At 37.5% G+C, this 65,068-nt stretch overlaps 1 pseudogene; it reads left to right on the top strand.

Moving 5' to 3' along the window:
- Positions 1 to 6,103: 6,103 nt before the first annotated feature.
- Positions 6,104 to 30,011, top strand: LOC113183157 (ectonucleoside triphosphate diphosphohydrolase 5-like; annotated as a pseudogene).
- The last annotated feature ends 35,057 nt before the right edge of the window (positions 30,012 to 65,068 follow it).

Genomic DNA, 65,068 nt, shown 5'->3' with positions numbered 1-65,068 from the left:
TATCCCCCCAAAAAATAAAATACTTGGGAATCAACCTAACAAAAGAGGTGAAAGATTTATACAATGAAAATTACAAAACCCTAAAGAAAGACATAGAAGAAGACCTTAGAAGATGGAAAAATATACCCTGCTCATGGATAGGCAGATCCAACATCATCAAAATGGCGATATTACCAAAAGTTCTCTATAAGTTCAATGCAATGCCAATCAAAATCCCAGCTGCATTTCTTGTAGAAATAGATAAAAGAATCATGAAATTCATATGGAATAATAAAAGACCCAGAATAGCAAAAACAATACTAAGCAGGAAGTGTGAATCAGGCGGTATAGCGATACCAGACTTCAAACTATACTACAGAGCAATAGTAACGAAAACAGCATGGTACTGGTACCAAAACAGGCGGGTGGACCAATGGTATAGAATAGAGGACACAGTAACCAATCCACAAAACTACAACTATCTTATATTTGATAAAGGGGCTAAAAGCATGCAATGGAGGAAGGATAGCATCTTCAACAAATGGTGCTGGGAAAACTGGAAATCCATTTGCATCAAAATGAATCTGAATCCCTATCTCTCGCCTTGCACAAAAGTTAACTCAAAATGGATCAAGGAGCTTGATATTAAATCAGAGACACGGCATCTGATAGAAGAAAAAGTTGGTTATGATCTACATACTGTGGGAGCAGGCTCCAAATTCCTCAATAGGACACCCATAGCGCAAGAGTTAACAACTAGAATCAACAAATGGGACTTACTCAAACTAAAAAGTTTTTTCTCAGCAAAAGAAACAATAAGAGAGATAAACAGGGAGCCTACATCCTGGGAACAAATCTTTACTCCACACACTTCAGATAGAGCCCTAATAACCAGAATATACAAAGAACTCAAAAAATTAGACAATAAGACAACAAGTAACCCAATCAATAAATGGGCAAAGGACCTGAACAGACACTTCTCAGAAGAGGACATACAATCAATCAATAAGTACATGAAAAAATGCTCACCATCGCTAGCAGTCAGAGAAATGCAAATCAAAACTACCCTAAGATACCATCTCACTCCAGTAAGATTGGCAGCCATTAGGAAGTCAAACAACAATGAGTGCTGGAGAGGATGCGGGGAAAAGGGCACTCTTGTTCATTGCTGGTGGGACTGCAAATTGGTGCAGCCAATTTGGAAAGCAGTATGGAGATTTCTTGGAAAGCTGGGAATGGAACCACCATTTGACCCAGCTATTCCCCTTCTCGGTCTATTCCCTAAAGACCTAATAAGAGCATGCTACAGGGACACTGCTACATCGATGTTCATAGCAGCACAATTCACGATAGCAAGATTGTGGAATCAGCCTAGATGCCCTTCAATAGATGAATGGATAAAAAAAATGTGGCATTTATACACAATGGAGTATTACTCTGCATTAAAAAATGACAAAATCATAGAATTTGGAGGGAAATGGATGGCATTAGAGCAGATTATGCTAAGTGAAGCTAGTCAATCTTTAAAAAACAAATACCAAATGACTCCTCTGATATAAGGGGAGGAAACAAGGACAGGGTAGGGACGAAGAGCTTGAGACGAAGATTTTCATTAACAGGGTTGAGAGGTGGGAGGGAAAGGAAACGAGAAGGGGAATCGCATGGAAATGGAAGGCGATCCTCAGGGTTATACAAAATGACATATAAGAGGAAAGGAGGGGTAAGACAAGATAATTCAAATGGAAGAAGTGATTTACAGTAGAAGGGGTAGAGAGAGAAAGGGGGAAGGGAGGGGAGGGGAGGGGGGATAGTAGAGAATAATACAGACAGCAGAATACATCAGACACTAGAAAGGCAATATGTCAATCAATGGAAGGGTAACTGATGTGATACAGCAATCTGTATACGGGATAAAATTGGGAGTTCATAACTCATTTGAATCAAACTGTGAAATATGATGTATGAGGAACTATGTAATGTTTTGAATGACCAACAATAAAAAAAAAAGAGGTAAAAAAAAAAAAATAAAAATAAAAAATAAAAAGGGAAAAAAAAAAAAATAAAGGAGTTACGGGTTATCATATTATGTTGGAAGAAGATTCTGAATTATCATGTACCTGCATAGCAAGTGGCCACAGCTAGGAAAATTGAGCAAGTTCTTTTCCAGTCTCTACTATGATCTGTAGCAGGTCATCATTGTCCAAATTCTAGATTACAACTTGGTATAGGGGATTGATCAGGTATTACACTTTACATCTCTTACTGTTGTCTCAGGACTGTCTTTCTGCATAGGATGGAAAGAAAATGTAAAGAAAGTATAAATTGATTTCTTTAAGAGAGCCAAGTCTCTGGGGATTCTGCAAGGAATAAATTTTCAGTTTTCTGCCCCATGATCAGGAGGAAGGGCCCATCTCATGGAAGCTGGCTTATATAGTACACAAGGTCTAGAAAATAAATCATCAGCATTCTGACATGGGCTGTAGATGATCAAGGTGATCTCATAACTGCATCATCCAGAGCAGGTGGATTTCTTGGCCAGGAGTGACCACAAATGGAATCACAGTAGCTGGTTTCTAATCTTATGTGACAAGACCCAGGAGGTGGTCAATAAATCACCTAAGTCAGCTAAAAATGGGGAATCATAAAAAATAAGGATGCCTAATAACTTACACATTTTATTGAAACATACTTTGGAAGCATGTGCACATGTATTCATTCATTCTTCAATATCAAGATGTAGGCTCAGGACATTGTTCTGCTGATTGGAATATCTTTATTTCTTTCTTGCATAAGTCATTTCCTTTACACATCTTCTGTAATGAATCTTCTGTGTCCATGTCTTTACATTGAGAACTTTAAGTTTCAGATTGAGAACCCAAATTGAGAATTTAAAGACAGTAAAAAATATTCTGAGGATATATTCTTTCTGTGCTTATATAACTTTACCAGTTTCATATTTATTAATCTCCTAATGCTTTGCCAATTTGTTTCAATGACTTACCTCTATCGAATCTTTATGAAATAATACATTCTTTTTATTTTGGTATTTCAGGGTTTCTCTACTATTTTATTGATTTATAGTTTTCAATAACAAGTATAATGGTCATAAATATTTTCCAGAAAAAAAAACACAACTGATTCTTTTTTTTTTTCTCCCCGTTTTTTGTTTGTTTGTTTGTTTTAATGGTGCATTATAGCACAATTGATTCTTGATAAGAATACAAGTCCATGGTTGGGAGGAGAAATGCAGATGCATACTGCAGACTAGCCACTTAGTTGTGAGTGGGGAGAAGGTTTTGTAGCTTTTGCTTAGGCTTTGCCTCAAGAGACCTGCAAAGGTGGTGCTAGTAATGATCCGCATTGTGTGACAATGAGAAATAACATGTATAGTTTTCATTGGGCAAGGATGTGCAGCTCACACTTGCAATATTAAACTTATTTCAAGTGGATATAAAATACAACTCTTCCTTAAGCTGACTTGACAACTCAAGAGGGACTTTAAAAAAAAAAAAAACTGTGCTGAGAAAAACAGAAAAGAATAAAGAAATCTTGATTTGGAGTAAAAAAGCAAATAAACCTGTATTCAAGCCTCAGTTCTTCCACCCACTATCTGATGAACTTGGGCTTCACTTGAACCATCTCTATGTGTCCCTCTGAGTATCTGAAATTTGTATCCTGAATAAAGAATTGGACTCAGCCAAAGGGGTCCCAAACTATCACTATTATGAGATGAGAATCTGAAGAAAAGCACCAGTTTTGTAGGAACTTTACTGCATCAGTCTGAGCTCTCAGTTGCAAATAAATAGACATTGACCCTGGATGATTAAGAAGAAAATGTTTGTCAAAGGCCTATGGGAATAACTTACAGAATCTTTGGGAGGGCTGTAGGGTCCAGCCAGAGGTGAAGTGGCCAGAATCAACTTCCCAAAATATGCATCAGAACTGGTCTTCAGCGGCTCTGATGCAAATATCCACACCATATCACTTCATGCCAACCAATGCTGACATCACTACTGGCACTGCCACTGCTGTGTCTGAGCACCCAGTCTTGTCACTGCTTCCTGCTGAGAGAGATGGTGGGGGGAGAAAGAAAGACAGTGAGAGAGAAAGGGGAAAAAAGACTAACTCCCCATCCTTTCCTGCTTGAGTCCTTGGATCCTGAATTAAGTTCAGTGTAGATGGATCTCTTTTTGCTAAAGCCTTGGTTACAAGCTGAAACCTAGTTATAAATAATGCCAAGAGAGCAAGTACTTGGCATTTTGAGCATCCATAGCATGATTTCAGATATAAATGCATGAAACATAGAAGGGGTTTAAATTCTGAGCAGAAAAAATGAGTATCAAATGCCTGCCTAAGCACAAAGCCTCACTGAGGTCATCTGGAAGCGCAGGAATGCTGGAAATTTGGGTGCCCAAGTGAAGAAAAAGTGTTAAGAAAGGAATCAAGATGATGTGTGTCCTCACTTTAGAAGGAGGCAAGCCACAAAAACCTCCAAGCTGGAGGGAATTCTCTCATGGCCATAGCTGGAAATTGCCCTTTTACATTTGTTCTCAAGGTAAGGAGTAAAATGGAGATGGGTGTCCAGGCTTTAATTTAGCACTTTTTAAGGGTGATGAATGAGCACTTCTATGTGCCTGCTGAATTGGAAATAAGAATAGGATGTATCCCTAATGGAATAATGGAACGGTGCTACAATGCTTTAATTTCCCAATTCTAGTAGGATTTAGGCAGCTGTGATTAACCTGACACATCAAGGAGAGGATGGTTTGAAGGGATCCAAACAGCTGAGCCAATCTGGCACACTTTCCGTTTGCATCCTGAGGGCCTCATCAGACAATGGCTTGGCTCCACTCTTGATATAGATTCTCTGTCAGGCTTCCAAGACTAGGTCCCCATGATGCTGCATGCTGAAGTCAGGGCCAAGATTCTTTGGCCTTGGTCCTTCTCATGTGCCCAGGAGGCTGTCTGTAATCCTATTTTGGAACAGGTTGCGGTAGGAAAGATCTCATACAGAGATAACCAGCCAGCAGTTATCACACCCAAGGTGGCCTTTGGATTAGGAGCCATTTATATATTTAGCAAATATTTATTGAACACCCGAAGTGCTCAGGAGGCAAGGCTAGGTACCATGTTGGTTAGAGAGAAAGAGAAATCCACAGCCCTGGATACAGGAAGATTAAAGGAAAGGACTAACATATGGAATGGAACGCTGGTGGGAAGGGACTCTTTTACATTTAGTGCAAAGGAAAATGTTTCTGTTTTCATCTAGTATTGCCTTGGGATGTGAACTCTTCCTCCTGAGAGAGCTGGTTATGGCTCTAGTGAGCTGATGAGTCCTGAACCTGGTTGGTACTGGATAGCTAGGGCAGAAGGGTTCTGGAACCTTCTAGAACCAGCTCCAACTCAACCTCAGATCTGGGTGTAAGTGCCAGATCTTTGTGGGGCAGCCTGGTTGGGGGTATTTTTTTTGGCCAGTTTAAGGTTGAAATAATATAGTTTATGTTTCAACTTCTGCCAGGCTGACTCCTTTGTGGCTTATTTTGCCTTCTTCTCAGGACATGGAGGAGTGAGCTCAGATGGTCAAGAGAATTATAATGAAGTCCATGTCTGAGATTCTTCCCTAAAGAGGGGAATTGCTTTTCCCTGGGTGCTGCCAACTCTTTTGTTGTAGAAATAAGAAAGTGCATCCCTATTCTGGAAAACAAAAAACTTGAGTCCACTGAGACGAGGCTTAGGCACAGGAACTGGGATGTAGAATAGAGACTTTCTTGTACAGTGAAAATTCTTGACCAAAATTTTTTCAGGCTTTGATGCAGGTCCAGGGCCTGCATGAGCAGAATATGAGTTTGTGGCATTGTGTGTGATGAAACCCATAGCTTCTCACATAAGATAGTGTTTGCAAGTGCCAGCTGACACTCTGGTGCTTATCTGTCAAGCACAGTTCTGAACGTGTACATACTAAGAAGTCTATGACAGATTCTACAAGATCAATAACTGTTATCATCACCACTCTTGTCCAGGTTTCATACAGGTAAGTGGAAGAGCCTGGGTATACCCTAGAACATGCGTCTTTCATCATTTAGATGGGGTTGGGGAGCAGTTTTCTCTTGAGAATAGAGGAAATATGATGGCTGGACAGTCAAATTACGTTGCCTTGAGCCAAGGATTCTACTTCATTAAGACCCAGCGGCAACACCTCTATACAGACATCAGCTGCCCCATGCAGTTGGAGAAGAAATTGAGGTTAGAGGAATAAGGTCTGGTGTGGCACTCCTCTTCTTTCTTCTTCTATTTAATCTCTCCTTTTTGTCTAAATTCCTTAAGATTGGGCTAATATCTCATTCACTTTGTAGCCAGTGCAATGATTTGGCATGCAAAATTTTAAGGGGAGTGACTAAAAGACCCTTCATGGGGTCTTGCCTGTTAGCAGAGGGTGCATCTTTAGGGCAGCTTTAGGAATATTTGGTGAGCAAACCTACTTGTGTATATGTGTGCAAATCTCTAGCACTTTGAACATCACCAGTATTACTGATATTTATGCTAATGATTTGGTGGGATTTGCAGCTCTTGCAAAAGAAGCAAAGAGTGCTCGCTGGCTCTCTTTGTGATGAAATCTGGTGGTCCTGTGCCTAGGTCAAAGCTCCCAGAGTTGTCCTGATGTTCTTTATTGTAGTGAGAGCTGAAGTCTGTAGCAGGATGCAATATTTCAAACATAGGAGTGGTCTGTAGTTGGTAAATGAACTTTCCCCTTCGTCTTTTCTAATGAATGCCAGTATTGGGGGGCGGTGGCGAGAAAAGTTATATATTTGCCTAGAGATTATCACTATTCTGAACAACTAGAGGTGGTCATTTTCATAGTGCAGCTACTGAGGTTTAAATTGAGGGTTTCATGGCAAGTGTTTGAGTTTCTGATATAAGTATTCTTCCTCCTTATTTTGTTACTCTCTCTGTCTATAACAGTGACATAAATCTGGACTGCAGCATCAATCTTCATTGTTAAAATAAAGAAATAAGCAAGAAGACTAAATCCAACATTCAAAGGATGGCAGAACCGAGTTTGGGTCATTGATAATAGCTCTGGAATATTTCAGTTTGGATTTTTTTGCTATGTGAAAAATGAGCAGTTACGTCAGAGCTTCTGTAATGAAGTTTTTTCTTTTTCTTTTCTTTTCTTTTTTTGTTGTTGTTAATTAGAGATGAATGTAATCCCTGCTGATCTAGGTGGCATCTTCAGACCTTGAAATTAGAAAAACGTTGAAGACTGAAGTAGAACCTAACAACAGTCATTGCTCAATGTGTGGAAATAACAACCTGCCAAAGTAGCCAATTGAAGAGATCTATTGTAAACATGTTTTATAATGAGAGAATAGCATGTTTTCCAATAATTTCACCAGAAAAGCTTTAATCTAAAGCACAAATAGCATACAATTGGTTTGTGAGAATTATACTATGAGATAAAGCTGCTCCATAGCTGACTGAAGAATTCTTAATTTGGAGAGAAAAGAGTGTGTGAATCTACCCTTGGTTAGGAAAAGATGGATTTTAGTATCAAAACTCTAATACCAGTTATTTTGACAAAAATATACATCGATGAGCCATGATGTTTATCCTGCTCCCTTCTACTGTGGGCCTGATACCAGCAGTCTTGGCCTCACCTGGGAATTTGTAAAAATGCAAATTTCAGGGTTAGGTTACAGACCCAGTGATTAGGAAATTCTAGGGGTGGGGTCCAGCAGTTTGTATCTTAACAAGATCTCTGGGTGATTCTGGTGCTGGCTGAACGTTGAGAATCACTGCTTTCAATTAATTTCCAAACAGTAGCTAATTTCCATGTTCGGCTAGACAGGACTACGCCACCTGCCCCTCTACCAGTTCTAGGGTCCTCCACTCTTTCTGATTTGTGACTTGGTCTCCTGGTGATCATCTCCTGAGGGACTATTCCATGGTGGTAAATTAAGAAGTTGCCATTTGGCTTTTCAGATCAATCTGTCATGTAAGATGTCGTTCTTTCCTCCTAGGAGCATAGGTGAACCACTGATATCACATTTCTGAATGTGAGTTAATCTATTTTACTAAGGGGAGGCTTAGTCTGAAGCAATGGTCCTCTCTTTATTCATTTTTACTACACTGAGAACACTCCAAATTCTAATAAAGTTTATTTTTCTTAATTTAAAAGAACTTATCAGAGCAAAAAAAAAATGTTGGATTTTCCACCAATAATCCAAAATGTAAACAATATTAGCTAATTGGCTACTTACTATAAGTAGATAAGAAGGAAAAAGTTGCAAATAGATCTTTCTTCTAGCCAGGATGATTTGCTAGTTTATATATTTTGAAAAAGGGTAGTACTACAACAACATGTATCTTAAAAAAAGAGCAGATAATATATGGGTAGCTTTGTTTGTTTATCTATTTATACTAAAAGCTATCAAAATTAATGACCTATTTCTTCCCTCATAAAAAAGTCTTTAAAATGAAAGGTACCCATCTCTAAATTAAGTCTGGTTTGATTTATTCTGGCAGGGAATGTCTTAAATCTTCCGTGCTTCATGACTGCATTATAATTTTTTGTCCCAGAAGATGGATGCAGGAACAGGCAAAAGAAGAATTTGATGTTGGTGCAGCTTTTGTTAGAGAAGAATTAATGTCTGAGAGAGACGTGTTTAGGAGTTGGTCAATATTTTGTTTCAGAAATTTAACTTTTAGGAATAAAATTAATTTCTCATTTTATTGCATGGGTTATTTTCTGGTGTATGTTTGTGGGTACATGCTGGTGTGGTGAGGTGTGTGGGAATAATAGGGCTCAGCTAAAAATAGAAAGTGCTAATTAAATTTATACAGAATCCTTATTGTAGCACAGTCTGGCAAAGTGATGTATGGAGAAGAGCTTAAGTTTGTCTGGACCTCCTTAAAGGTGACATGGCAACAAATGTATTGGCAAACTTTCAAAACATAAAGAGTTAAACCCAAAGGATAAAACAATGTTTACTGGGGTTGGGTGGGGAGAGGGAATGGGGAGATGCAGGTCAGAGGATACAAAATGGCAGATGTGTAGGAGGAGTCTAGAGAGCTAAGGTCCAATATGAGAACATCACTAGGGACATTTGACACATACACATATGTGTGCGTACACACACACACACACACACACACACACACTAACCAGGAGAGGATGGACATGTTATTTTTTCTGGACTGTAATAACCTTTCATTGTCTAAATGCACATCAAAATGTGTTGTATACAAATATATATAATAACAATTTTTAGAACTTTCATTTTACCTCTTTCCTGGAGTGGTATTATTTTATTGAGAATTCAAAGAGTTTATGTCAAAGACTGTAGTGGTGATTGTCAAAAAGGATGAACTGACCTTCCAGTGGCAGGTACAAGTAGGGCTGTGGCACCCCTTCCTTTCCTGTCATTAAATGTTTTAGCTGTCAACCCTGAATAAACACAAAGCTGAATTATGTATGGCCGGGCTAGGAAGTGAGAGAGGAGGGCTGCTCTAGCTTTCTCTGGGGCACACCGGAATAGGATACAACATTTTGATTCTGTGCTTGGAATCCTGATAATGAAAGATGGTGTTTTGGGGTAGTGAGGAGAGAAAAACATGCTGAGGAAGGGAGTAGAGTTAAACTAAAGATTTAATTTAAAACACACACACACACACACACACACACACACACACAAGGGCAAAATATAGGGAAGCAGGGATGTTTAGGGTATCAATATAATCCCAAATGGGTATCTCCAGTTCATTTTACCAATCTGTTGGACTAATGTACCACCTACATACATTCCTATTCTCAACTGTCTTCAGTTCCACCTCCTATTTTATAGAGACCTTCTGTTGGTGATACAAGATATAAAATCTAATAATCAAACCACCCCATAGGGTTTATGGCACTGGACCCAGTTCCATGCAGGTTGACTTTGAAGCACAGGCATAAAGTACTTCTGGTCTACCTTCCTTTGACCTCTAGAAACTAAATACACAGGGGAGAAAAGCCTGGGGAAGTGATTTGCTCCACCTTTGTAGATTTGTGTGTAGTACGAAGATGCACATTAATTGGTTTTCTGACCAAGGCAGCTGCACTTAAAATCAACCCTGCCATTACTCTTTGAGCTGCCCTGAACTATGTTCATTTCTTCCTCTAGAATCTCCCACAGTCTAACCTCTTATCTGACAGCATTCAATGAAAATATCACAGCTCCTATTTTAAAAAAAATTGTGCATAGAGTAAGATCAACTTTCTAAGTGAAAAATGCAGATTCATGATACTAATGATATTATCTAGTAGTTATCAAATGACAATTTGCAGGGCCTCTCAGGAGCTACAACAGGGAAATTAGGTCCCAATTTGGGAGCAAAAGGGGGCTTGTCACTTTGCTCTTTGGAGCCTCTTTGCCTTTATTTTGCTTTATTATTTTCTCCAATAAAATAATTTAGTTTGATGACAGAGTTATTATGCTAAAAAATAAAATGTGAAACTCTGGATGCTGTGATTATTTGCTTTACTGAAGGATTCTGGTGCACGTAAAGTGATTTAAATAAATGCTCCCACAGTTTTGGAACCAATACTTTTCCAGAAGTTTGAACATTTTTGTGGAGTTTGTCTTTGGTGGGTAGGTATCTCCTTTTATCCTCCTTATCCCATTTTTTTTCCTCAAAGACTCTGCTCCAAAAAGATCACAAAAATTGGATGCAGTGGTGAATACCAGTCATCCCAGATACTTGGGAGGCTGAGGCAGGAGGATTACAAGTTTGAGGTCAGGCTTAATAACTTAGTGAGAACCTTATCAACTTAGCAAGACCCTGTCTCAAAATCAAAATAAAAAAGACTGAGGGTATAGCTTAGTGGTTATTACCTCTAGCATCAAACCCCAGTATCAAAAAATTAAAAAAAAATATTCCCCACAATTTTGCCAACTTGGGTCCTCTTCTCAAGGCACGTTTATGAGTTTGGATCCCTACACATGCATACACTCCACTTTCTCTAGAGGTGGCCTGTGGGCTAAATGGAGGATCATCTCATTCCTCAAGTTTGATGTCCTTAAGTCTTAATTCATACATTACTGGGATACATACTCACCCTCACACACATATGCATGGACACACATAAATAATAAGCATTAGCTCCTTTGGATCTTCAAAATATCTTTTCCCCACTGTGTCTGTTTCTCTGCAACTCTTTCAATTTGTTTTTATGGTGTTAGGATGATGGTTACAACTGCTGTGTATAGATTTAGCTCAAGAGATTGACGCATTTCTTCTCCTACCTGTCTAACGTAAAGACTTATAAATTCTTACTTCAACAGTTAATATCATAACAGCACTTTCAAAGCTTTGCTTTGTTTCCTACTCTTCTTTTGACCTATCTCTAGGCCTTTCCTAGGAAGGGACAACTCCTCTTTAGACTCTTGCTATTCTCACCCTGGCGCAGTGGGCAGCAGTCAGTGGTGGGGGTCTGTGCGTGCTGCCTTTACTTTCACTCTCTGGGGTTGTCTATTCTTCACTTCTGAATTCCGTGCCCCAAAGCACAACTTCTGCTCTGCTCCAAAGAGATCACAAAAGCTGGATGCAGACAAAAGCACATCATTTGTCTTTGGTTGTGACTTTAGGGAAGTGCCTCCAGAGATTCTGGTGTTCAAGTCAACTGTCTGGAGAGCTCTAGAAACAGATGAAGAGCTCATTTCCAACCTCTGGGAATTCTGATTTAACTGTGGGGTGGGTCCAGGTATTGGTGTTCTCTGACAGTTCCCCAGCTGATTCCAATTGAAACTGAGGGTAACTGGCTGTGATCAGCAGGGCTCTTGGGTAATGGCCAGTGCCTCTAGAACAGCATAAGGATGTCTCACAGTGTTTTCCCTTTTCTAGCGGCTTCAGCATCATTTGGATACTTGCTAGAAATACAAATTCCTAGAACTACAGAATGAGACAGTCCGTAAGTGGGGCATGGGCAACTGTTTTAACAAACCCAGCGCATGACTCTGATGCAGTCCTTATAGCTTTAGAGATCATTAACCATCTTCATGATGACTTTTCTCACCGTTTTGACCTGTTAAACTAACTGAACTAAGGTATTATTAATAAACGACTGAAAAATGAAAATTCTGTTCATTTGGTTTCTTTGCCTAAATAATAGCCAGCCACCAATTTGATTCTTCCACATTTCCCTTTTTTTTATAGAACTGAGTTTCTTGGGGTGGGGGAGGTCATTAAGCAGGCAAAACCTTTATTTTTCAACCTCCAAAATGCTGAGTTTGGTTTACTTCATTTCCAAATGGGTGATAAGAGAAACATTGTACTTCAAAATGAACAAAGATGGGAAAAATTCTTCAAGGGAATCCATCCTCCAAATGACAAAGGCAACTTGAAATTTGTATTCGATTTCTCTAGAAATAAGGACTGCAAATGAATAAATCAGCTTGGTAGTGATTGTGAATGTGTCCAAAAATAAGGAAGTTTTTACTTTACTTGACAAGGAAATAAAGACAGTGAATAGATTATTCAATGGGCTGCTGATGTGGCCCCACATCCATTCTGGCAGGTGCACCATGCTCAAATATACATGATAATAGTTTAAATGTAAATAGGGTTAATGAATTTTAATATTCCTCAGGATCTTGTATTCATACTTCCATTTGCATAGTGACTTATTTCTCAAGTCCCTTTGTAAATATTGTAATGAAATAAACATAAGAGGCCAGCACAAAGGGGTGCATACAATTAACTGAGCAGACAGCTCTCCATGAAGGCAAATTGGAATCATATCACAGGATCACAGACATCAGGGGTGGACAAGTCACATAAGTAAACCAGCTGATCTTACTTTTCTAGTGGGGAATTATTTTGTTTAGGAGGTTTTCCAAAAAGTAGCTTGCTTTAGTTTTATGTGTTTCAAGTGACGATGTTTCTGAAATTGCCTTCAAAAGAATATTTGCTATGCTTCCATATGAAGCAACTGTGGTCCCAGAGATGCTTTGTAAGAGTTGTAGAAAGGAGGCACATACCCAAGCCAGCTTGTCAGAGGGGGTGCGTGGCTTCATGCTGGTTACAGTCAGGCAGACCCCAAATTAATCTAGGAAGAACTGCACAACAGAGAAGACTCTGGTCCCTTGGCACAGCTTTTGCTTTTTCTATTGCCAATCTTGGGAAGAAAAAAGCCCCCCCTCCCCCGCAAAGATAAGCCCCATTGGTCTCAGACATTTGCTGATTAAGAGTGATGTTGAAGGTGGTTACTGATGGTTACATCTTTCAGCCTTTTCTTTATATCCACACTAATATATGCACTAACCACCCTGAAAATGGCTGAGCTTCTGCTCTTCATTGCACTGTACTCTTTCATGCTTCTGTATCTGTGCCTATGCTACTTCGAGATAGCAGCACGGTGTTGGGATCACAGTGCAGAGCCCAGATGCTGGAATCAGGACACCCATGTTCAAAGTCCCTGTGAAACACCAACAATAATTATAGCTACCCTACAGATTAAGTGTGTTCCAGGAGCTAGTATGTGTAGAAGGCTTGGAAGAATGCCTGGCATCACCAGGTGCTTATAAGCTTTAGTTCACACTAGTTCCTCGGCTTGATATGCATTTTTTCTTCTTCCATAAAATTTGTAAGTCAAATATTACGATTCCACTGCCACAGCTTGCAAACTTAAGGCAGAATTAATTGGTGATTTATCTTATGTTTTCCTGACATGCTTAACATTTCTGTCATTGTATGATATTTGTCAGACTATGTTAAAGTTAGTCCACAAATATTTCTCCAATTCCCAGGCCATATACCCTCAAGAACTGCATCATATTTTATTTATCTATGTATCATCCATCTATACCCAAAACAAGTGTTAGACTCAGCAGGTGCTTCATATTTGTTTATTGGATTAAATATAAGTACTATGTAAGATTTCAGTTTTTTGATAAGTGTGGCTGAACACCTACTGTGTGCCCAGTATCGCTTTGGCTGTGCATGTAGATAAAGAGAATGCTTTTTTTTTTTTTCTGTTGACTGCAGAACAGGAGTCATTTGGGAATATAATTGTGCTATCACAAAATGGGCAAGGACAGAGGGATGGAGCAGGAGGAGCTGGGATGCTATTTTCCATTTTGCAACTGAAGTCTACCTTTGTGATATCTTTGCTTGCCCACCAGTTTTTGAATAGTCTTTGCATATTTGGGGCAATTCCCAAATGATGAGTCTCAGTGTCCTTTGCAGCATGAAAGGGACATGTGGAGCTTTGGTTTGAATGAGCATGAGGACAAGTGGTGACTTCCCTTTCCTGGTTTATAGGACTGTGGAGACAGTTGACTCTCAGGTGTGCAGAGGGAGTAAGAAGTCACATTTGTATTGCAAATGATAGCAGCTATAGTAAAGTCAAGTCCTGTCAAGAACACCAGCTTCAGTGTTTTCATTAGCTAATTTGTGGCAATGTTTGGAGCTTTTTCCTGGAAAATGAGTCTTTGGTCTTCTTATGATTTTGTAAGTTACACAATATCCTTTAGTACATCTCATTTTTGCTTAAGTTAGTCAAAGGGAATTCTGTTGTTTTTTCTACTGAAAACTCTGACCAATAGAGCTGTGTTAGCCAACTTCTCTTGTCCAGAATTTTCAGGGGGTTATGATAATGATGATCTTATGTTTTTTTTTTTTTTGAATTGTGGATTTAAAATCTGAGCAAGAACTCATTAGTGTCCTCCAGCTGTCAGATGGCAATGACAAACCACTACAAGAATGTTAACATTGTAGAGTCCAGTGTTTTTCAGTGGAATGTTTATGAAAATTCAGTTTTCTTACTTATAAGAGGTTGGACTATACATACAATCTGAAAGGTGCCTCCAAGTTCTATCAAGTAACACTTTTTTTTTTTCTCCTGTCACTGGAGATTATGGGGCAGTGTGTGTTAGTGCCTTAATTTGATGTCTGCCTCAACCCTTAAAAGCAAATTGGTTACAATCAGCAGAGGGAGCTCAAATCAGGAAACTAGAAGACTGAAATGAAACGAAGCCTGTGTTTCCAGGGAGGAAATTATCCAGCATAAAAGAAGGTCAGGAAGAGTTCAGTTAGGCCTTTCTAAAGGGGGAAAAAAAAGATTGGGAGAAAGTAAAAAGGTTGGAAAATTGTTATAAGAGTAATAATAACATTAAAAAATAAGGGAGAATTAAATGATATGATTAACAGCTGTCACCACTTCAGTTGACAAAGCTGGTTAATTGCCCATGTAATCCAAGTATATAATTTCCCACCTAGTATCCTTCACTCATGAGAATCATAAATGAATTGCATATGTTACTTCTGTTAGGCTGCTGAGGACAAGAGCCCAAGCAGTGGATTTTGACTTAGAAAGAAAGACAATGGCAAAAACGAGCCTTGTGTACATGTACAAAGGGCTTTCCTGTTACAGATGGAGGGCTTTGGGCTGGGACTGAAGATGGGGATTAAAATTTGTCTCATCATTATATAGATGCAAAGTGGAAACTCAGAGAGCTAAATATTTAACTGGCCCCAAGACAGGCTTTCTGGCATGCTAGGTATTGTGATATAACTGTTATAAAGTTCATTATTAAACTCCTTGCTTTCTAAGAACTGACCATTACACAGATGTACAAGTCTAAAAGCATCCTGCTCCTTCTCTACATGTCCAATTTCACTTCCTCCCTTTATCTACCCAGTTCTTAAGCAGTCAGAGGATAGTGGTCTCCATGTGTGTTCTAGTCAGTGTTGGACAGAGGTAAAGCCTAGACAGATTGCTGGGATGTGTTTCTTCATCTTTTTTTTTTTTTTCCTTCATTCCTTAATATTTGTCTGACAGATGTCCAGTGCAAAGAACAGCAGGGTGAGTGGAAAAGGCTTTTTACTCTTTTAAAACTTGAGCACTGTTGGCTATTACTTCAAAATATTCTTGTCCTGCAAAATTCTGGGCACCTGAAATCTTCCCTTCTCTTGTATTTCTGGTAAACAGACTCCCCTCCTCCAGCCCAATTTACATTAGAGCTATTTTTTCCTCTTTATATCTCTCTAGATTTTTAAATATTTAGTACGTTTTAGGTGGGAAACAGTCAGATTCCAGCATTTGGCTGTCTTTGACCCAGAAAGAAAGTGTGATACTTCCCTTCAGCCTTTCTTATACCATTGCAGTCTATAGGACTAAGATTTCACTTATTACTTTCTAGGTTCTAGAGCCCCTGTGCTGTAATCCTACCACTGTTACCTTTCACCTATGTCTTTTTGTGGTTTATTCAGATTATTTTGGTGATCCTTCAAAAATCATAAGGGACTGAAAAGAGTTATTAAAAAAAAAAAAGAAAGGCATTTTCTTTAGTCATTGCTCCAGATTTTTCCTGGCTTAGATTCTGATATCAGCTTATTTATTGATGTAATAAATGATCATAGTAATTACATATTTGTGCTTTTCTATTTAGATTTCTTTTATCATCACTTAAAAAGAAGTGGACTATTTTTTTTCCCCTTGGGTGTTATAGCAATAAAAAGGTCTTAGAGAAACTTAAGACATTATTTACAAAAATATTTACTTATGGAAATGTCTGTCATGAATGTGTGTAGAATAAAAGGGATGCTTGTTTCAATGTCTAATATTAAATGGACCACCCAACTTCAGTGATTCCTCAAAGACACAAAATTGCACAAGGAGGAGCAGATTGGAATTAGAATCACTCAGCCTTGTTTAGTTGATCCTCTGTACTTGTACCATCCACTTTAAAAAAGTCAACCTTTCGATAATTGCACGATGTTATTGTTTCCCGAATGATAAATCTTTCCAGTTTAAGCCATCAAAGATCCTTTGGTGGCTCTAAAAAGCCTTTCTAAAAATATTTGTATATCCCAGTGGCAGCTTTGCATCCTGATAGTCAATAGCAACTGATCTTTGTCCTTCAAGAATCTGCAACTTTGAAAAGGTGTGAATTTGGGCTGGGTAAAGAATGCTTGCTTCACAGTGAGCTTAAATAGCTGCCCAACCCCTCTATATTAATTCAGTTTAAAAGTTTTGTTGTTTTCTGCTACTTTCCACCTACATTAACATTAAGCCATTGAATGAGAGTATAAAATTTTAATGATGCAAAGACCTTCCCAGGAAATGTTATATTTTGATGAAAACACAATTTGGAAAAGAACCAGGTAGTCTCAAAAATTCTCTATTAAAAAGTTGGGAATTTGTTAATATCTGAGAACATGTACTTATATCAAATGGCTATTTTTATATGCATTTTGAAGAAATCTAAGAATGGTACAAAACCAGAACCAAAAAGTGTTACTTCCCCGCAGAAATCTCTGTGACTTACATGTAATAGTTCTCAGCTTCATGTTAAATTATTTATTTGTGTTGATGAACTTGTTCATTTGTTTATATTGGTGATGGTAGATATTACAAAGCTTAAGATATTATTAATAGTAGTTTCTTTGAAATATTAACCTCATATCATACTATGCTTTATTTATAAAGAAATTTTGGTTTGTGTATGTGAATAGAATTACAGTTATTTGGAAGGATGAATTAGCTTCCAATATTTCCATAAATTTCCAATTCATCTTTGAGAAACCTTTAGAATCATACATGATTAGGTTATAATATACAATGATATGCAGATTTGTTGGCTAAGCAGCTGAACCCCCCCTGTGGGGGACTCCTCTGAAGACACCTGTTCATCAGGTCTGGTAGTAAGAGAATGGGAAATGTCACATGCTCCCTGATCTCCAGTCTACAGAGCAATTTCCAGGGCTCATGCTGGCCTGCCTTGATTCTGGGGCTGGTGTGAACCTAAAACCCATAGGGAAGTGGGATTAAACACTGATACTACAAAGTGCTTATTCCCTTGGTCTAGTGAAAAATCTACTACACTGCAAATAATTTCTTCTACAATATAGATGTAGAAAATCCCTACTGTGAAATTCTGTCTTCAGAACACTGACTTCACAGGATAACAGCTCATCAAGAGTAGGGGTCATGGTCAGCTTAGGACCTTGGTGGCTTGATCTTATATGAACTCAATATATAGGTCAACCAAAGGCTTACTGCTCACAAATACATGTAGAGTATTTACGACTGGGAGGAGACAATAAATGAAAGCCAGACAAAAACAATTTAATTTATTTTTATTTTTTAAAGAAAAGAAGCTTAAGCAATAATCCAAGAAAATCCATGGAGTTTTGTTTGTTTATTTGTTTGTTCTGTGATGTTAATTTAGGTATAGCTCCTTGGGCCATTTGATTTTTTAAAAATTGAATATAATTTCATTGTTATTAAATCAAGTAGTTAGATAATAGGCTTTTGCCTATTAGTTGAAAACTTTTAAAGTGATGTATATTTTTTGTTTTGTCCTTTTAATCACATCATTAGCTCTTTGGTGTCTTAGACTATATCTGAACAAATGAATTCTTACATAACTTATTAAAGCCTTTTAAAGGAACTTACACTCTATTCCCAGCCATATTTGTTTATTTTTGTTATTTAACTTGACTTGATTTTCTTCTTTTATTAGTTTTTCCTTTAGAGTACTACCTGCCTCTGCTGATTTTCATTGTTGTTTTTTGTTTCCTCTTCATGGAATATTTTTCCAAGGATGTTTTGTAGTGTCGGTTTTCTAGCTATAAATTCTTTTAACTTTTGTTTATCACGGAAGGTTTTTATTTCTTTTTTTTAATTTAATTTTTTTATTGGTTGTTCACAACATTACAAAGCTCTTGACATATCATATTTCATACATTAGATTGAAGTGGGTTATGAACTCCCAATTTTACCCCAAATGCAGATTGCAGAATCACGTCGGTTACACATCCACATTTTCCCATAATGCCCAATTAGTAATTGTTGTATTCTGCTACCTTTCCTATCCCCTACTATCCCCCCTCCCCTCCCCTCCCATCTTCTCTCTCTACCCCATCTATTGTAATTCATTTCTCTCCTTGTTTATTTTCCCATTCCCCTCACAACCTCTTATATGTAATTTTGTATAGCAATGAGGGTCTCCCTCCATTTCCATGCAATTTCCCTTTTCTCTCCCTTTCCCTCCCATCTCATGTCTCTGTTTAATGTTAATCTTTTGGAAGGTTTTTATTTCATCTTCAAATCTAAAGCTTAATTTTGCTAGATACAAGATTCTTGGTTGGCACCCATTTTTTTAGAACCTCTGTCTCCCTGTTGAGGTGATCTTTTGCTTCCTGTATTTGTTTATGTAGCTCCTTGTTGAAGTGATCTTTCACTGCCTGTATTTGCTCTCTTATATCTTCCTTGAGTTCAGAGAACATTTTAACCATGTACATCCGACACTCCTTCTCTGTCATTTCTCCTGCTGTGGCTGCCAATGATTCTAATGATGTGGTGTCTTCATTTGTTTGAGGCACTTTCTTCCCTTGTCTTTTCATGTTGATCCTGTGTCTTCCTTTCCAGCTCTGTGGGTCTAGATTGTTACTGTTTTTACCCTATAGGTTTGTAGTGCTCTTGTAGGGTTCCAAGACCTCTCCTCTGTGGGGAAGGACAATGTTAACAGATCCCCATATCAACAATATACCACCTATGAACAATTTGTTGTTGTTAAAACGTTTACAGTTTAGTCTCAATGAACAGAAATGTTGGATTCAATTATTATCTAAGATATAATCATAGTTTTGTCAAAAGGTTTACAGTTTCTGATGGTGGACAATAAACTGGGGGTGGGGCGTGGATAATATGCTGAGGAGGTAGGATGTGAGGATATAGGGTTAATATATCGTAGGAAGTGTGAAGGAGAAATCTAATGAAGAGGGTTAGTAGCAAGAGAATAGACAGGAAGTAATTTAGGGTAGGCAAGTATGTGGTATGACCATAGAGTACATAAAACAAACACACATATGAAATAGAAAAATACTGATATTAAAACAGTAAAATTTGGAGGGGAAAAGAAAAATAAAAGAAAAAGGAAAAGAAAAAAGGGCATATACAACACCTCTATATTATATTATTAATCAGTCCTCAAAGTCCTATTTCATGCAAAGTTCTTGGTTTCACATATGTTGGGGATGTGAGGGCAGAGGATAGAGGGGTAGAAGAGAAAAAACAAACAAACAAACAAACAACTACAACCAGGGTTGTAGCTACCTTTAAAGATCTATATCTTTCCTGCTTCTCTTCCCATCCAATAGGTGGCATCGTCTGTTGTAAGCTGGTGTCTCTGCCCTCCAGATGGTGGAGGTAACCAGGGTGAGAAGATTGGTCCTGGCGCAGGTCACCTGGATGCGTGGAGTGGCATCTGCCAGTCCCTGCTCGGAGACTGCACCTCATAGCTCTCTTTTTGGGACCGCTTGTATGACTTGAGCGCCTGGTACTCTCTGTCTCTTGCCTAGAGATTTCCCAGTTCCTGGTCTCTCCCTCTCCCCTAGCAGTTCCCAACTGAGGAAACTCTCATCCTGGGGCTCCTGTGGGCGGCTCCCTGGTCACACTGCACACCTGTGTTGGGCAACTACTGTGTTGGGTTACTGCCGCTGGAGGGGAGAAGGTTGGAAACCTGGTACCTGGCCGCTGGAGATCTGATCTGGGAACTGCCCCCAGCTAATATGGTGAGAATGTTGAGCCAAGATGGCGGTGGTCTGCTTTCAGTGCCATGGTGTCTGGTGAGGTGGGGGGAGCCTGATGAGTGGGAGGAGCCTTATAAGGTGGGAGGAGCCTGGTAAGGTGAAAGGAGGCTGGTAAGGTTGGGGGGAGCCGGGTGATGGCAGTTGTGCTGTGGGTAGGTAGCAGCTGAGTGACCTGCGTGGGAGTGGAGTGAAGTCTTGGTGATCTGCAGATGTGTTGACAGGTGATTCTGTTGAGGCGCTCGCCCAGTCTTCCGTGGGCTGGAACTTTGGGCTTTGTGTCCTGCTGCAACGCTGGGCGTCCTGCTTGAACTCTGAGTCCTGGAGCCCCAGCAGGGTCACAGCGCTGGTGATTTCTGTGGAGAGCTGATGGATAGGGATCCTCTAACACTCTCAGAGATGCAGTATTCCAACTAGGTGAGATCTGCGGGCCCCGCAGCATGGGGTCTGGAGCGGCTCATTCACTCCCTTCCCGATGCCATGTTTTCTCCAGTAAAAAGCAATTTACCCTTTAAACATGTGTACCCTTGTCCTCAGAGTTCTTGCTAGGATACAGAGCTATAGTCATACAATTATTACTTCATTGTAATAATTCTACGAATATAGGCCAACATAAGTGCATAGGAGAAAAGAATTTAAGAAAACATCAAAATACTGAAGTAGGTCAAGATCACAGAATTATGGGTGAATTTTTTCTTCTTTAATATCTTTAATTTTTGTTTATAATTTCTTGAGCCATTTAGTAGTAGAAAAATTAATTTATTAGAATGAAATATACTTCTCTACCTGACCATAATGGAAAACAAATATCAGACCAATTCTCTTGCCAAGAACAGATATAAGTATATGAATAGCTGTTTAAAATCCTCAGAAAGTAACCAAGATAGGCAGGACTTGAAGGGCAGGAACAGAGGGGGAAAGGCTTTGAGGTGATCCTGAATTTCTCTGCTGCTTTCCTCTTTCAGGTTTGTTAGCAGGGATGAAAGGATAGGCAAAACTGGAGGGCTTTGTGTTTCCAGTTTTATCATGGAGCTAGGTAGACAAAAACAAACATAAAAACCAACAAACTAAACTGAATTTTAGGATCCCCAAGGAGAAGGGGCCGTGGTAAACACCTGAGTTGAGACTTGAAAGACAAGCTCCTACAATAAAAAAGGGTAAACCAGAAATAGACCAGTCCTTTCAAAGGCTGAAACCTAGTCTCAAAGCATCTCAACTCCTAACTGGATCTGCCTTTGATCTAACTGATTTTTGAGAAGAAATTTATTCCCCGGAACAGTAAGCATATCTCTATAATTCTTCATATACAAATATGGTAATTAAGAGCTAACTGGAATACCAGAAGACAGAAACTCATGACCAAAACCAAAGGAAAAACAGACAATAGAAACAAATTCATGGGTTATCTAAATATCAGAGCCACAAATTCTGTATCAGATGTCAGAGACAGTAGTTAATATGATTAACAAGAGAGCTGATAGAACTTATATTAATAATCATGAAAAACAAAACATGATTCCTCTGATTCCTTTTTTTTTAAGTTGTTGATTGGCCTTTTATGTATGTAGGTAGGTAGGTAGGTATGTATGTATGTATGTATGTATGTATGTATACTCGGTTCTGAGAATTGAACCCAGCGCCTTACCCAGGCTAAGCAAGCTCTCTACCAATGAGCTACTGCCCCAGCCATCCCTTCTGATTCTTAAGAAGCATGTCTTTTTCTGGATGTTCCTTCTCTTACAGGCTTTCATTTTTGTTTTCCCACTTCTATGATTCTCTGCTATTTCTTTTCTGGTGAGCTCACCCAAATCTGGAGGCCACCTTACATAAAAAAATTCTAGCTATGTGGAGGAAGATACCCCCAAACTCACCTTCTTTTTCCTTGCCTCCCCTTGTCCCAGTGAATTTCCCATTCTTTGGTCTGGAACTTGGTAGGAATATGCAAGGCAAATTCCATTTTATAGCTCATCAACTTGCTCTTCATACTTGGGAAGTCACTGTGCTCCTCAAAGAATGGGCTTTGGACTGCTGACTTATTTCAGTATCTCTGAATAATCTCGGTCTGACATAAACCACCCATCAAGGCATGGATTCTCACTGAGCCCAGAAGTAGCTTTGGAATTTTTTCAGCATTACATTCAAGGTAGCTATCACCAAATGATTGAGGTTGCCATGTAAGTTAAAACTTATTTTCCACCTTGAGACAGAGTATCTCTGAATGTCCTTTTGGCTCTAGAACTTTCCAATTGAATCCAGTAGTTGGTTTTCAATTTTTTTCCCCCAGTACAAGTATGGGCAAGGAGTGTGAAGGTGGACAGCAGGAAGCATGCACTGCCTACAGTTATTGATGCATCTGTTTAACCTAAAATTGGGTCTCTACCTTCACATTTTTGTATGCTGAAGGGTACATCTGATAAGATAGACATTGCTGCAATGTGTGTCTGTTGTCAATTTAGATGATATCCCTGATTGAAACTTTTTTGAATCTAGTGCCTTGTATGTTACTGGACACAGCCAAATGCAACCTGCCTATGTCTCAAAGTGGCACCTCATCAAGCTCTACCAGCTAAGGTTTCTTCTCTGCTGTCTGCTGCTGTGCTCTGGGGCTTCCAACTGATTTACAATGTATCCTTGGAGCAGTTCATCTGAGAGCTCCATTAAGAGCATGGCCACCTGGGCTCTGGAGTCAGTAACACTTTCAAAAGACTCTAGAGAATAGGAGTGGAAGGCTTTGTTTGACTTAAAAAGAATTGTTGTGAAGTACATGTAACATAAAATTTACCATTTTTTAAGAGGACAGTTCTATAGCATTTAAGTATATTCACATTGTTGTGTAATCAATTTCCAAAACTGATTTCATCTTTCCAAATTAAGACTCTATGTCCATTAAAAAGCAACTCCCCATTCACCCCTCTTCAGTTATTGGCAACCACCATGTGCTTTCTGTCTCTATGAATTTGACTACTCTAAGTTTCCCATATGAGCTCAGTATTTGTACTTTTGTGACTGGCTTACTTCACTTAGTGTAAAAGTTCATTCATGTTGTACTATGCTGAATAATATTCCCCTCTATGTGTGTATAGAACCGCATTTTGTTTTCCATTAATCTGCCAGTGTATGCTTACATTGCTACCACTTTTGGTTATTATGAATAATGCTGCTATGAATATGAGCATATAAATATTTCTTCTTGACTGTTATTGTTTAGATATGAAGCATTCCCCAAAAGCTCATTTGTGAGGCTATGTAAGAATTTTAAGAGTCAAAGTGATTAGATTATGAGAGCTATAACAGTGAGTTAATCCAAACGAATCATTAACTGTGGTAACTGTAGGCAGATAAGATCTTGATAGAGGAAGTAGGTCACTGGGGGCATACTTTGGGGGCTTATTTTTTTGTCCCTGGAGTACTCTCTTTCTCTCGTGTGTTTCCTGGCTTGTCATGTCTTGTGCTGTTTTTCCTCCATGAAATTCTGCCTCACCTTGGATCTAAATTAATCATGGACTAAACCTCTGAAACCTCCACTAAGTTGTTCTTGTCAGATCTTTTGGTCACAGACATGAAAAACAACAACAACAACAACAACAACAACAAAACTGACTGTAATAGAAATTGGTTCCAAGAAGTAGGATTGTTTCTGTGATAAATCTGACCAGATGATCCAGAATCTTTTGGAGCTTTTTGGAGTTTATGGGAGGAAGTTTGAAAAAGTTTAGAGATGCAAGCTGGAAAAGCTTTAGAATGCTGTAAGTGGAATTTAATGGGTGAATTTGGTAGGGGTTCAGATGACCAGAATGCCCGTAGGACTATGGTCAGTAAAACTGTGCTCATGAGGTTTAAGTGGGAAATGAGGACTCTATTGGAAATTGGACTAGAAGTCATTCATATTGCTTTCTGGCAAAGAAGTAATGTACATTTTGTCCATGTCCTGAGACTTTATGTAAAGCTGAATTTAATAGTGATGGGCTAATTAATCTGCTGGAGGAAATTTCAAGGCAGCACAGCATTTACGTGATGGCATGGATATTGCTGGCATCTTTTAGCTAAGTTTACAGCGATAATCAGGAGCAGAAAGCAGATGATAAAGGTTTAAAAAACCCACAGTTTGGCCAGAAAAGTGTGAATAAAATTGAAGCTAGGGAAGTTGAGGTGGTTATAGATATTATAGTCACTAAAGAGATGCTAAGTCCTATACTTAGAAAAGGAAAGATGGTTTGAGGTCATCTCTGGAGTTGACAAGACCACATCTGTCTCAGGCTCAAGTGTATAAAAGTAAACATTACTTTGAGAAGCAACAATGGGTGCACCCTGCTTGCACAGAGGGGTCTAAGAAGTAGTTTCATCATGTTCAGCCACCCAGGCTCCCAGGAGGCTTGGCTACTGTTTGGATTGGCAATAGGTGTTGGCCTCAACCACGTGGTTCTGGTTTGTAGGAATGCTGAGATTTCCAAGGAAGGCCTGGGAGCCCAGGTAAAGTTAAACAGGTTGGAGTCCCTGTGGTTTGCCCCTGAGAGGGAGATGCATAGAGAAGGAAGAAGGAAGCCAAAGCTGCAGTGGAGACTCCTGAGATTAAGAGATGTCAGTCACTTGGAATGTATGCCAAGGAAAGTTGCAGAAATGGATCAGTGATGAGTCAAGAGAGAGGTCATGTGGGCTGCAACTGGCAAGGCCATAGGGGCAGAGCCACACATGAGAGAATATCACAATGCCATGTGCCCCAGTTGCCGTGGAGCTATAGGACTTGTTTGTCCAGCTGGATTTAGATCTTATTTGTTTCCATCCTTTCTTCCTATGCCCCTATTTCTCCCTTGTGCCATGGAAATGTTTAATTTGTGCCATGATATATTTGGTATGTGTAACTTGCTTTTGATGTTTACATGGGAAAATATCCACATGTTTGCTTTGTGTCTCAGATGAGATTTTGGACTTGGACTTTTGAGCAATGCTGTAACTGTTAAGGTTAAATGTATTTTGCATTGTGAGATGGGCATGAGCTTTTTGGGTCAGGGAGAAATGTTATGGTTATGGTTTAGATAAGAGTGGTCTCTTAAAAGCTCATGTGTGAAGCAATGGAAGAATTTTCAATGGTGAAATAATTAGATTATAAGAGCTGAAATTTAATTAGTGAGCTAGTCCAAAATGGAGTAAATGGGTGATAACTGCAGGTAGGGCATGGCTGGAGGGAGTAGGCCACTTGGGGTATATCTTTGGGATTCATGCTTTGTCTCTGGGGTGCAGATCTCCCTCTCTCTACCTCTTAGTTGCCATGTTCTGAGCAGCTGTGCCCTTCCACCATAATATTCTGCCTCACCAGGGCCCAGGGCCATGGAACTGGCTGACCATAGGCTGAACTTATGAAATCATAAGGCAAAATAAACTTTTCTTCCTCTAAGTTGTTCTTGCATCAGGCCTTTGGTCACAGTGATGCAGAGACTAAAAGAAAAACCTTGCTCAATTCTCTTGGATGAATACTCAGATATGGAATTTGTGAATGATATGGTGATTCTGTTTTTAATATCTTGAGGAACTGAAATACTCCTTTTCATAGCAGCTGCTTATTTAACATTCTTACCAATAGTGAGCAAGGGTCTCAATTTTCTGCACATCATTGCCAATACTTGTTACTTTGTAGTTTTCAATAGTAATGGCTGCGAGGTGGTAGCAAGTCTTTTTGTTGAATGAATGTCTTACTGCATTAAAATTATTTCCCTACAGTTGTTTATAACAAATATGTAAGGTAGACCTTAGATATAACCAAATTCATTGCACTGTTACTAGTCTTCACTCACTTCAACCTCAGTTTAAATGGTTTATTTTTGAAAATTTTGTACCAGTAATCTGCTATGTAATAACTTGTTAAGGAATCAGAGGCTTAAATGAGACTTAAGATGATATTTCTGCTTTTTTTTTTTCAGAAGGGGTACTAGGGATTGAACTCAGGGGCACTCAACCACTGAGCCACATCCCCAGCCCTTTTTTGTATTTTATTAGAGACAGGCTCTCACTGAGTTGCTTAGTGCCTCACTGTTGCTGAGGCTGGGTTTGAACTTGTGATCCTCCTGCCTTAGTCTCCCGAGCTGCTGTGATTACAGGCAAGCACTACCACTACGGAGCCTGGTGATATTTCTGCTTTTACTGAAATTAGCACCTCAGTGAATTGGGTAAATTATGGCTGGTGAAAGGATCAGAGGTCAGAGTAGAATCATTAAGCTCTACCAAATTCAACTGATCACGCTTAAGGAGGTGAGAGCTGAAGTACACATTTCCAGGCTGTTTCAGAAGATATAATTTGTTCCAAAACCATGAATCTAGAACATCTCCTAGCCCCTGAAACATACTCCATCTTTGGAATAAATGAAAAAGTGCATCAGAAGGTTGAACAGACACGATGTTGCCAGACAGGCAAAAATTTTGTCTTTTGAATTTTGAAGACTGTATACATCTAAAAAGACATATCAAAAACACAGCGCTGGCTCTTATTTGTTTTAGCACTATTTTAGAATTCAAGAAAGTTTTTTTTTTAAATGCAAAAATCCGTCATTATCTGTAAAGGATTTAAGCTATTCCTGGAATTGTAGATTGGCTATGTTTTGCAGATGAGTCAAGAGAGAGGACTAGCTTACCACAGCTGGGCCTGTAATCAGGCCTATTATCCCCTTGCAGGCAGGGCGGGGAGGTTGTAGAGTGAGCACAGTGTGCTCTTACCTGCTTTCACCCTGTGGGAGTGGAGTCTCCTTGCTGCCTCTGGAAGTCAGTGATCCACTATCCTCCTTTCCAAAGATGGTGTTGTAGAGCATTTAGAGCCATCATGACTTGATGACTTCATGACCTCCATCAAGATAGGAAAGTCCCTATCTGGAGACTCTATCTCTTAATGGGCTGCTTTTTTTTTTTTTTTTTTTTAAGCAAACTTTCTGAGGAAATCCCAGAATTTTAAACATATGAACTCAGGAGAAGACACCAAATATCAAATAGTCTACAGGTTACCCTGAAAATTTAAAAGTTTCTTTTTCCTTATTTTCCAGTTCAATTTTGAAAAATTCTGCAATGAAGATTTTAAAAAGATCTTTAATGATCATTTTAAACATATATAACACAGACAGAGCAATATAGTTGATGTTCTTGTACCAACAGCTCAGTTTCAGTAGCTGTCAATATCTGCCACTATTTAAACTAGACAGCCTTCCATTCCCTGCTGCCTACTCAATAATCTTGAAACATGGATAAAATGGACATAGGGTTTTAAAACATTTTGCTCTCTGAAACATTGATGATTGGTTGGAGAGGTAAAGTTTGACCTATTACTTATATTGATCTGGATATCTAAAACCATGTAAAAATAAATGGTTCCTACTATCTTATCAGTTGAAATTTAAAATAAATCAATTAGGACAGGGCGGTGCATGTGTTGTTGGTCAATATAGAAATGTGGAGTATATTGGCTGAGTCCTCATGCAGACAAGATTGGCATGAGGACTCAGCCAATAAGTCCTCATACCTACCAATGGTCCTGGTAGGTAGACCAGGTATCTGGACACAAGCTATGTAGATTGATCTGTGTGACCAGCTCATTTTCTGTAAAAGAAGAATCAACCAAAGTGAGTGCTTTAAGATCCACTACAGGGTCGTGAGCAGCACTCCTTCCACAGCCAAACTTCAAGTCACCACACCTTGGATAGAGTAGGGCCACTTCCTGGGGCAGTCTTTTTTGTGCTGGTGGCATCCTGTATTTGTAGCACTATCTTCCACAGAGACCAGCAGACTTGGTTGGAGGGTGTATCTTCCTGTCTTCCACATGTCCCAGAAATGTCAGTGCCAGCACCTTGTATGGATTTATGTTTGATGCAGGAAACGCTGGAACTCGAATTCATGTTTAAACCTTTGTGCAGGAAACACCAGGACAGCTTCTAGTTCTAGAAGGTGAAATCTTTGGTTCTGTGAAGCCAGGACTTTCTGCTTTTGTAGACCAACCTAAGCAGGGTGCTGACACTGTTGAAGAACTCCTAGAGGTGGCCAAAGACTCAATTCCCCAAAGTCACTGGAAAAGGACCCCAGTGGTCCTGAAGGCAACAGCAGATCTGTGCTTCCTGCCCGAACAGAAAGCCCAGGTTCTGCTCTTTGGAGAAGATCTTCAAGAAGTCACCTTTCCCGGTCCCAGGTGACAATGGTAGCATCACGGATGGATTATGAAGGCATATTGGCTTGGGTTACTGTGAATTTCCTAACAAGTCAGCTACATGGTGATAGCCAGGAGACTGTGGGGACTCTGGACCTTGGAGGGCCTCCACCCAAATCACGTTCCTGCAGTAGTTTAAGAAAACCCTGGAACAAACCCGAAAGGGATACCTCACTTCCTTTGAGATGTTTAACAGCACTTATAAGATCTATACACATAGTTACTTGGGATTTGGATTGAAAGCTGCAGGACTAGCAACCCTGGGAGCCCCGAAAACAGAAGGGATTGATGGATACATTTTCTAAAGTGCCTGTCTACTGCTGAGGGCCATTGCCAAGTAGGAATGATGCATCGAAATTTCCTTGCCAGCGAACCCCATGTTAAATGGACTTGCCTTGGAATTTCGCTGTTGACATTGCATGTAAGGTGACATTGCTCAAGGACCAGGGGGGATCTGGGTTTAGAGCTGATTAGGTTTGAGGAAGTATCTCGCTCCTTGAGTTTAAGGCGTTCCGGTTTAAGACAAATTTAGGGCGTTCCCGGTTTAAGACAATAGGGGTTTTAGGGAAGTTGGAGGTTGAAGATTATTGCTGCTGGGATTAGGGTGTTCCTGCTGCTTGTTCCCCTTGAGTTCTCGTGAGATTCAAATGGGATTTGGAAAAAAGCCTCGTGGAGTAGGTGAATTGGGCGGGAGATTTTGGATTTCCCCAGAACGTGTGTGTAGAGGCCGGTGTGAGTTCGGGAATAAAGAATTGCTGTTTGAATCTACAAGGTGTAAGTGCCTCCTGATCTTGTGCCAAGCCCAGACATTGGCAGTCTACCAAGATGGTTAGAAGCAGAGTGGATCTTTGTGGGTGGGAAATACCAGTTTGGTGGCAACTGAGAAGGGAGATAGGCTTTGAGCCCTGCTACAATGAAGTGCTGGGGGTGGTGCAAGGAAAGCTTCACCAGCCAGAGGAGATCCAAGGAAGCTCCTTCTATGCTTTTTCTTACTATTATGACCAAGTGGTTGAAACACACATGCTCGGTTATGAAAAGGGAGGTGTTTTAAAAGTTGAAGACTTTGAAGGAAAAGCCAGGGAAGTGTGTGATAATTTGGAGAACTTCACCTCAGGAAGTCCTTTCGTATGCATGGAGCTCATACATCACTGCCCTGCTAAAAGAAGGCTTTGGCTTTGCAGATAGCACCCTCTTACAGCTCACCAAGAAAGTGAGCAACATAGAGACAGACTGGGCCTTGGGGGCCACCTTTCACCTGCTGCAGTCTGTGGGCATCTCCCACTGAGGCCAAGTACTTCCTCTGAGGCCTGCATTCACCAACAAACTTTTTAAGGGGAGAAGAAGAAAAGACTTGTTCATTTTCTGAGCTAGTCTGGGGACAACATGGATCAAGTGCAGTAGGTGGCTTTATTAGGGTGGAGTGACTTTTATATATAGAGCTTGACTTTGAGCCTAGAGATTTGGGTAGAATTAATTTTTCATGTCTAATGTGAATTATTACATAAGCATTTGGTGGGGCTTAGATGGCTCTGGAATTTAAATCATTGAGAGTCTTTGTGTGACACAGAGAGCCCTGTGAGCAAATAAAATAGCTTTGGAACACAACCTTTGAGTGAGAACTCAGGGACAGGTCCCTGGGAACCAAAGAAACTCATTTTAATCCTTGGAGTGCCTCATTCCTTTGAACATTTTAGTTTTCCTCTTACATGCTAAATTAAGCTGACTTACTACAATCTCATGATCTATCAATACTAGTATTTTTTTCCTTCCTATGTACTGTCCTTCCTCTTCCATCATTTGTCTGCCCTACCTCCTCCCCTAAAAGAGAGAGAAAAATTACTTGGTTTTATTTTCCATGTGTAATTTTAAAAAAAGTAAAATCAATCAATCCATCATTCAACCGCAAAGTAGAATCTGGTTCTCATTTTATTCAAGCAGTGAACATCTAGTGAAAATCTACTATGTTCTAAATAGTCTTCAAGACATGGGGAAGACAAAAGTGAACCCTAGCAACTGAAATTCTTTCTTTAGTGGAGTTTGCATATGAGAGTATGAGAGAGAGAGAGAGAGAGAGATACTGAATCTGGAATACTAAGTACAGGTATCATAGAAGGTTTCACTGAGCCCTCTCAGATGTTATCTGAGCAGGAGGTGAGTGAGAAAGCCATGTGAAAAAATGGACTGTTGCTGTTCTGGTGAGAGAAACAGTATGTGCAAAGTCTAGAGGTTGGAGGGGGGTCTAGTTTACTCTAGGAACAGCAGAGAAGCCAGGCTGGTAGAAGGGAGGAACTAGGAAAGGGGGTCCAAAAGTATGAAGAGGAATGGCACCTTGTTTAGGGACATCCTGAGGACTTAGGTTTTCAGAGATGAGAAGCAAAAGATTGGTCTGATCAAGCCAACTGGGAGCAAAAGATAAGATTGAGTCCAGTTTTCACATAAGTCAAATTTCCTGTAATAATTTGAAAAGCACCAAAATTTGGTCCCCCTAGTCAAATAGAAATACCAGTATACTCGGCACACTTACTTTTCCAAGTTGTTTTATTCAAGACTTCCTGTCCGACTGGGTTGTTTTTGAAAGGGTAAAGTTTCTAAGCTGGAAAGCTTGAATGTAAAAGATTAGGTATTATTAAGTTCCTCTGTTACACCCAGATTCCTGAGATAGTTAAAACAACGCCCTACTGGCCATTTAGCCTAGGGCCCTGTGCAGTTCGTCACAGGGCCCAAACCAATCAGTTTGAATGTGTAACCCGCTTATGAATGACCAATCACCCCCGCCCGATCTGTTCCCACCAATGAATGTGCCAATCACGTCTCAGAGTTGTTGTTCAATTTCCCCGCGCCTCATGATGATTTGTTCTGATGTATGCAAAGCCTCCCGCCCTCCCCAAAAAGTGTACTTAAGCTCTGTTTGAACCTCTGCTCGGGGCTCTGGGCTGCTCTCCCTTCTTGAGTGAGCACAGGTGTGGCAGGGCTCACAAAGAAGGGCGGGGTGCTCATGTGTCATGATTTCTATTTATTCACACTTAAGTTTAGATTCAGTGCAAGCTGGTGTAAGTGGAGAGTCCTAGTTTATGATGAAATTCAAAAGGGAGAGAAGATTGGATATCAGTCTATGAGAGGCAATTGAATATCAGAAGAATGTAGAGGCAAAAATACAAAGGTATTCTTGAGTAGCTTGCATAAAACTTGCTGAGCAGATTTTATGTGTGTGTTTTTTATAAAGATCATTTTTTTGTTTATTTACCTGAAAAAATGATTAGAACCTATTATGTAGCCATGACTGTGCTACATGCTAGAAGAAACAAAGTCATGGATTTTGCCTATGGAAAGATTTTAGAACAATAAAGACAACTTTCATGGACTCACCAAATATTTCTTGAGCACTCATATTTTCAGTCACTATATGAAGAGGTATAAAATATTCCTTTAGAGGGAACATTGATTTTTCTTTCATATCAGTTTTCTCTTTGCTCACAAAGGTCCTAACCAAATTACAAGTAAGCACTATAACTGCTATCATTCTGGTGACTAAATTACAGAATGATGTTCTTTAATAATGCGGAGAAGGGCCTCTTGGGTCAGCTGCAAAAAAAGCAAAGAAAAGATGTCAACCAGACATCTCGGCCCTTGTTTTAAAATCAGTGTTTTTGAACAGATGAACCAAAGGAAACTAATTACAGTCAGATATGGTTCTATGGAGGCTCTATTTTGACAGTAGCTCCCAAAGGACTTTTTGAAAGGAATGAAGAAAGCAGGATGAAAAGATAAAGAGGTCTATGGCTTTTATTTGCCAGGTTAAGCTTTTCTGTCAAAGCCAAAATAAAAAAAAATAAAATAAAAAAGACAAACAACAACAATAACAAAACAAACAAACAAAAACCCTAAACAATTATCAAGTGAATTACCTCACTGTTCGGAATATTTAGCCTTTAAAAATAGTCACAGCAGTATTAACTGCCTATTTCAGACACTTAATATTTGCAGAGATCCTTGTTACATTTACCACACTGAAATTTTTTTTTTTTTTTAAAGAATCACTCTCACCATAGAAAGTAAATGTACATGCAGGGTGTGAATATTAGTGTTCCCATAAGCATGTGATTATATTAAGGTAAAGGCAGCAGGAAGATAATCTTGATTACATTGGGATTCTTAGGTTTTTGTAAATTTATTGGGAAAATAATTTTTGCTGAAGTTTCTTTTTGGTAAACAGTATCTTTCTAAAAGAAAAAAGCATGGAGGAGAAATTGAGGTATGCACACATTTTCTCAAATGACCAGCATTGTATTCATGAATACTGTGTATCTTGCAATGCGCAGTGTGGAAACTGTTCATTTTTCAATCTGAAGTTAAATACTTCCAAGGACTTTAAAAAAATAGTCAAAGCTTACAACCAGAAGAATGAGAAGTTATACTCCATATATGTATCATACGTCAAAATACATTCTACTGTCATGTATAACTAATAAATAAAAACATAGTCACAGATTTTGATACTTCACATGTGGCTAAGCTGTTCTTCTTTCCCTGGAAATAGATACAATTTAGTTTTTCTTTTATTTTTTTATATCCACACACCCTTACTTACTTATTCAAAGAAATTGCCTATGCAATTCTTGGCTCTTGGCTGACCCACTAGCTTTACTAGTAAACAACAAAATCCTGTGGAGCTGAGCTGCCTGCCCACCAGCAAGCAGCAGAGGGGACAGAGGTGGCCTCTTAGCCCACAGCTCAGAAGTAAGAGAGACTGAAGGTTTTAGTTTTCATGAGTGGAGGAAAAAGGAAATACATGTTGCTGGATTTGCTGATAAACTGAGGAATGTGTGCAGCCTCCTTTTCTAATCCACTCTGCCAACTGAGGGTTGACTGCTGGCCTGCACTGAATAATAAAGATCCTTATACAGAGAGCCGTGGCAGGCCCCTCATTAGAAGTAGGAAAACCCATGGGCTGGATCAACATCTCCGTACTATATTTAGCTGATGGGAGAAAGAAAATAATCACTTTGTTGCTCTACTTCCTCTTTTGGGCTTTGTCCTCATTTAACTTTCTACAGAGGGCTTTCTGGTTTATTTATTTAGAGATAACATTTATCAGGGGTTTTTAATTGGAAAAGTAAAACATGTTCTTTATAGACAAATAAGTACTGAGAATGAGAAATGCTGTCCCACCACCGAAAGAAAAACCAATGTGCACCAATTTCATTCTGTGCTTAGGCATAGTTTTAGCTTCTTTGTGTTAGACATCATTTTATTATGTTGTGTTTCTTTCTTTTCTAAATATAAATATTAACTCATGGAAGTTTTGCAAATTAGTGGGTTTCTCTGTGACATTTCCATGCATGTGTATAGTCATATCTAACTTCCCTACTAGCTTTAGTCAGTTTTTTTTTTTTTTTTCCTCACTGTGACCAAAGACCTGACAGGAATAATTAAAGGAGGAAAAATTTATTTGTGGGCTCATGGTTTCAGAGGTATCAGTTCATAGATGGCCCAATTCATAGCTCTGGGCCCAAGTGAGGCAGGACATCATGGCAGAAGAATGTGGTGGAGGTAAGCAGTTCAGGCATTGCACCAGGAAGTGGGGGGTGGTGGGGAAGAGAGAGAGAGAGGGGAAGAGAGAGAGAGAGAGAGAGAGAGAGAGAGAGAGAGAGAGAGAGAGAGAGAGAGAGAGAAAGAAGGAGGAGGAGGAGGAGGAGGAGGAGGAGGAGGAGGAGAGGGAGGGAGAGCTCTCCTCATCAGGACAAAATATAAACCCCAAAGGCATGCCCCCAGAGATCCACCTCCTCCAGCCACAACCCAGTTGCCCACAGTTACCACCAAATTAATCCCTATCAGGGGATTAACACACTGTTAGGTTAAGACTCTCATAACCCAATCATCACTTCTAAACTTTCTTGCATTGTCTCACACATGAGCTTTGGGACACATCATCTAAACCAGAACACTACTACCCTCTCTTTCCCTCCCCTCCCTCCTCTTTATCCTAGGTCCCCTTCCTCTTCCCTAATAGTTCCTTTTCTCCTTTCCCCCTCAATTTCCACATGTGAGAGAACACACACAATAGGTCTCTCTGTGTCTAGATTGTTATTCTTTTAAAAAATTGGTTTCTAGTTCCATCCATTTTTCTGCAAACAACATGACTGAATTCTTCTTAATTGCATGATTGAATTCTTAATTCTTCTTAATACTCCATTATGTGTGTGTGTGTGTGTGCGTGTATATATATATATATATATATATATATATATATATATTACCATATTACCATATTTTATTTATTCATTTATTCATTCATCTGTTGGTGGGTACCTAGACTGATCTTAAGGCTTGGTTACTATGAACAGTGCCACAATAAAAATAGGCATGCTGGTGTCTCTTTCATATGCTAACTTTATTTCCTTTTGGTACATCCAAGAGTGGTATGCCTAAATACTGTGGTAGTTCTATTTTTAATTTTTTGAGGAATCTTCATATTATTTTCTAGAGTGGCTGAACTAGTTACATTTCCACCAACAGTGATAAGGGTTCCTTTCTCCCCACATCAGGATTTGTTCTTTTTTTTATATAGTAATGATTCTAATTGGGGCAAAGTGGAATCTCAAGGTAGTTTTGATTTGTGATGCTTCAGTTTCAGTCAGTGCAACACCCTCCACAGGAGTATTCACTTTAGAAGGCTGTATTCCTTTGGGAAAAGTTATGTGTTTTTATGAGTCTCCTATTTCTGCATTATCTTTCTATTCATTGTTTGTAACCAATCCCTAAACAATATCTTGGAGCCTAACATCGTTTTGCCTACTTAGAGGTGCTTCTTTAAGATAACTTTCTTAGAATTGGCTAAGCTTTAGAATTAATCCAGGAGAGAGTGAACTTTTTTGAAATTCTAAAGTTCTTTATGATAGTCATTTTCCAAAAACATTGCACTCCCACCAGCAGTGTCAATGTGATCATTGCAAGTTTGACACTGAAGTTGTCTTTAATCTGCCCATAATTCTGGTCAAGAAGCCCTCAGAAAAAAAAGAGGGAAGAATGATTCAGTGTCTGTATGCCCCATTTTGAAGTTTACTCCTTCCCTTTGTGATTTGTTTTCCATTTTATACTTACAGATCTTGGAATTTTCTTTTTTCTCCATGGTAAACCTATCTTTCAGCTCTGCTGCAAACCCTCCATATCATTACAGTAAGCTTTTATACTTAGCCTTTGTAGTGAGTGTGCATTGATCTCTATTAATGACATTTCTCCACTGTTCTTCCTCCTAATCGTTGATTTTAAAAATTACAAAGTGGGCCGGTGACAAATAGAGTACAAAATGAAACAATGGAAAACCTCAATCCAGGCTGTGATCAAGGAAGCATACAAAATTTTGACGATCATAGGGAATCTGGCTTTTATCACAAATTGATATTTTATATGCAGAAAACTTCCACCTGCTTTGAAATGTGACATGAAAATATTTTATAGGCTGGTAGAAACATTTGGCTTAATAAAGAATTGTCAGTGGCAATGATCTGGATGTCTAAATCTCTACAACTTCTGAAGAGGAAGTAAACAAGTATTATATTTGTAAAACATTTTGATGGTGCCAAAGGCAGCTTTGATCAGATTTTGTCATTGACTTCTATAGCATGAAGATGTTTCAAATACTTCTCAAAACCTTGGAAATGCCTACTTAATAAATTGGATTTGCCTGGTTCCAAGAACCATCCTATCTATGTTCTCACGAGTAGTAACTCTTCATTGCAGTACAGCAGGGTGTGCTGAGAAGCACTCAAAGAAGGGATGTGCATGTGTTTGCATTAAACCAAAGCAGCATATTTTATATTGATTGTTTACTTTAGTGTCCAGTGGGATTCTTTGGGAAAGTTGGGGAGAGTGAAAAATGACAAATGTTTTAAGGAGGAGAAATAAATTTTATCAGCATATTTGGACATTGTAACAGATACTGAAAGGTGCTCTTTGTTGTTTTCTTTAATTTTTAAAAATTTTAATTGACACATAGTTGCACATTCTTCAGTATATATTTCAATATATGCATACAATGTGCACAGTTTAGGGTAATTGGCATATTTATCACTTCAAAAATTAGTCATTTCTTTGTGCCAGGAACATTGAAAATGATCTGTTTTAGCTCTTTTGAAATACACAATTAATTTATGTCAACCATAGTCACCCTACTGGGCTATTGAACATTGGAATTTATTTCTTTTGTTAGCCATCCTCTCTTCATCTCCCCATCTCCATACTCCTTTGCCTCTGGTTTCCACTATTCTACTCTCTACATGATAAAATTCTTTAGCTTCCATGTATAAGAGAACATGTGGCGTTTGTATTCCTGTGCCTGACTTACTTATTTCACTTAATATAATGTCCTCCATGCTCATCCATGTTGTGGCAAATGACAGTACTTCATTTTTTTTGGCTGAATAATAATTTATTGTACAAATATTTCACATTTTCTTTATCCATTTGTTCTCAGTAGACATTTTTTAGATTGGTTTCATATCTTGGCTATAGTAAATAATGTAGCAGTAACAATGTGATTTCTTTCCTTTAGATATATACACAGTGGTGTAGCTGGATTATCTGGTAGCTCTATTTCTAGTTTTTTGAGTAAATTTCCAATGGTTTTACATAATGGTTGTAACTAATTTGCATAACCCACTAACAGCAGGAGAATTCTCCTTTTTCCTTAATATCACCAGCAGGGTGATATGATATCTCACTGTGGTTTTACATTTCCATGGTAATTAATGATGTTGAGCATTTTCATATACTTATTTGGCATTTGTTTATCTTTCTTTGAAAAATGTTTGTTCAGCTCATTTACCCTTTTATATGTTGGATTAATACTGTTATTATTAATGGTGAGTTTTTTATGTTTCTTATATGTTCTCCTCAGATGAGTAGTTTGCAAATACTTTGTCCCATTATATTGTTCATCTCTTCATTTTGTTGATTATTTCCTTTGCTGTGCAAAAAGCTTTTTGGTTTAGTGTAATCTCATTTGTCATTTTTTGCTTTTGTTGCCTATAATTTTGGGTCAGATCAAAAATTTTTTTTTCCCACACTAAAGTTCTGAGGAATTTCCCTTATGTTTCCTTCTAGTAGTTCCTAACTTTGGGTTGCTTATGGTTAAGTCTTTGATCCTTTATGAGTCAATTTTCCCACTTAGCACCAATTATTGAAGAGACTGCCCTTTCTCCAATGGTGTTGTTGGTGTCTTTGTTGAAAATCAGTTGGCTGTAAATAGGTGGATTTATTTTCTAGGCTCTCTACTCTGTTCCATTAATTCCCATGCCTGATTATAGGCCAGTGTTTTGATTACTATAGTTTTGTAGGATGTTTCAAAGCTGAGTGATATGATGCCACTACCTTTGTTCTTTTTGCTCAAGATCTCTTTGGCTATGAGAGACCTTTTGTAGTTGCATACATGTTTTAGGAGTTTGTAAAAAATTGCTATAAAGAGTGTCATTGGCATTTTTGATAGGGATTGCATTAAGTCTGTCGATTGCTTTGAGTAGTATCTTTGCTGTTTTCAAACCAAGAGTTACAGGGATTGGGGTTTTAGCTCAGTGGCAATATGCACAAGACCTCGAGTTTGGTCCTCAGCCTTGAAAAAAAAGAAAGAAAAAGAAAAAAATTTAAATCAAGAGCAACAGAGTGTTGACTTTACTTTCTTTTTTCTTTTTTTTTTTTTTAAAGAGAGAGTGAGAGAGGAGAGAGAGAGAGAGAGAGAGAGAGAGAGAGAGAGAGAGAGAGAATTTTATTTATTTTTTAGTTCTTGGCGGACACAACATCTTTGTTGGTATGTGGTGCTGAGGATCGAACCCCGGTCGCACGCATGCCAGGCGAGCGCGCTACCTCTTGAGCCACATCCCTAGCCCCGACTTTACTTTCTTATATATCTTCTAATAAGATTTTCCACCAGAGATGGTTCAAATGAGTTAGAAAAAGCTTCTACTTTCCTAGGTTTGTATAGACAAAAGTATGAATCCCAAGTATCGATACATTTGGAACTAGATGAAGAAGCTACTCACATTTATGAAAATGTAGATGAAACAGATGTTAAAAGGACATATGAAAGCTTCCTGTGTGATAGTTAATGAAAAATCAATTTCATTCTGTACCATTTTTTACTGCCCTTGACTATGTTACAATGTCTTAGCATTAAACAGTTTAGTGTTATAATCTTGTTAACTATGGGAAAATTTCAATAATTTTTTCTGTTTTTTAAAATTGTTATAGATACTAAGTTCAGATCCAGATAAAACACCAATGTTCTTTATGACTTGATATAAAGAAGTGCTGTCCTCTGGGAAATGTGTAGCTTTAAAGTAGGAAAATGCAGGATTTTTCCAATTTCAATAAGTTGTTTTATTCACCGAGGCATCCCAATGCTAGACAATTTCAGGTTTACTTATTATAAGCAGAGATTCTGTAATTATAGTTCTCTAAACAAGCATATAATGCATATTGTATTTAGGATATCAGGCAAAATTATATTTGCTTATTCAAATGAAAGTCTGAACCCTAAAAATTCAACAGTCATTTTTACCACTGATGAGAATATTGAAAACACAAGTTAGTAACCATGGCAAAGCATTGCATGAGACATAACCAGATCATTTTCCCCAATGTTTTAATATTTATGTCATGTTGTGAACTGAATGTACACTGAAGTAATGGGTTGTTTGCAAAGTATATTGCAAATACATGTGCTATTTGAATGTTAAATAAGGTAATTGAGATGGTTAAATGAGTATGCTATAAAATATGTATTTGAAATGTAAGCATTGTATAATCCTTCTAAATCTAAAGGCATGCTTAATTTAGAAGACAGAGAACTTAATTTTCTACACAGTCAAAAAGGAATAATAGCATAAATATTTTTTTTAAATGCATATAGTCTAAAAATATTTTACTTGCCTTTGGAAAGTATCATTTACTTTGACTTTAATTTGGTTGCAAATACGTACTTGTAATTGTGTTCTCTTAGTACCATTATTCACTTTAGTTTTAATTCAGAAGGCATTCACCAATTGATATATGAGATTTTAGTGTTTCCCTAAGTTGTTTGGTTCTAGTAGGTTGCCTTTCCAAAAAAACAGTGAATACCTTTGTTTATTTTTGCAAAGAGAAGAGTTTCTATAGCAGTGAAAAATGGGTTTAAATTATGGCTACATTAGGTTTCTCTAAGCAAAATTTTAAAAAGTTAAAAAAAAATCTTAATTTTTTTTATTAAAATGAAAACAACAATAGTGCAAAACATCTTTCCAGATCGTGGGTACTCTTTCAGCCTGGGTACCATAAGAAAGAAGACATGGAGCAGAGCCTTTGCCAAGTGGCGGTGGACACAGAAGGCACAGGGAATAAACCTTTGCAGCACTGGGCCTTCCAGCTTTAGGGACCAGTTACCACCACAGCACTGTTGTCTGTCCTGACTGATACGATCACAATAAAGATGTTTTTGTCTAATTTCCTATTCATGTAAGATGCCTCCCATCCCACCACAGAAGGAGTGAGGAGACAAGGCAAGAGGGATGGGAGTGAAAGGAAACCCCACTCTGCCACATTAATGTCACCAGCTGTCTATTTTTGCACTCTAATTTCCAAAATATACTTGACATTTTATTTCAGCATTTCTAATCATATAAGAGCAAAATGTTAAGTGAAGTGATTATGACAGAGAAAGAGTGTCCCCCCAATTAATCTATATTTGATTTATTATTAGAAATACCTATTTGTCAAGCAGCAATGGCAAAATGATATTTTTAGTAAGAAAAAAAATCAACACGTTTCTTAATTTTGCTTTTATTTATATAAGTAACCCTCAGCTAATAATTCATTTGATTGATAGAGAGCTTGTCTTTTCTTTACTCTAGGTTTGTGGCCATGTGGTCATTGGTAAGTCACCGTGTTTCATCTCAACAATGAGTTTGAACTTTCTAAGCTGTGTGTTTCATGCCAAGGAAGTCAAGCTCACCAGTAGTGCTGTCTCCATCCTCAGGGTTCTGGCCTTATGGATCGTGACTGTGACTCTCATGACTTCATTTCCCCTTCTCTCTCCTTGTTAGCCTTTTAAGCAATGAACTCTGGACATGGAATTATACTGAGCCCTCTTTATTATGTAGCCCTCTTCAAATTTTATATTGTGAATGTTTCTCACATTCACACCACTTCAAAGTCATCAACTTACTCATTTATTTTTGTGGTGCTGAGGATCAAACCCAGTGCCTCCCATATACAAGGCAAATGCTCTACCGCTGAGCCATAACCCCAGCCCCATGTCATCAACTTTTTTGACTTACCCAAACCTGAACAAAATTTTAGGCCAGAAACAGAAACAATTCTAATCCAAGAAGATTTGGGAACCTCATGTGAACAAGTTAATACTTGGTGTTGAGAGTAGATGCGCTGGGAGTTTGTTCATGGAGCTGATAGGGTCATATTTTGATGGAATACTTCCCATCCATGTATTTACCACTCCATTTGCAGCCTCCGGAAAAGTTCCTGGTGCATAGTAAGTGCTTGTTAAGCATTGCTGAGGGAAAGAGTGGGAGATGCACTGGGCTCTGGGATAAGACTTGGGGGGAACACAGCCTTTGGATTCTAATTCTAGTAGAGATGCACCTTTTTCTCATTGACATTTCTGTTTATACAGACACTTAATGTTACAAGTATCTGTGGAGTATTGCTGCTCACTTAAGAGGCTTGACCTTCAGATTCCTCACCCTAGGAAGTTCAGTGCAGTGGCCATTGCCCAAAGCACTTCTTGAACCACATATCTCCCCCAGCAGGCAACTTAGGGCTGGTGTGTTTATACTACAAGTGTTACCAGGTACTGGCTGCTGTGACTGGATGACATAGAGTCTGAAACCTGCCGTGCCCCTTCTGTTCATCTGGTTCCTACCCTAAGGCAGCAATCATTGGTAGACACAGTAATTGTTAATGAGTCTAATTTCTCCCAGCGTCTAGCTGACTTTCTAGTGGTTACAAAAAGCAAGCACATGTACTGAATCTCTCAAGTTCCATAGTTACCAGTTCATAAGAGGTGACTTCCTGTGTGCGTGTTTTCTTGTCTTGGGATGACATTGGCCCTATAGAAGCAATTCTTTATTAAAACCACTGAGACTGTTAAAGATATTACTAGATTAATGAAGCAAATTACTATTGCAAGACAGAATGGTGTTCCAGAGTGTTGAAGGAGTTAATACTTAGTTATTTCCTTGGTGATCCGGAGGGCACTTACCATTAATGGAGACAGCAAATTGGGTACTGGGAGAAATTGCTTCATTTTAACAAACACTTTTGTAATAGTTTTTTTTTTTTCCTTAAGACTGAGATTTGGTTATGAACTCCCAACTTGAATCTAATGTATGAAACATGATATGTCAAGAGCTTTGTAATGTTTTGAACAACCAATAATAAATTAAAAAAAAAAAGAAAAAAAATAATGCAGTTAAGCATAACAAAAATAAAGAACTGCAACATAAAAAAAAGACTGAGATTTGGTATCAGCTTTTGGTGGGCATACAGGTTAGAAAATTGTGCATTTCAGCATTTCTAATAATATAAGATATAAGCCAGAATCACAGGTCCTATGGTCAGATTGCCTGGATTCACATCTCAATTTCCCGGTAATTTGACCTTGAACAAGTAACATTTTCTACATATCTCAGTTTCCTTATCTATAAAATGTGAATGGTGATAGTGTCTACCTCAGAGTGTTTAAAAAAATAGCAGACTATTTTTGATTAATTTTATGTCTACAGAAAAATATGAGAAGAAAGTGTTGAGTTCCCATAAGCCTTCTTCTCCTTGCTCCAGTGTTAACATCTTGCACTAATGTGGTACATTTATTATAATTCATGAATTAATACTGATATATTTTACTAACTTTAGTCCATTGTTTACACTTAGTGTTGTATATTCTATAGATTTTTAACAAGTGTATAATAAACTGTATCTACCATTACAATACCATAAAGAATTGTTTCACTACCTTAAGAATACCCTGTACTCATCTCTCTTTCACATGCTCCAAAACTTTTCACGTGTCCCCCCAACTTTTTATTGACACCAGAGTTTTTTCTAGAACATCATATGGTTAGAATCACAGTAATATTGTTTTTAGGTCATTTTTTTTTCACCTAACAGTATGGAGATCTTTTCACATCTTGATAGATAATATCTTTTTATTCCCGAATAACATTCCATTGCCTGGATCTAACCACAGTTTATTTATTCATTTACCTACTCAAGGACATCTTGGTTGCTTACAGATTTTGATTATTAGGAATAAAGTTGCAGGTTTTTGTGTGGAAATAGTTTTCTACTTTTTGGGCAGATATTAAGCATACAATGGCTGGAGTAGGTTTCGTTTTACAAGACACTGCTAAGCCATTTTCCACTGTGGTTATAAAATTTTACATTCCCAGCAGCAATAAGTGAGAATTCCTGTCTTTACATATTCTGTCACGTTTGGTGTTGTCAGCGCTTTGGATTTTAGCTATTATCATGGATGTGAAGTATGTTTTAATTTGTAGTTCCCTGATGACAAACGATGGTGAATATCTTTTCACATACTTATTTTTCATCTATGTATCATATTTGGTAGGATTTTAGAGGGGATTTAAGTGGATTAAACCAAATAATACAAACCAATTAGTCAGTGCAGTGAATTAATCAATTTGATGGATTAATAATGTGAAAGGATAACTGTGCTGGGTGATAACTGTAGGCAGGAAGGTTACTGGAGGCATGCTTTTGGAGTGGATATTTTGTCCTCGGCACCTCCCTTCTTCTCTGCTTCCTGGTTGCTATGAACTGAGCAGCTTTCCCATCATGCCCTTTGGTCATGATGTTCTGCCTCATCTTGGGCCCAGAATAATAGAGTTGGCTGAACATGAACTGAACCTCAGAAACTGTGAGCCCAATAAACTTGTCTTCCTCTAAGTTGTTCCTGTTGTGTGTTTTGGTTATAGTAAAGCCAACTTGACTGACAATTTTCAATAAAAATTAGCCTCATTCCACAATTAGAGTGCTGAAATCATCCTGAAAAGTTGACCCGACAAAGCTGGCTGCACATCTCATCTGCACTCTTAGGAAATGGTGTAAATTGTCTTCTAAAAGTTCTTTAGAGAAAAATTATGCCAACATCCCTTTCTCTCTCAAGCTTTCCTGAGGGAAGTTCTCTCTTTTTCCTGAAGTGTGGAGGAGGCCGATTGAAGCAGAGTGGGGCATTCTGAAACTGGCAGATTACCTGCCTTGCTTCAGGAGCTTCATAAGATATAGATTTCTAAATCCAAAACTCATTCAATGTAGGTGATAGGACTAAGGAGTACACAGCTTGAATCGCCTCTCAGGCTACTTGGATGGTGTCCCAGGTTTCTGAGCAATTTGACTTCATGATAGATACATGTAATATATTACCCCAGCTAGATCACTTCTGAAAACAAGAGTAGACATTTTTAGTGATTTATTTAGGACAGCAGGTGAAAGCAAGAACAGAGTGGGTTCGAGGGTTGGTTCTAAGGTTCCAGCATAGTAGTGATGAATGCAACACAAATGTCTCCTAGTGTGCTGTATGTGGGCCTTGATGTTCACTCCACTTTTCTAGAAAGGAAGTTGGGTTATATTAATATTGATGGGTAATGTTGAAAAGAAAGAATTAAAATAAATACAAGATAGACTATGTTAGTCAGCTTTTCATTGCTGTGATCAAAATACCTGACAAGAAAGGTTTATTTGGGGGTCATGGTTTCAGGGGTATCAATACATAGATGATCAATTCTACTGCTTTGGACCTGACTGAGGCAGTACATCGTGGCAGAATGGTCCATAGGATGAAAGCTGCTATGGAGACAGGAAATAGTCAGGGGTAGAAAGAGTCAAGAGTTTCAGGAAGAACAACCCTTCTAGGTCATGCCCTCAGTGACTCACCTCCTTTAACCAATGCCCCACATGCCTACAGTTACCTTCCAGTCAGTCCATTAAAATACAATGGATTGATTAGCTTACAGATCTCATAATCATTTCTCTTTCTGAATCTTCCTGAATTAAAAGGAGCTTTTGGGGGAACACCTCATATCCAAACCATAACACAGACTTTGTTAGAATTTTAACCAAGGAAATCCAGATTTCATATTGATGCCAAAAGCAATAAATCTCATAATATTTAACTAAAATGAATTTGATCTTAAACAGGAGACCTTTTTTGTTATACTTGTCTGCATTTTTTTTTTTTAAGGATGTAGCATCGAAACACATGTTTTTGTGAACATACAGTAGAGTGTTTTTGCAAAATTTCTTTGCTTGACTTAGACAGATTTTAAAGAAAAGTGTCCACAGAGGAGCACATTCTTTTGTGTCATATGTTGTGACCATTCAGGTGCACAGGGCAATGTTAAAGTCCACACCTCTACCTGATTCTTGGAGTCTGGCAAAGGGAAAATGAACCAATGCTTACTGAACACTTAACAGTATTCCAAGCATTAAGTTGTTTTAGATCGCCCTGTCCAGTGAAATGGATGTTCTGATCCATTTTTGCAGAGAAGCAAGCAAAGACTTGGAGAAGCCTTTTGTTTTCTCCCCCTGAAGTTTTACACTGTGTGTGTGTGTGTGTGTGTGTGTGTCTATACAAAGAAAGTATATATAAGGTTAAGGTTATGCAAAGTATGTGGCAGTCACTAGATTTGAAAGTCTGGCATGTCAATGTTTTTTCATCTATGTGAGCCTATTTCTCCAGTTGCAGAAGAGGATCTCATTTTATTGTAATGGAGGTCTCAGCTGAGCTGAGATTGCAGTTCAGAATTTGGTTGTGGGTAAGGGAATTTATTAGCAGAAAGCGGAAGACAAATATTTTTGAGTTTTTGCTCTGGGATCAGGAATCCTCATAAAGCAGACTTGAGTGGAGGTGCTAAGGACAGGAACAAAGGGTAGTGTTGAAGGCATTATGGCATCCATTTTCCCATGTGGTCTGTTGCACTAAGGGAAGAAGTGAATAAGCTGTTTTCAGGAACTTTTATCATGTGAGTGTAAGTGAGATAAATTCAAAAGCTAGAGAAGTAAATGGGAACTACTCTATGAAGGGCTTTGGGAAAAAGGGAAAGGGTGACTTACTACTCCACCCTCAGGAAAATATGAATTGAGTAAAGCAATTGAAACAGGGAATATAATCATCATCTCAGTGCATTTTGAAGATCACTGTGTTCATTATAGAGAATAGCAGAGATTGGCAAGTGGCAATTGCTGTGTTCCACATGAACAATGAGTAGAGTCCAAAATATGAGTGGAGATGGGGAAGAGTGAATAAACTTGAGAATTGTCAACTATGTGAGATTTGCAAAGCTGCCCCTTTGTTGGTTTGGGAATAATAAAGAGGGAGAAATCAAGGATGATTCAGATCTTCAGCTAAGATAGTTGGACTGTTCAATGACAGTGGTGGGTTTATGAGTTCAGATGCAGTCCAAAGATACTAAATTTGAGAAACTATGAACAATTCTCATGAAAGAGTCCAGGAAGTCACTAGATAAAAAGGTCTGGAACTTGGGAATGATATTTGGGCTGGAGATATTGAATTGGGAAATAACAGCATGTGGATTGTAAATTAAATCATGAAAGTAGTTGAAGTCACCTTTCAAGAATATGTGGAACTAAAAGAGTTGAGAGCTTAGGACCAAACTCTGAGGAAGACAAGGTGGCCTTCATAGATGATTAAGAAGGAGAAGTCATGGGAGAAATAGGGAAACCAAGAAACAGTAGTGTTATAGAGGTCAGAAAAATACTTTCACAGTGAGTATGACCACCTGGATCCAATACTGATGGGAGATCCAGTAGGATAAAGAATGAAAACTGCTTATTGAATATAATATATTTTTTATACTAATATTGAAACATGTTCAAAGTTTGAATACTACAGCTTCTAATATGGATTCCTAATTTGGCAATGGGGACCATCTGCTTATTAAATGAGAAACTCTGGGTTGTGGGAGAGTATAATTAGGAGCCACTTCTTGGAGAAAGCTAAAGTAAGTCCTCAAAATAGATGATGAATGAATAATTGGCAAGTTCTGTGTTTGTTAGCTGTCAAACTGTGCTTATAATACACCTGCAATAGCTTTTTGTCACTATGACAAAATACTTGGAAAAACAGTTTCGAAGAGGAAAGATTTATTTTGCCTCATGGATTCAGTCCATGGTTGGCTGGCCCCATTAATTTTGGGCCTGTGGTGAGACAGGGCATGAGGAAAAGCTGCTTACCTCATAGTTTCTGGGAAGCAGAGAGAGAGAGAGAGAGAGAGAGAGTGCAAGGAAGGGCTAGGGGCAAGATATACACTTTCCAATGCACACCCACAGGGATCCACCTCCTACATTTTCTACCAATTCTCAATAATGCTATCAAATTATGAATCCCTTAATGGCTTAATCCATTAATGAGATCAAAGCCTTCATGATTCAATCACTTTCTCAAAGCCCTCATGTGGGTGATATATCCTCTAATGCCCCTGTACTCATGCAGAAATATTCAGAGGCAAAATGATTAGGTTGTGACTTAGTCCATCCTAGTTTGAATGGACTGACTAAATGGTAGCTGTAAGCAGGTGTGGCATGGTTAGAGGAGGTGGATCCCTGGGACCCTGTCTTGGAAGGGTTCCTTGGCCTTACAGTCCCTTCCCCCACTCTCTGCTTCCTGGCTGCCAAAAATGGTCACGTCCTTCCACCATGATGTTCTGTCTCACTTTTGGCCCAGACCAATAAAGTAGGCCCACCATAGAGTAAACTTGTGAGCCATGGGCCAAAATAAACTACTTTCTTCTCTAAGTTGTTCTTGTCAGGTATTTTGGTCATGGTGACACAAAGTTAACTAACACACCCCATCTTTGAACATTGCTGCACTTGGGACCATGCCCTTAATGCATGAGCTTTTGGGGGCCATTCTAGTTCCAAACTGTAATAATGCTCATTTCCATCCATTTTCATAATGCTCCTATGTATTACTCAGATGCAAACACCAAGATATGTTACTTCAATTATCAGGGTAGGTACAGTTGAGAAACTGTCTGCTCTGGTACCCTCTCTCCCAATAAGGGCTATGAGGACAGTTTCACTGCAAAAACGCTCATCATCAACCCCAAATTATTTCCGGAAATTTCTGGCTACCGAAAACATTACACTCCTAATGCTGAACAATTTTTCCTCTTTTAAAATATTGTTAAAATGTCATTTGTCCCTTTTCAGACAACTGAGAGCTGCCAAATGTTTCAGAAGACTCATTAAAGTCTCTCCTGCTTTCCCAATTCCCACCTATGTATATCTTTCACCCAACAGCATTTCCTCATTTTACTCTAACACTTGCCCTCCTCAACCACCTTTGAACTCCTGGAAGCTATGATGGCCAGGGAAGGAAGGTGATGGCCAAGAGTTCCCTAACCTCAACTTTATGAATAAACAGTCTAAAACCCTGGGTTTTTATCTGATGCAGGTATGAAAAAATATTCAAATTAGTTTATTCTTCTCCAACTCAACCTCACTGTTGTTTCAAGTCCTTTTGTTAACTGATGGTAGAGGACACAATGGCACATTCTGGGTGTAAACAAAGTCATCTGAGGCTCAACCAATTAAGGATTTTCCTCCCTGCTCCTCTCTTGCCCTAACTCTGATGAGATCTGTATTGAGTCTTGGCGTGTCCACAGAGTGAGAAGGAAAGGCAGAGGGACACGTTTTGGTCTGATGCAGGGCTGGGACCAGAGTGAAATGGGTTAGGAGGCAGAAATGATCCCCATCATTCCCCAGGGAAGCAAGTGTAGGGGAGGAAGCAGTGGCAGCAGCTGTGGGGGGTCTTTGTGGGAGCTGACATTTTCTTTGTTGATCTACCAGCTAGTTAAACAGGCCTGTTCAGCTTATCAAAATTCATCAAACTGTATACCAAATGTTCTTTTTCTGACTATATAGTGTATTTCAATAAAACTAAAACAAACAGGCAAAAAAAAAAAAATCCTTTGCCTTTAGGCTCAGAGAATTTCTGCCATAACATCTTTTCTCCTCTCTTTTAGACAGTAGAATTTTTTATTTTTCAGCAGGTAAACAAATGGTACACCTCAAGTCACTTTTATTCATAAATCTAACAGATGTATTTATATATAAATGTAGTTACATTTTATGGATTTGTTTTGTCCTAGTAATTTCAAAATGTTTGACTGCATGTTGACTGACAGGGTAAACTTCATTTAGCAAAGTCATTTTGTACAGATGTGTTCTAGAGCAGAACTTAATTTCAGCCTTGGCTGAAGCTATGCCTGTTGTGGATTCATGTTAAAGATCTTGATGTAGTTTGTGAAAACACATTTTACTCCAGTGGTTTGGGCCACAATCTCTGCCCTTGGGGCAGTAGAGAATTTGGCTTAGGCTCCTAGTATGACTGTGTTCAAATGCTTGCTTGGGAGTGAGATGAAGATCCAAATCCTGGGGCTTCTAGGCCTCTGCACTTCTGCTTTGTCTTATGGTATCTTTGAGATCTGATTTACACTGAAATATAAAAGGCAATTGAATATTTTATTTTATCTTGGAATGGAGGATGGCTGGGGGAAGAATTAATAGGGCAGAGAGGATTGACTAGGTTTGAAAACATTTAAGATCATTGCACATAGACTCGTTCAACTTTTCATAAACCAAAGCAGATTTCATATAGTCTTGGAGAATTTACTTATTTCTTAGGATAAGTATATATTAAATAATATGCATATCAATTGCCTATTCAGACAAAAATCAATTAAGTGAGAGCCAAAGTTGGAGTCCACAGAGAGTAAAATCAGCTGACCAATTCATTCTGCCCACTGCTTTTGGTCATTTTACAATGATCCATGCCTAAAATCACATTGCTTAATTTTCACTCTTCAAAATGCTCCTAATTAAATGCAGAGTCACGTTTTGCACTTCAGGCTATACTTCTCCCTTCAAGGCCATTGTGTAGGCCAAACAAAACAGAATGCTCCTAAAAGCCCAAACCATTCCTTCCTGAGAATATAGACTCAGAAGTCTATATTCTTTAAATTTTTCCTATCTCTGTTATCATGCATCTTTTTTTCCTACCTTTTTTCCATTTATTTTTATTAGTGCATTATGATTATACATGCATAGATCTTGATGGTGAAATAAAAATGTATTTGAAGAAGGTCTTGTGTGCTCAGTGGTATTATAATTACTTAATACTGCTAGATATTAATGACTTGCATTGTAAATACTTTTCAAAATGCTATCTACTTTCTTAACTCTTTGCTCTTACAGTTCCCCAAATTGTGGCTCTCTTGGGAGGTGGGGTAGGTCTGGGATATGCAATAGATTAGAACCGCATGGGCTAAGACAACACTTCTGCTGGCTGGCACCTATTCATGCAGAAATGTAGTGGTAATGTCTCCAGGTTCCTATAAAGAGGGGTAATGTTATACCAACCCACTTTATGAGACTGTTGGGAGAGATAAATTGTTAAGAGAAAGTATAATGACAACAATATGTATGAATCAATCCCCTGAGGCATAGGAGTTTAAATGCATCTACAAATCAGGTAAATAACTGGTTATCCAGCTATGTAACCAAAGAAAGCAACTGTCCACTTGAATTAAAGATAACGAGAATAACATATGCATTACACAAACATAGCAATCAGGTAGGTGGAATTTGCTTTCCTGTATTTGAAAAGGTTAGCAGGAAATGTTAACTATGTAATTGAATATATTATAGCAGAAATGAGGTATATAATGTTATTGTAATTGATTACAAAATATCCATAGACTGAATCATGTAAAGCTCCTCACATGTGGCTTTTCAATCTGCCTCAGAAAGCTTTATGATAATTTACTAAGAGAAAAACCTCTGGTCATTATTTATTAATAATACATTTTCAATATTTCTGTTAAGTATTTTCTTGCTTTATGACTATTGAACTGAATGCAGCTGATGAGAATACATATGAGAGAAAACTTGTATGAAGCTAATTTTGAGCAGTTAACAATGACTCCATCCAGGTTTACAGCCTAGAGGCATTGGAACTGTGGCCCAGATATAATGAAAGCCCTGCAAATGTGGAATTCCAAAATTGTGTAAATGGTTTGTTTTTCCCAGTAGGTCTTCTTTTTACATAAAACAATTTGAAAAGAGCTGTATAGTACAAATGTTCCTTCTTTCACCTTAGGTTTTAAAAACTAAATTGATATTTCTTTTTTTTTTTAAATCTCTGAACTGTCTTAGTTCACTTTCTGTTGCTATAATGAAATACCTGTTATCGTATTCCTTAGGAAGGAAAGAGGTTTATTTTGGCTAATGGAGGATAGGCAGTCCAAGAGCATGGCAGTTGGCATCTGCTCAGCTTCTCATGGGTCCTTGCACTGCTTCCACACATGGCATAAAGTGGAAGGGCAAGTGGGTGTGTGGGAAAGAGACAAAACTCCAGGAGACTTGCTTTATAACAATCCAGTATTGTGAGAATGAACCCAGACCTATGGGAAAGGCTTTTATCTACCTTAATGACCCAATCACTTCTTCAAGGTCCCACCACCTCTTGGGACTATTGCATTGGTTCCAACACATGAATTTTAGGGAACACATTCAAACCACAGTAGACAGGAATAATGTTCCAATTCACTTGAGGTTTGGTAAATGTATTTTTCCTTAGAAATAGAAAACCTGCAAATCTAGAGAAGAGACTTTATCTAAAACCTAGGGCATAATATTACTGCCTCTGATGCCTAAAAGAATTATTATCTTAGGCTAACTGAATCTATTTCTGGAACGAGTTGGCTCAATCCAGCACAGGTAGATATTGGACTGGAACAGCCATAAGGATTCCTAGATGACAGCATTTCATGTTTCTCATAAGCAGCAAGTACAACCAAGAAATATGGGAAAGATTGGGGTGAACTAGTGAAGTTTAGCAAAGCATAGTGAACAGTGACCTTTGTCCTTTTTCTGTATAGTGATCTTGCAAACAATCTTTAAAAAGTTATCCTCATTTTCTGTTTCTTTGCTATTATAAAGGAGTTTTTAAATTTTTGAGTTTCTGATTGTTTTCTGCTAATATATAGAAATGCAACTTCTTTTTATATAGATCTTGTCTCTTGATGCCTTGCTAAACTATTTACTAATTATAGTGGCTTCTGGCAAATTTTATAGAATTTTCTTCAGAGATAATCATGTTATTTCTAAACAAATACTTACTATATTTTCCTCAACCTGAATCCATTAAATGTTAAGATTAGTATATATTTTATACTTATATATTTTTGCTTACAGCACTGGCTGGGATTTTCACTGCAATGTTGAGTGGAAGTGATTAAATAGATATTTCATGTTCCTGACATGTATTTTTATAGGTATTCTTTATTAGCTTAAAGAGTTTTCCTTCTATTTCTGTTTTGCTAAAAGTTTTTTTTTTTTAATCAGGAATAGATGTTAGGTTTTACTAAATGCTTTTTTTTAATCAATCCATTGAGACGATTGATGTTGGTTAACATGACATTGACTGTTTTTTGAATATTAAACCCCTTTTGTACTCTTGTGATATATATATAACTACTTACTTGGTAGTGAGATATATATATATATATATATATATATATATATATATATATATAATGCATCCATGTTTATAAAGGATTAGTTTGTAGCTTTATTAGAGTCTTTGTCCAGATTTGGTATCAGAGTAAAGCTATGCTCACAGATTGAACTGGGAAATATTCCTTTCTCTTCAATCTAGAAGAGTTTTTGTAGAATTGGTACTATTTTTTCCCTATATGTTTTATACAATTCTTAGGTAAAGCTACTTGGAAATTTTTCTATGAGAAGGTTTTTAGAATATAAATACAGTTTCTTTAACAACAACAACAACAAAACTAATGATCTTATTCTACTTGGATAAGCTTTTCTAATCTGAGACTTTCAAGGATATAGTTCATCTGAATAGTTAAAATAACTGGCTTAAAATTATTCATATATTCCCTGATTTTTCTTTTAATGTATGTAGAATTTGTAGTGATGTTTCTTCTCTCTCATTTTGATATTGGTGATTTGTGTCTTTATTTTTTTTCTCATTAATACATTTTTCAGGCTAGGGGTATATTGATCTTGTCAAATGATAAGTTTTTGGTTTTATAGCTTTTACTTTATTATATTTTGTTTTGATTTTATTGATTTTTATCTTTTTCTTTAATTTCTTTTTTGTTTACTTTGGGTTTAATTTTCCTTCCTACTTTCTATATAATCGGAGATCATTGATTTAAGAATATTTTCTAATATTTTCAATATTTCTAAAAATTGGCCTTGAAACTCTAAATAGTATAAATACTGTTTTAGCTACATCTCACAAATGTTTATATACTGTGCTTTTATTTTCATTTAGCTCCAAATACTTTCTAAATTTCTTTGTGATTTCTTCTTTGATCAACAGTTTATCTAGTAGTACATTATTAAATTTCTAAATGGGTGGGGATTTTCCATCCATATTCTGTTACTGATTTTTAAGTTTCACTGTGGTCAGGGAACATACTTTGTAAGACTTGAAACTTTTTAAATTTACTAAGGCTCGTTTTATGGACCAGAAACAAGATCATATGGCATATCTTGGCACATGTGTGTGTTGCCTAGAAAAAAGTGTGAAGGATATAAAATTGCAAACCAAATAGCAGGTCTGCCTATTTTTACTTATAGTTTTATCAGTTTTTGCTTCATGTATTTTGAAGATGTTTTATTTCAAAATTAAGCCATTGGGATTCTTATTCTTCATGATGAGTTAACCTTCCCATCATTATGAAATTACCCTCTTTTATCCCTGGTAATATTCTTTGCTTTAAAATCTACTTTCTCTGAAGCTAACTTTGCTGTTTCAGCTTTATTTTTATTAGTGGTAGCATGGTCTGTCTTTATTCATCTTTTAAAACTAGTAGTATCTTTATATTTAAGATGCATTCCTTGTAGGCAGTATACAATTGGGTCTTGCTTTTTAAAAAATCTAATTATATAATTTCTGCCTTTCAATTGCAGGTTTTTGCTAAGTTTATTTACATTTCCTACAATTGTTGAACAATTGGTTTTGAATCTGTTATCTTGTTATTCATTTTATACTCATCCCTCTATTTTTCTTTTCCTTTTTCTCTTTTTCTGCTTTCTCATTGAGTGAATATTTTATTTTTACTGATTCTGAATTTTTTCTCTCTTGTATGCCTGTTAGACATTACACATGTGCATGTTTATAATGCATTGGGGTTTACAGTTTAATGTATGGAAGCCTAACTAGAAGTACTATTGTGCCACTTTGTGAACAGTAAAATACCTTCAGTAGTTTACTTACTTGTGTTATTTCATATCTTTGTGCTGTTTTACATTTTGATGTACACACACTCTGTAGTAAATTGTTATTAATTTTTTCCCCTGAAATTGTCAGTTATCTTTTGAAGAGATACACCAGTTCTTTTTTGGGGAGTTGTGCTTGCCAGAGCTCTGCAAGGGTGTTATCACTTCTTAATCCATTTGTGTCCTCTCCCCTTTGCCTTGAATTCTAACTTCTAAAAAGAAGCCCCATCTAAATGATATTGTTAACTGATAAATATTCTTTTTAAAAAAATATTCTCAGGATCCAGAATATATGATGGCTTTTGTAATGTCTTCCTTAGTCTTTAGTTCTATGGTTTGTCTGTCTAAAAGAGACTTCAGGAGCTGGTCCAGGAGGTACTGGTCCATTATGATGTTCCCGAGAAGAAAAAGGAGACACAAGCCCTGGATGGAGAAGACTCACTCAGTACATGACCTTCCTGCCCTACTCCTCCTTTCCCTCTGTGCCCAGAGACCCTCAAGATGAAGCTTTGAGAAGCTGGGCCCTCCATCTTCTTCAGGGCCAGCTTTGAATAAACCTGATTCCCTCCTACCAACCCCTGACCTTTCATTCCACTCACATTTTTGCTATCCTTTATTACTATATTTAGCTCAAGATTTCTGTCTAGTATCATGTTTTTTTTGTAAGAAGGACTTTATTAAACATTTCTTATAGTGAAGGTGATGAATTATTCCAGATTTTTATGAAAACGTCTTTAAGTCTTTAAATGAAGCTAAAAGCTTCATTTTTGAGATATATTTTCACTATGCATAGAACTGTAGTTTGGCAGTTAATTTATTTTAATTAATTTAGAACTGTTGCTTCATTATCTTGTACTTTTTTTGGGTGAGAAATCTGCTATCATTATCGTATTTGTTCCCCTCTATTGTGGGAAGAGAAATGGCTTTCTTCTATCCCTTTAGGTTCTTTGGATGGTTCAGAGTTACATTGACATAAAACAGATCAACAAAGAAAATACTGTTTTCATTACACATGGATGCATGGAGTCCCACAAATATAAAAGGGTCAAAGAATGCCCAGATGGTTGAGCGCCCTGAATTTCAGAAAGGAGTTTGGTATCAGGACTTCTGGGTGTGATGGGGAGAAATTATGGGAGAGTGAGGGGAGGAAATGTATGGTGAATAAATATTGCCTTGTTTTGTACACAAAGGTCATCCAAGGTGTTGAAAAGCTCCTCTTCCTGGTAGAGATAATATTACTAATTAAAAAAATTTAATAGATCTAATTTTCTTTACAAAAGGGGAGTTTTAACTTTATTTTAGGAAATCGAGTGTGGGGAGACGAAGAGCTTTCTCAGTGCTGGCTGGATAACTCAAATTAATTAATGTGCCAAGGTGACATGTTTTGGGATGCATATTCAGGTGTCGTCCATAGTCACATTTTGGGTTGGTATGGTTGAGCTCCAACAGTATGCAATGTGTGTGTTCGTGTGCGTGTGCGTGTGTGTGTTTTAACCCCCTTTGACTTATTTTAAGTTTTTTTTTGGTCAATTTTAAGCAATTTAATTATTATATGCCATTGTTTTACATTACACCATAACTTTTAATGCTTATATTCATTGACCTTATTGCACCCTTGGGCTTATCACTTTCACCAAAATTTTAAAAATTCTGTACATTTAATAATCCCTTTTTCATCTTCTCCTCTTTCAATTCATTTGAAGACTCTGATGTCTGTAGAAACTGAGCATCCATAATCTGAAAATCTAAAATCCAAAATGTTCCAAAGTCAAAATGTTTCAAATGCCAAGTGATGCCACAAGTGCAAGATTTCACACCTAACCTTATGTGATAATTCTCAATTAAAAGACACACTAAAAATACCGTATAAAATTACCTTCAGTTTATGTGTATAATGGTGCATATGAAACAAAAATGAGTTTTATATGTCGACTTGAGTCTCATCCCAAAGAGATTCCTTTATGTATTTGCAAGTATTCCCAAATATGAAAAATCTGAAATTGAAAACACTTCTGATCCCAAGAATTTTGAATAAGGGTACCCATTTTTTATATTAAGCTGCTTGAATTTGTTGCATAGCTAACTGATGCTTTATTTCTTTTTCAGTCTATTTCTCCCTCTGATTTATTTTTTATTGGTTTCTATTTCAATGACTTCAATTTCCTTAATCTTTTTCCCCCCTGAAATACATAATCTGCTTTTATTCTTATTCAGTTTATTTTTCATCAGACTTATTGTTCATCTCTAAATGTTCAGCTTGGAGACTTTGAATGTACCTTCTCTAGTTAGCATATTTATTCTTTTCTTCATCATTCTGAACATATGGGAAATAGAGAAGAATACTTTTGATAAATTTTTTATCCCCAACTAACTCTGTCATTTGTGTCTTCTCTAAGACTTTTTCTATTGATTTATTTTTCTCATTATTTTATTTGCATGCCTAGTAGTTTTAAACTACATGCCATATAGTGTGAAGTTTAGGCACCAGATATTTTTGCTTTCTAAAAATGTTTTTGAGCTTTGTTTTTAGATGCAGTTAAGTCATTGGAAAATAGTTTGATACTTTTGAGTCTTGCTTTATAACTTTTTAAGATGTGACCAGGGCAATATTTAGTCTTTGAGTAATTTTGTCCCAGTATTGAGGTGTACAATTTTTTTTTTTTTTAAGTACAATTCCTAGTGCTCCAAGGCTGGTGGGAACACAAACCATTCCTGGCCCTTTTGACTGTCTTGCTTGTCTTTCTCTGGAGCACCTCCTGTGGCATATGTACAAACACCAACTGTGGCCTGAGCTCTGTGGCAAAAATTTAAGCAATAAACTTTGTCCATAAGTCTATAAAAGCATGCATCTAGACATTGTGAGAAAACCTCTCAGGGAATTGCTAGGATTCTTCAAGTAATTGAGGATCTTGTTTTGAAAGGCTACTGCAATATTGCAAACAAATACTCAATGGCTTAATAATAGATACTAAATTTAGAGATCATTTCATTTGATGAAATGACCACTGCTTTCATGTGAACATTTGGCTAACCAATTTTTAATAAAAAAAGACAATTTAAAAATTAATTTTTCCTTGTAATTGAAGCCATGGAATTCATAAACAGGTTTTTTGAATTAAACTGATCCTGGGGAGAAGGGAGAATTCACTGAAGTTGTTGGGTGAATGAAACCAGCACCAGGTATTCACCAAAGTTGTATCCTCACTGTTGTGTCACTCAACCCCACCGATTTGAGATTCTCCCTTTGACTCTAGGAGCTTCTCGTGGTTCTACCAACACAACTGGGGATCATTTTGCTCCATTTCTTCTTAGAACTTACTTATAAGAGTAAGTTCATTTCATGACACAAAATCTTGGGTGAGCTCCCTTAATTATCCTCTGTGGATAAATCTCACAAAGTCCTAGAATGTGCATAAGCCAAAGTCTAGTGGTAGGTAGATGGCCTAGATATTTAGCAGAGTAATGGTGAAGAAGATATTGTACATGTCTCAAGAGAGTGTGAGAATGCAGGATTGAACAAGTACAGATGCTTGAGCTGAACTGATGTTTAGGATAGCCTAGGATATATTGTTATGGGCATTTGCTTTTACTAAAACTAAATTTAGTGATGATTTTCTAATTTACTCCCAGAGTAGTGTTTTCTTATCTTTTTTGTTTAAACTCCTATCAACAGAATTGTTTGAACAGGTGTTTTTTACATACATATTTATTATTTTATAAGTTATTTAGCAGGACTAATTATTAAAATAATACAAAAACTGTAAAATGCTCAGAATTAAATTTAGAAGTATAAAGTATAAGTAAGTATAAGTGGAAGTACTAATATTTGTGTACACCTGGGATTTGCATGCTCTGCTTTGGACATTACCCTGGAGGAAGGGCTCAAGAGAGGTGAGCCTCTCATTTTTACCAAGAGTCAGGAAGGAGCTTGCACACTCTCCAGTAGGCTTTACAACTGAGTCTCCACTAATGTGTAGGATCAAGATAACAATATCATTGAAATGCAAGCAGACAATCAGAGAGTATCTCTAGGGAGCTCTAAATTACTAAGTAAATCGTATTCAGGTTTGTTTACCATGTGCCAAGCATTATATTGGGCATTAAAAAAAAGATATCATTTTAATGCAAACACACACTGTGGAGTAGATATTAATGCACTATATTTGTAAGTAATAAATCAGATGCCTAGAAATTTTAGTTCTAATCTGTTTCTGAAGCCCATCTTTTTTTTTTTTTTAATTCTACCGGGCTATGTAAAGAATCTGGTGTGTCCATCTCTAGATTTCTCCCTTGCCTTTCAAGGAAAGATCCTGTTCATGGGACATTCAACACATTTTTCATCAAAAACTTATACTGGATTTCAGAATCATCTTGGATGAAGAGCTTATTGGCTATCGTGAGCCCTGAAGATTTTTAAAATTTATTATACAAAAAGTATTACAAGAGGGAAATGATAAAAAGGAATTTTAAAATACCGAGAGATATACTACTGTATCATATTGTTTTACTTTTGTATGTATTTGATTCCAACTTTTATTTGTGTGCATATTTGTTACGTAATTTCTATCTTAGTATAAATATTACCTTATTTTCTGATTTTTTTCACAAAAAATTTTATGAGGCATTAGAGATTTAGTTTAGTAACAACAGGGAAATGTTTAATGGCTGCATTATATTCTTCCAAATATTAATATTTTATTCAACTTTTTATCAATTTTAGACACTGTGTTCCTACATTTTCCTATAATATATCAAGAATATTTTAAATATAATAAAATATTTAAATATTTTATATGTGACAAATTTGAATAATAATCTATTCTATTCCTTAGAATAATAACCAATAACAATAGCTATCACATATCAAATATTTACTATGAAGTAGGCAAAGTTCTAAAAGAGTGGGATTTCAGGGCAAAAAGATGTGAACACATTATTTTTCACAAGTGTTGCTAAATTGCTAGAAGCAGTGTAACTTAACTCTAAAACTGGGAAACAATCTGAGTTTACCACTTTCTCCACCACTCTGACAGCTCTAGGAATTATGTCAAAGTGAAACATTTTATAATTGGAAATCCAAATAATTAATAATAATCTAAATATTAACATATTATAATTGAAATCTAATAATTAATTCTAGAATTGTTCTTAAGGAGGTTATAGCCATTTTGAGGGAAATACTTTGATAAGCCACTTTGGGGTGAAGAAACAAATTTGAATACTTGGGTTGGCAGAAGTCAAGATGGAAAACTACTCTGAATTTTATATGAATAGAAACTTGGTAAGGTACAAGAGGGGAGAGAATATAGAGTGAGGGATGAGTTGAATAGAGCATGGCAGAAGACTGAAATTCTAGTTTTGCAAATGGTGATTGACTTTTACAGCAGATATATCTCAACTTTCATTTTATTTTATTTTTTTTGTGGTAGTCATACAGATTCCTTGACATTCCAAATTTGCAATCAAATCTTTTCCATCTATAGATACCCATGGGGATGACTGGTTTGTGGGAAATTAAGGAAAACAGTTCCACATCTAGGTCAATGTAGTGTGAAATTAAACAGGATGCATGAACAGGATGGTGAGATGTTTCCCACTCAAACTAAATAAAGAGTTTTAGAAGCTTAAACTGGAAATGACAACCAGGAGAGAGTAAATTTCTAGGAAATTCTGTGAAGATCTTTAAAGGACTCTGTATTACTACAGGGTATAAAATAAGGGTCTGACTGTTCATATAGTATCCGTATCCCCTTATCCTTTGGGGACATGTTCTAAGACCCTCAGTGCATGCCTGAAACCATATACAGTGGTTTGGAAAGTACATGCATTAAAGGCTTGGTCGTCAGCTGATGGCGTTATTGGGAGGTGATAGACCCAGGAGGTGGGGCCTAGTTAAAGGAAACAGATCACTGGGGGTATGTCCTTGAAGAGGGATCCTAGTCCCTTCCTCTTTCTTTCTCTGCTTGCCAGCTTTGCTCTACCACTTGCTACTTTCCATGATGTTCAGCCTCATCACAGGCCCAAAGGTAACAGAGCCAACTGACCATTGACTGAAATCTCTGAAACTGTGAGCCAAAACAAACTTTTCCTTTTTTTAAAGTTGTTTATCTGATGTATTTTGTCACAGTGACTGAAAGCTGAGTAACATACCATGACTCGTATTGAACACTGAAAACACTATATTTTTTCCTATATGTTTATAACTAAGATAAAGTTTAATTTATAAATTAGGCATAGCAAGAGATTACCAAAAATAAAAATACAATAGACCAACAATAGCAATTTGCTTTAATAAAAATTAATTGTGATTGTTCATATTTTCAGACCATAGTTGACTATGGAATTGAAATTGGAGAAAATAAAATCATGGATTGGGTGGAGGTTACTGTATTTAGATTTCCAAAGGCCTGTAGATTCTAGACATCTGGTCTGTATTTGCTTTTTTACAATAGCTTTCATAGTGCCCCTACTTCCATTTCAACCTTCCACAGCAATAAATACCTTTAAACCAGTTATTGCTCACTAGTTGGCTGATAGATACAATTTTCAAAAAAGATTTGGGTATCTCTATCATAGTAAGGAAACATTTACAAAATAATTTCTAAATCATTACAATTGCATTTAATCCAATAAGCTATGGTACGTAGGGAATACTAAGGGTCTTTGAAGTCAAATGTTGGAGTAGATAATCAACAAGAGAAGAAGACTGTTTTTACTCAAAATACCATTACTCCAGTATTTCTACTGTAATATTGTTTCATAGCTTACCATAGCTTTTTAAGGTAACATGTAACACCTCTGAGTAGGCAATTGTTATGAATTATATAAGAGGTGTCCTCCAAAAGCTCATGTGTGAAACAATTGCAAGAATTTTCAGAGATGGAAAGATTAGATTGTGAGAGTCATAACCTAATCAGTGAATTAATCCACAGGTATGGATTATCTGAGTAGTAATTTGCAGGCAGGTAGGATATGGTTGGAGGAGGTAGGTTACTGGGGATGTGACTTTGGGGTACATATTTTGCCTCTGGTGAGTGGAGCTGTCTCTCCACTTTCTGGTTGTCATGTCCTGAGCTGCTTTCCTCCACCAGATTCTTCTGCCATGATATTCTGCTTCACCTTGGGGTCCAGAGCTGTGGAATTGGCCAATCAGGGACTGAACCTCTGAAAACTGTGAGCCAAATAAACCCCCCCCCCCCCACCTCGTTCTTGTTAGGTCTTTTGGCCACAGCAATAAAGAGTTACCTAAAACAACAATTTTAAACATTGCTTTATTATAGATAGTTGTGATTATGTATTATTGCATCTAGAAAGAAAAATTTTGGAGGACAGGAATTACTCTCTACTCCATGTAATCTCAGCTACTTGGAAGACTGAAGCAGAAGGAATACAAGTTAAAGTCCAACCTAGACAATTTAGGAAGATCTTGTCTCAAAATAAAATTTTAGAAAGGTCTGGGGATGCAGCTCAGTGGTAGAGCACTTGTCTAGCATACATGAGGCCCTGAGTTTATCTTCAGTATTGAAAATAAACATCTGTTTAAATAAATGTGGACTACCTACACTTACACTCCTAACTGAATACATATCAGGTTCACTTTTTATTTTGATCTCTTAATATTTCTGTTTCTTTTTTGTTTTATTGTCCCTGCATATTGGTATTTTCTTTGTCAGTACTGTGTAATTTATAAAATCACATCAGCTTTTATGCATAATGTTGCTTATACCATTAATTATTCTCTGGGTATGATCTCCTCCTAAATGATATATTTTTTTCCTGTATCTTATAAATAGTACAGTTAAAATATAAAGTGGGTATTTAATAAATGCTTTTTTATTGATTCACTCATTATTGACAGAAATTTGCTTGAACAAATTCTGAATCAGGCAAGTCATATATTTGACAAAGTGCCCTTTTATTATTTATTAACAAACAAAAACATTAACATTTGAGAGGCAGTCTCTGGGCAATTTAGAAGAGCAGATGGAGTAATTTAACTCCTTTAGATTGCTGGATGGCTGACAGGTACCATGTAGAGTTAGAGCAGTCACCTCCATCTGGCACACACACGGGTGGTTACTGAGATATTTAGCATGGCAAGATGATGTTAAAACAGATGCTATTGCAAACTATGGAATTTACAGGCAAAAAATAGACTTTGCCTACATGTGTACCTTACTTAAAGGGCAAACTTTGAGTTGCAATGAATAAAAATAATGAGATTATTTTAAGGTAATGACTAGCTTTAAAACATTAGTCAGAGATATAAAGGTTCTACATTTAGTAACACCAAAACGAACACACTGTTTTCTATTCATTTTGAGTCCTGAGTGCTATGTAGTATTTCATGAGAAAATCAGAAGACACTGCTAATTCAGGTGCAAAACTGGCTCTCATATTCTCAGAATTAATTCCACAGGCTTTATAATCTCTGATTCTTTCCTGTAAATCTGACAGAAAATTCCTTTTGCAAGTGTGAGCACCTTTACATTTTAAAATAGTGAGTTGCCTCCATTTTATTTGTAATGGCCTCTATAGTACAATTATATAAAAAATAGAAATCATGTTTTATAAAAATGGAGAAATATTACTGATCTCTTTCATTATGCAGAGCAACTTGTATCCTAAATATATTCAGGAAATATTCATTTAAGGAGAACCCCCATTGTTCTGAATTGCACAAATGTGCATAATCAAAGGGCACATTTTCTGATGTGGCATTAAGAAGAATGGCATTTATAAATCTTTACTGCAAGAACTGTGAAATAGATGACTTAGGCAAGTGGAGTTTCCTAAGCACTGAAAAATTTTCCTTTGTATATTCAAAACTTTTTTTTTTTCCTTAAAGTAAATAGGCCTATAGAGGCTGAATAAAAAAACACAGGTGTGTCCTGTTTGAGACATTGGAATGAGAAGTATTCAGTTGAATAAAAAGGTCTCATACAGCAAAATGATGCTCCCTGCCTCCCCACTCCCCCCCCCCACTGAAACTTCCAGACAAGTTGAGAAGTTGAATTAAAATAATGAATCTTATATTTTAGTTTTTTTTTTTTTTTTTTTTTTTTTGTGGGTACTCTTCTGAGACCGGTTGTTTGCAAGAGCTAGAATGAAATCTGTGTTTTTGGATGTGTTACTATGCTTGGCCAATATTTACCTTTTAGGTTATATAAAGATATTTTCTTTAGAGAGATGCTAATATACATTTGAAAAGGGGGTGAGTTGTGGATGTAGCTCAGTGGTAGAGTGTGTGCTTAGGGTGCATGATGTCCTGAGTTTGATCCGCAGACCTACAAGAAAAGCAGCCAACAGAAGAAATTATAGTAATCTAAGGTCTGATCCCCCCGCCTCACACACACAATGGGGCATGTAGGTGAATGGTGAGCACATGCTTAGCATGAGTGAGGCTCTGGGTTCAATCCCTAGTCCTGGCCTGCTCCCCTCTTAAAAAAAAAAAAAAAAAGGAAAGAAAGAAAGAAGGAAAAATGATAGTTGAGATCCAAATAATGAAGTGATAATATTCATTAATAGCAAACTAACCTAACTACAGAAAATAACATTCTACCCTTGCTTTCTTGCAAGGGTAGAATATTATTTATTTTTCTTTGAGTGCTTGTAAGAGTAGGGAAATAGGAGTGAATCAGGAGACTCTGAAGTTGTGGTTGTCTTTGTTTTGCTCTCTTGGGTTAGATACTTAACCTCTGAGATTTAATTTTGTTGTCAGGGATGGATGAGGCAGAATGGGAAAAAATAAGCAGTCAGGCTACTTCTACACTGAATAAGTTCATCTGATTTTTTTCTTTGTGGAGATAACTATCAATTTACTTGTTAGTCTGCTTCTTTGAGTGAAGTATTATCTTTTTCTCTCTGGCTGCTTATAATTTTTTTTGTCTTTGATTTTTCAGTAATTTTATTCTGATGTGGCCAGGTATTCTTTTATTTTTATTTATTTTATTCAGGGTTTTAACATATCCCAAATCTGTGGCTTAATTTCTTTCATCAGTTTTGGAGAATCATTTCATTAAATGTATTTCTGTCCATTTTCTTTCACCTTTGCTTCAAGAGCATCAATCACTCATATGTATCATGTACACTACAAGACTTTTATGTTTATTTGTGTATCCATTTGTTTCTCTCTGTGTATTTTTACTAACCTATTTTATCATGGATCATGAATCTTTCATTAGCTTTATGTAATTTGCAGTTAGAGCCATCATTTGTGTTCTTACTTTTACTTATTATATTTCCAGTTCTAGAAATCTCATTTAATTTTTTAAAAATTATTTCAATTTCCCTACTGAAATTCTCTAACTTCCCATCTAACTTCTTCAGGGTCTTAATAACCACTTAAAAAATTTGTCTAGTGACTCTAATTCATTTTTTTTTAATAGATCTGCTTATATTATCTGTTATTCTCTTGATTTTTTTCAACAGTTCTTGGCTTTGGTAGTTTTGGTTTCTGCCAGTGTCTCGGCTGGCACTGAATCACGAGCCACCACACAGCTTTGTAGATTCAAACAGCGATTCTTTATTTCCGAACTCACACCGGCCTCCAACAAACACGTTCTGGTGAAATCTCCAATATATCGCTGCCCCCAAATCACCTACTCCACGAGGCTTTTTCCAAATCCCATTTTAATCTCACGATAACTCAATGGGAACAAGCAGTGGGAACACCCTAATCCCAGCAGCAATAATCTTCAACCTCCAACTTCCCTAAAACCCCTATTGTCTTAAACAGGGAATGCCTTAAACTCAAGGAGCGGGAAACTTCCTCAAACCTGATCAGCTCTAAACCCAGATCCGCCTTGGTCTTTGAGCAAGGTCACCTTACTAAAGCATACATGCAATGTCCCATCGAATGTCCTCTAAGCAGCATGGGGTACGCTGGCAAGGAGATTTTGATGCGTCATTCCTACTTGGCAATGGCCCTCAGCAGGTTTCAATATCAGGCATCATATATGAGAAAGTGGGTTATGGATGGATTTTTTAAATTTATTTTTTCAG

The sequence above is a fragment of the Urocitellus parryii genome, chromosome 1 (assembly GCF_045843805.1).
Source record: "Urocitellus parryii isolate mUroPar1 chromosome 1, mUroPar1.hap1, whole genome shotgun sequence".
Classification (NCBI taxonomy): domain Eukaryota; kingdom Metazoa; phylum Chordata; class Mammalia; order Rodentia; family Sciuridae; genus Urocitellus; species Urocitellus parryii.
This window is presented reverse-complemented; position numbering and strand designations above follow the sequence as displayed.